This window comes from Morus notabilis, unplaced genomic scaffold, assembly GCF_000414095.1.
Source record: "Morus notabilis unplaced genomic scaffold, ASM41409v2 Scaffold1317, whole genome shotgun sequence".
In the NCBI taxonomy this organism is placed as follows: Eukaryota; Viridiplantae; Streptophyta; class Magnoliopsida; order Rosales; family Moraceae; genus Morus; species Morus notabilis.
In genome coordinates this window covers 387712-457983 of record NW_010363007.1, presented here as the reverse complement: position 1 = coordinate 457983, position 70272 = coordinate 387712, and the positions used below count along the sequence as shown (strand labels likewise).

The window sequence follows — 70272 nt, the reverse complement described above, 5'->3', positions numbered from 1 at the left end:
TGTCACCGAAAAACATAAAAATAGTATGCAAGAAGTTAGTTTAACTGCTTTTATTAAATGGATTTGGTCTTGGCTTGTATTCTTTGAATGAAATGAGGTCCACTTTGATTAATGTGTTGATCTTACAACACCACCCTCACGTATGTGTAAAAAATATCCTTTTGACAACCAATGAATTAAAAGTGCAAAATTAAGAGACAATGCAAGTGACAGGTTGGGCAGTGAAGGTTGTGTAGTTTATGAAATGATCGGCGTGAAACTATACCGTGCAGTCCAAATTTCAACCACTAATGATGGAACGAAACAATCTTGGTCGTTAAAAAAAGAAATGCACTTTTTAGTCGAATAAATTTTAACAGCTCAGATTGTTATTTGGAATTGTAGTAAAAAAAAGCATATTTTTGAAGCTAAATTAAGTAAATAGACATTTTAAAATTATTTGAAATAAATAACAATTTACGTATCCAACTTTATGATACATATGTACCTGATTCGAATAATTCAACCCCATGTGATCATAATCTCTTGCGGAGGAAATTTAGGCAAAATCTAGACTAGAACAACAATCTTTTCTAAACTACATTTCATGTAATTTTATAAGGTTGATTCACATCTCTAATTCATCCCTATTATTGGCTGGCCTATAGCCTATAACCTCTCTATGTAAATATTCTTCCCTCCAGCCAAAGATTGCCTTTGCTTGTGACTCAATTCATTCGTCACTCTGCAAAAAATTGGTGAATCTTGAAACCATAGCACAACTACAGTACATGCCTTCTTAAAAAAAAATTAATATGCATCCTAAACTTGAGTCATTGGAAGAGTGTAAAAATGGTCTCAATTGTAAAAATTTGCGGCATTTTGTCAACAAGTAACTAATAGCAAAAAGGCAATCTTATATTTAACTGTCCAGATCGTTTTAACCGAATGACAGACATTTAAGATGCAAGCGCAACCCAAAATCAATAAGGTTTTACCATAGTTGTCCTGAAAATAATGCATGCACATAGGCTAGTACTTGATAGGCTTATACACTGGCATGTGGTTTTCAAATGCCAGAATTAATTTCTCTTCACAACTTATAAAAGGAAAAGACACAAGTTCAATTTATGCATAGGAATGCACTAAATTTGTTCATTATCGTGCAAACTTGAACATCATTCTTGAAATGTTCTTTACAAGTTAAAAATAAACAAGGGGAAGAATTCACAGATAGCTTGCTCTTCGCACCGAACTCCATTGCGCCCCATGCCCAGCATTAAGGGAAAGAAGCTACAGAAGCCACAAAGGAAATTTCGGCAGATGTATCCCAAACTTCATTCCCGAGTTCGCCACCTAAGGCTCTCATGGAGTCAATAATATATTTTTGATATAACTGACAACTTCATCCACATTCACTGTGCATGCAACAGAGACGGGGGGATAGTCTGACCATGGGTTGCTGGAATTCCATCTATATAGCAAACAAAAGTATAATTATATAATGGGAAAATATGAACAAAAACAAAAACAATAAATTGAAGAAGATTAGTGTGATAATCTTACTTTTTGAGTCCTTGATCCATTAATGTATGCCCTATACATATGCCTTGAGTTTCGACCCTGACGACCCCCTTCTTGAATGTAAAGAGATCAGGTCGAACCAGTGCCACAAAGCTAACTGGGTCATGAAGAAAAATACCTGAAAACAATTTTGCCCAAGAGAGATTAAGATGAAGTACACTAAAAAGCTAATGAAAAAGGATAACTAAAAGTACAGTGGCTGAGAGGAATACCATAAACACCATCAGACTTCACATGCCAGTCTCTGTAGAATTTGCACATGTCGCATAAGATTTTTGTATGCTTTCCGTTGGATTGCCTCAAATCAAGGAGGTCAGCATCTGAAACCATAATAAAAGTGATTAAATTTCAAAGGAGCATTTCCTAATCCCATAAATCAGCTTCAGCGAAGCTGGTCTGCGAATGAAAACCAAACAAGAAGCTGGAAATCCCACCTGTAAACATAACTTGGGTTGTAATGTTTATTCCAACGACATCAATGTTAGCCCCTGATGTAAACACAATATCTGCTGCTTCTGGGTCCCCATATATCTGCAGTTTCAAAGTGATATGTCATTCACACTCGGCTGAGAGTAGTCCAGTGAACTGAACTCTAGGTTTCGTGCTTTACAACTGACAACTAGAGAGTTCAAAGAAATGCGATACTCAAGGGTACTATGTTGGAGCTGTTTTCAAAACCAGAATTACTACTAGGGAAGGAAAATCCATTTTTCCTCAGAAAGGAAGAAACAAATGTTTGCAAAAATCAACCTATACAAGTTTACCAACATAGAAAAAGTAATGAAAACAATGCCCACTCGATTTTCCAGGAAAATATTCCACTAAGACGCAAGAGATTTGTCCCGGTGTCTGCTGACTTGGACTTGTTCGTATGTCACCATGAAAAGAAAAGAAAAACACTTACATTTGCTTCAGCAGCGGGGTTTACATTTCCCAAAGCAAAGAAAGCACCACCAAGTATTACTAGTCTCTTCAACTTTTTGGCAAAGGAAGAATCCCTTTTGATTGCCTGATCAAGATTATTGTATCAATATAACTACAGTATAAGTAGATAGCAAGTCTCAATCAGAAGCCTAATGAGCGAAAGCAAATGACAGCAAGTTACCAAAGCTATGTTCGTGAGGGGGCCCAGTGCAAGAATTGATACTTCTCCAGGATATTCAGAGACTTTATCAACTAAGAATTCAGCAGCACTCTTTTCACTTTTCTTTGATTTTGGAGAAGGTAGGAACAAATTCCCCAAACCATCAGAACCATGTATAAAATCAGCAATACGTGGCTCTCCACCCTTTTCCAGAATAAAACAGTTGCAACAAAGTAAATACAGTTTAACAAAAGATAAACTGGGAGAGATTGAAGGTCTTTCATCAACCAAAGTCAAAGCACATTATCACAAAAATTAAAAAGATAAAAAAAAAAAAAAAAATTCCCCAGTATTACGACTAAAATGCACAGAAGAAGGTAAGCGAAAAAGGTCAAGTAGATAAGCATGCCAAGAATGTTATGAATTAGACTCCTTAAGTTTAATTACTGCATAATCCTCTATGTAAGTTAATAAATCGTTAGAGTAATTAATTAGACTCCACAACTTAACAAAGGAATACATTTGTTTATTATTCAATTATCGTTATCACTTCAAGTAAAGAATAAAGGTTAGAACAATGACCTTCAGAGGCTCAGGACTGCCCTTCGCCACGGGCACATCTGGACGCCGTGCTATCTCACACTATCCTTTTAAACATTAAGACATTATTTGATCAATGAATGCATTCAAAACTAGAATCCCGCTACGAGTACCAAAATTGTAATCAAAGCTTAAAAAATAAGATTTAAAACAAGCTGAAACAAATACAGACCAGAAGCAATGCATTCCGGGTGGCGTCTTCCGTGGTAACATTACCAAAAATTGTTGTCAAGCCCAAGACTTCCAACCCTGGATTTTGAAACGCCATGAAGATGGCCATGCTATCATCTGTCAATAAACAAAAACCCATGGAAATTATCTCACATGAAAAATGTGCATTGCTAAAGTACATAACCAAGGAGCATTTAGATTCAAGTATAAATTCAAGAATATCATATGCAGAAGAAACCATTTTTATTTTAAACGAAACATCTCAGGTGCCGATATAATTATATAATTAACCCAAAGACCAAGACCACACAGAGCTTAATTTTCCCAGATAAAAATACAAGAAAAATTTGTAGTTGAATTTATTCAAATTCATGTTTTACTTTTCCTAAGATAAACATTTACTTATCCTTTGTGGCAATAGAGAAGTTACTTTCTCAAAAATTAAGAACAAAAACCCACGAAAATAACAAAAATAATGAACATAATTTTTTTTTTAAAAAAAATAGCAAAAGAGAGCAGCAAGGACGGATGTTTCCTACCGAAATACAAAACTGAACTTTCAGTGTCGCCGTGAACCGAATCTTTAACACTACTACTACAACAACAACAACAAGTCTTAATCCCAACTTAATTGGAGTCAGCTATATAGATTTCACTTTTTCACATGGCTCTGTTCGAAATTATACTTTCCTAAAGGCCTAGATCTAGAATGTCTTTCCTAACGACTTCGGTCAACGTAATTCTTAATCTATCCCTCCCTCTCTTAGTATTAGATATAAAAATGTTCTCTCAAGCACAAACTAGTGCTTTTAGCGGTCTACATTAGACATGTCCGAACCACCTCAAACGCCTTCGCGCACCTTATCTTCTGGTGCTACACCTACTTTACTATTATTCGAAAAAACACTATTTGAAAAATTTTCAACTTCTCTGAAAGAAAAAGAAAAGGACCAGGGGACCAAGAAATGCGAACTGAACAAGGTCAACTATTAGGATCGAGAAAAAAAAAATTCGGGAAAAAAGAGGAGAGGAAAAAAAAAAGAGCTGCTTTTTTACAGTCTTTCTCATCACCAGCTCCAAAAGGTTACTTATATTTATTTTTTTGTTAGAGAGAGAAAGGACAAAAGAAATACGTTGTCACTAAATTACTACCACTAAGAGCAACACATTGAATTCCGTTTGGTTGCTAAGGGAAAAAAAAAAAAAAAAAAAAAAAAACCACGCCTGATTCACAACTCGGAAAAATTCAAGCCAAAATCATTCATTATTCGCCTTGTTTAAACAAATTTCTTACTATCCATAACGCAAAACATCAAAAACCATAAGAAAATTTAAAAATTAAAAAAAACAAAAAATTCCCTCTCTTTCCTTTTCTCACATTATCGCAACAACCAAAACCAGAGCCAAAATCAACAATTGCTGTAAACGATGATCGGAAAAAAAAAAAAAAAAAGAGACTCACCGATTCCAGGATCAGTATCGATAATGAGCTTCTCCGGCTGTGCATGCGACGCCAAAACGCCGCCGTTTTCGCCGTCGGCGGCCACACCGTTGCAATTCATCGCAAGACGCGCTTCGTAAATCGATCAGCGGAATCAAATCAATACACTCTGTGCTGTGTATACGCGTTTGGCGTTATGATATATAGAATATTATATATTCTGTATGTATATAGTATGTATATATAGTATAGTATATGCAGAAAAATATGCAGTGTGTGGATTAGGGATTTGTCGTGCTCGAAGAGACGATAAGTGGCTGACGATGAGCTGAGCTGACACCGAGACTCGAACGACGAAATATATACAAATGGTGGGTTGTTTTGGTTATTTATATATTTTTTTGGGTTTTGAGAAATAAATATATAGAAAATGGTAGGTCGTTTGGTTAGGTGGACGAAGACGACGAAGTTTCTTTTGCCATTTTTTATTTATTTTAGACCAATTGGAGATTGACAGGTGTTATTTAGAGAGGATCTGGATCTTGGTACGCATTTTGCCTTTGGATATATACCTGTCTCCACCCGGAGATCTCTATGAAAAGGAGGATAACTTTAATTAATTGGTGATGAAGTTAGTTTTTTAAAAATTTATTCGTGGTCGGAAGATTTAAATCATGTAATTTGAATTATTTTTTATTTACGTAAATTTTTTATAAGAAAAAATATTATAACGAATCACGAATTATTATTTACATCAGAAAATAAATCTCTCTACTAAATATTCTCTAGATGACAAACATGGCAACGATCATTATTTATTATGTTATACAATAACTGTGCAATAATGATTTATTTATTACGCCACATGTTAAAGTTGTCATTTTTTGTTTTACAATGATAAAGTGAGATAATATGATACCACTGCAATATCAAGTTTCGTACTTTTTTATCTTAATATTTACTTATCTAAAAGGGAGAGTTAGAGAGAGTGAGAAGGTTTTTGAAGAGTAGAAGTTTGCCGGAGTTCTGATACCGTTTTTGGGCGCGTCGTCAGACTCTCAATCATAAAATTTGGTCATCTAACTCGTCTCATCGCGGGCTTCTCGTTAATGGTGGTGATGTATAGTGTAGTGGCTTTATGTGGGCAGATTTGAACCAGTTAGGAGCTTTAAAGCCTAATGGACGACCTCTTTACTCAAAGGAGTTTTTCGCTTGGTGGCTGAGATCTCTTCACTGGCTGTCTTTCTTGATGGTCCTTTGGTCGGGTGTCTTTCACTAGAGGTTTTTACCAGTGGTGGTTGGAGGTTTTTGTATTTTTGTAACTTTTGTGTTTGTAATAAGGTTGGTGATTTCCCCACTCAACCCTCGTCTGGTTTGTTCGTTTTTATTTTTTTTATTTTTAGATTTAGGTGTTCGGCTTAATGCCGATAGGGTGGTCATGGTCTGGCTAGAATTTTTTTTGTACCATATAGATGTCTCCTTTTTGTGGGTTTTGATGATTTACCCCTCCAGCGCTCAATAGCTTATGTTAAGAGAGGAGTTTTCTCTAGTCGAGTTTTTAGTCCACTCGTTGTTATTGTGTCGAGGTGCTTTCCCGGTTTCGGGCCTCATGCGTGTGTTTGTCCCTCTGATGGGTTAGCATTGTACCAAGATGACTGTTTATTATCATTTTAAGAGAAAATTGTAAAAACTGACACTTAAGCACATCCTTTTAGAGTTCTACCCTTTTGCTGTGATAGGCTCTTTTGATAATAATCTGTCAAATTGTAGATAATAATTTGTTGAATTTTAGACAATAATCTGTTAAGTTACGCCCACCGCCGCTGGCATCTGTCAAATTATCGATAATAATCTGTCAAATTACTTACTCCAAATGGACAAAATTCAATAGGCCAATATTGAGACTTAAAAATCCTTAATGGTACTATTTTAAGAGATATTTGTCAAAATTACCCTTATTTTAATTAAATGCAATTTTTCTTTTAAAAACAATAGTATCGTACTTTTTTCAAGGAATGTAAAATATTCTGTTAAAATAAGGCCATGTTCATTTCACCAATTCGAGTTTTCAATTCCAGTTTTGCTACAGTTAAAAGCTCTCACAAAATATCACATCTAACTTTTTCTGCTACAATGAAAAGCTCTCACATAAAATCACACCTCAACTCGAATTAAAAACTTGAATCTGCGAACTGAACGAGGCCAATGCTTGGAAAAATAATGGGTAAGTTTCAAAGTTTGAACTTTCCTCCTCTAGAAAAATAGTTTTTTTAGTGTTTCTTCTTTTTTAGAAACACCGGTGTTCTCTACATTTTTAGTTTTTAGATCTAGTCAAAATCACACTAGATTGAAAAAGTATTCAGAACAGACAGATTTTGATATAGATGCTGAAAAATAGGAAACACTAGTGTTCTAAAAAAAATGGAACACCAAAAAAAGTCCCCTAGAAAAAATGAACTTTCCAATTTCAAACCTAATGTAGCTATTGTATTATATCCATAATCGATTTTTAGAACTGAAACTCTTTCATAATACCGAAAATTAGAAAATAAATTTGGTTTAATTGTTCTTGAGGTTTTTCTTTTTTCCCCTCATGTATTTATTTAAGAGTTTGTCCATATGGCTTTTAGACGCCAGCTAAGAATTGCGTTTGGGTTTCTATTTCATAAAAGTGGGGGAGTTGTAGCGAGTGCCGTGTGCTTGCTAGTATATGTATTCAAACATAGCATTTAACTAATGCTTAGCATTATCTATCAGGCAAAAATAATGATAATGATAATAATGCTTAGTATTGATGAGAGAGAGAGAGAGTAATGCTTGGTATCGGTATTGTTTTTCAATATGAAAGAAAGCTTAACCAAACTGTAAAATCACCATCCAAAATTGAGGCATTTGCTTAATTTAATTTTTTTTTTTTTTTTTCTGGCTTGCCGAATCATTTCCTTGAATTAGTTACTTCTTAGCGCAAGCATATTTTCAACGTGGTTGAATTTAGGACACTGAGGTTGAAAACTTCTTGATGTTAACTTACGTTGAATGGCGTAACGAATGGTAGAGGTGGCTTTCGTGTTTGACATTATATGTCTGATAAGAGAAGTGGAAAATAGGAAGGAGAAGATAAAAATCTAAGTGAAGAAAATTAAAACAAAAGGTACTACTTTTCCTTCCTATAATGTTTAAGAGATTGTTTTCCGTAACCTGTCTTATCAGTATAATTAATTTTTTGACTGTTAAATTTAATTAAAATTAAATGAGATTAAAAAAATATACATAATAGATAATTTTTAATACAGATTTAACGATTAAAAAAAATTAAATTATTAATAATTTTATTTTTCTAATCCTACAGAGAAACTTTCAATGTTTGATAAGAGATGAAAAAAAAAAAAAGAAACGAGAGAAGTTGTCCGTATAAATTTATTTTGCCATTATACCCTTGCCCAAAGTGCGTAAATGGGGTAATTAAAGACAAATAGTCATACCCTAATTTTTCGTGGAATATTTTCTCTTCTATTATCTTTCCAAAACTGTAAGGATTCAAAAATAGGATGCCCTATAAATTTCTAATTTCTTTCTTTCCCAAATTTATCTCTATCAAACAATCCAATATTTTCATTTATACTCTAAAATCCCTCCAATAATGTTTTTCCTTTGACTTTTCTACCCTATATTAGAATTGTATCATAACCAAAACAAATGTACAATATCAATCAAACTTGATGAAAATCTAATTTGTCTAAACTATGAGATAGTGGTACATTAGTTATTTTTACCTGGCAAAAAAATTCTTAAAATTCACCAAAGACCCGTTCGAGTAAACAAACGAACGAACAAGAAGGCTCACCTAGAGTTATCAAATGGGTCAGACCGTCCAGCCCGTAACAGTGCCGGATTTGGCACGGTCCGGTACGATACTGTTACGGGTCGTGCCAGCCCGGCACGTTTGATGGGCTAGGGCTGGGCCGCGGCTTCTCAGCCCGCGGCCCAAGCTTGGCCCTAGCCCGTGAAGGCCTACGGCCCGGCCCAAGCCCAGTTCAGCCTAAGCCCGAATTTGGCCATTGTTCGGCCCGGCCCAGGCCTGCCAAAAAGCTCTCCAGCCCGTTTAGATTGTGACTGTTGGGCCCACGAAGGGCCCAACGGTCACAATCTGAAAAAAGCCCCTAAAATCCCCTATAAATACCCCTTAATCTCACCCTAAATCTCACACAACAATTACTCTCATTCTATTTCTCATCTTGTCTTTTTGATTTTGATTCTAAACTTTTTTTCTCGCGATCACTCATTTTCTTGCTCTTTTATTTACAAAGTTTAAGTTCAATCAATTTTTAGAAAATGGTCGCATCAAACTTCCTTGATTTCACTGCTTTTCTTGAGCTTGGTGATGAGCCATTTTTCGAGGATGAAATGATGCCTCCCAACCTCACCCCTACTGAACCGGAAAATACTCCGGTTGATAATGCTTCAGTGCATAACGAGGAAGTTGGAGAACGCAGTAGGGGAAAAAGACCGCGAACTTCTCCTACATGGCATCATTTCACAGAGGAGCCCCGACCAAATCTAAAAACAGGTGAAATGAAAATTTGTGCGGTGTGTAAGTATTGTAAAAAGCACTTTTCTAATAAAAATGGTGGGAGTACTAGTAATCTTGATAGACATTGAAAAGCATATCTACCGTTGTACCAATGTGGGAGTGTGGACTCTCACCAACAAACACTATCACTCACATCACAAGGGTTACAAAATTTTACATATGATGCACAACGTGCTCGTGAGGCACTAGCTAAGTTTCTAACTAGTGCCGAATTACCTCTTTCTTTTGCAGATGATGCGTCGTTCGAAAAATTCATACAAACGGCCTTCTGCCTACAATTTAAACAGGTAAGTAGAAACACAACTCGTTCTGATTGCATGAAAGTATTTTATGCAATGAGACAATCTCTAGTTGATAATTTTAGGTCTTTTAATGCTACTGTATCTTGTACTTCTGATCTATGGGAGGAGTGCAATAAAACTGGATATTTATGCGTCACGACACATTATGTTGATGATGAATGGGTTTTACAAAAGAGAATAATAAGTTTTCGTTTATGTCCATATCCTCATAACACGTCAGCTATTTTTGAAACAATAATGGAAATTTTTAGGTTTTATGGGATAGAATATAAAGTTTTAACTATTACTTTTGATAATGCATCAACTAACACGACTGCAATTAACATGTTTAAACGTAGTTTAAAACCAGCGTTTGAGGGGAAATTTTCATTAACGGTGTGCATGTCACATAATCAATTTAGTAGTTCAGGCAGGAATTGAACATATTTCAACTAATCTAACAAATATTAGAGAATTGTTATCCTTCATATTTAGTTCTGGAGCTCAGCTCCAAAAATTCAAACAATATTGCAGGAACAGTCAGATGTGCCCAAGAAAGTTCCCAACTGACGTGAGACATAGGTGGAATTCCACCTATTTAATGTTGAAGGCTGCACTCTCGTATTCACAGCTCATCACAGTGTATGTAAACAGTAAGAACGATCAACTTTTAATTTTCAATACAGATTGGCAGATTGGTGAGTATTTTTTTAAATTTTTAGAAGTTTTCTACAATGCTACTGAATTATTTTCCGGAGTTTATTATCCTACTGCACATTTAGCTTTACATCAACTATTTAATATTTCAGAAACATTTTCTTATTATAGGGATACTGAACTTTTTGAAAACATAGTTAAGCTAATAGAAACTAAATTTAAAAATTATTAGTCATGTTGTCTTATATTATATACATTAGCAACCATTTTAGATCCTAGGTGTAGAGTACATGAGATTGAATCTTTGATGACTGCTACAACAGAAAATTTAGGTATTGATATGCAACTAACTATTACTGACGTTAGGAAAATGTTAGAAAAGTTATTTGGTTTGTATGAAGCAAAATACAGCAGAAGTAAAAAAGAACAGGGAACTTCGACTTCAACTAGCAGTTCGGGGTCTAAAGACTCGTCGTGGAGTTTCTTGAAGAAGAAAGAGAAAACGACAGGATCGTCATCAACATAAGCGTCTACCGAATTAGTAAAATATTTTGAAACAAATTTTGTAATCGATGATGACAAACTAGACATCTTACAATGGTAGAAGAACAAGACCGATCGTTTTCCAACACTGCCCGTAATAGCTCGTGACATTCTGACAACTCCAGTGTCAACGGTAGCATCGGTGCAAGCATTTAGTGCAACCAACCGAATTCTTGACGAGAAGAGAAGCATAATGCATCCAGATATCTTGGAGGGGCTAATGTGCGTTAAAGATTAGGAATATACCAGAAGACGAAAACAACAATATACAGATGATTCAATGCAAGACTATTTTTCTAACTTAAAAATAACATAATCTTTTCAAAGCACTTAGGTTTTGTAATTTACTTATCCTAGAATACTGCACTCTTTTTTCCTTCGCTAAGGTTTTGTCCCGATCTCCTCACGAGTTTTACTTGAAAAGATTTTTAACGAGACTGTCATTTATGTGTACTTATTTATATTATCTCAATTCAATAAAATCACATTTTTTATGGGCATATGATATATTTTCTTTTTTTTAATTAAATTTTGTAAAAAAAAAAATTACAAGGGCCATGGCCAACCCGTGAAGGGCCTGGGCCCAGGCCCGGCCCTGGCCCTTATGGACTAGGGTCGCGGGCCAATTCTGGGCCTGAGAGTTTCTCCTCAGGTCCGGCCTTGGCACGGCCCAAACCCGCCACAGGTCTGGGGTCAGATGTGCCGTGCCGGCCTGACACAGCATGTTTGACAACTCTAGGCTGCTCACCTAAGGAAGAATCTTAACTGAAAAGCCATATTTTTTATGAACTACAAGGACAACTAAATGCCTTATTAGTTTGGAAAATAAATGCCTTATCAAATTCATTGCCCATGTTTGTGACAAAATAATAATAATAATAATAATAATAATAAGCACAGAGAAAGTTCAAGTGGAGGTTCAGCACATGATGTTCCAACCATTAGAGAAAGTGCACATGCTCAAAGTCCCACTAGAAAATTATTCACTATACTTGCATACACAAGACACTTCCATGTGCACACATGGGAAAGCCATCATTATTTCCCCCAACAGGTAAAATAAACTATCATCCCAAATTAGACGAGATCAGATTATGTAGAAAGAAAAGAGAGGGAAAAAAGAAGGAAAAAAAAAACTTGAAATAATGCAACAATCACCATCATCACCCACTACTATCCACGATAAAGAATAAGTTAAAAGTTTAATTAGGGAAACCAAGATCTCGAGACCGAAGAGAAAATCTTGCTTTGTAATGAACGAAAAAATTGGCTAAGACTGTAATTCGTTAATTTGCAGCCGAAAGAAAGACAAAAACAGCAGAACATTTCGGGCTCTGCCATGCTGAAAAAAGTGATTTAACATTTATACCACGGTGACCTCTAAAAAGGGAATGCAATCAGAAAACTTTGTGCATGCACCAAGTGGTTACTGCTGTGGAACAAGTCGGTGAACCCGCAATATCGGGATGCATCATTGTGTGAAACAATGGTTGGAAAAATATTTGGTAACGACTTCAAAAAGAAAAACAATCCTGATTGCATCACATCAGGATTTCATTCTGCAAAACTTGACGCCTGCACCAAACAAGAGAACTTAGGGATGTTTGCGAAATTCCTTTGCATATGGATATGGATGATATCTGCATACTATTGTATAAAGATACAAAACATACCTTTGTTGGCATAAACATTCTTGGATTAAGCAGTGTCGATGAACGCCCTTGTCGAACTATATTTTGACATTTGGAGAGCCTTTGATATTGGCAGGTGTCTTTACCAGACTTCCCTTTGCATTTCCAGCAGCTTGTCCACTGGGATTTCTAGTATTTGCCGTCTCGGTTGTCAACATGGACTTCTTTATCTGCCCAAAAGGGAAAAAAAAGCTTATTAGACATACAAATTACACGCCAAAGACGTTAGATATGCCAACATCAACACCCGCATACACACAACTTACAGCTACAAGACGTTCCATGTGGATATCGTTCACAACCTGCAAAACCATCATAAAAAATACCCAAAAAGAAAAAGGGCAAGTGATTAGGACTTTGAGAAGTGTCGGCAGATTATCCTCAAGGAAAACATAATTACCCAATAACAACATTCTTATACCACAAAACCAATGCAAGAGAGCCAAGTAAATGACAATTCTTACCGGTTTTCTAAAGCTCTTAATCTCATCACCACCAAACCCGGGAAGGGTTATGTTCCAATTTCGTTCTGCATCAGAAATAAATTAACTTCTGCATGTAAGAAAGTAGAAACTAAACCAAGAATTTTCTCATAAACTAACCAAGATGTAGGAGTATGTCCTTTGCTTCCAAAGTTGTTGATTTTCGATGCTTAGCGAGTGAGCAACCAAATGTTGTAATCTGCCCAACAAGGAAGATACGAGATAATTGAGAAAAGACAAAGTAGAATAACCTAGTATTACAATCAAGGGTAAGAGAACATTGTACTCATAGCTGGAGATTATTTAAATGAAAAAAAAAAAAAAAAAAAAAAGACCAAAAGAAGAAGATACCAAGTACCAGCGTTACAACATTTTTTTTAGAGGAGAAGAAAAAAATTATCTTGATATGACTCGTCCATTGGGCATATAAAATTACTAACAAAATAATAAATTTCAGTTTGATTACTTACAGACTCAACAAAATCATCTGCAATATCCATAAGAATGTCTTCAACTTCAGGATCTAACTTCTCAGATGGATCAACCTGTCCGTGAAGCATTAATAGCAGGTAAAAATAATGAAAATCAGAACACAAACATAGAAGATTTTTTAAGACTGAAATCAAGATCGTGATGAAGCAATTCAATTTTTGTTATCTTGGAGCATATAGACTAGGCATTCAGAGGATTAAATGGAGTTCAGCAGGGAATAACCACGTTAGGTGTGGCAAGTAGATACCCGATGCAAAATAGATGACTACAAAGTCTTAAGCTTAGCTTTGCCAATAATTACCCAGAGTTTCCAACATCAATTCAAGTCTACTATCATTTATCTATAAATGATTTATTTCAGAATAAGAATTTGATAGATTGATACTGATAGAGAACCAACACGATCTCACCTGACTGACTAGCTCATGGATGCTTCTTTTGCTAAGAATCCTATTACAAGATTCATCAGTTTCTGCAGTAGATATTCTATTCTGAGGCACTGACTGAACTGTATTAGGTTGTACACTTGCAGGAGTAGACGACTTTTGGTTTCCCGAAGCCTGAACCCTTGTAATCTGTTGTTGATGGGATAAAGCTTGTGGAACTCTTGATGAGGGAACTTGTTTACCATAATGTTCATGCGCTTGTTGTGACGGTGAAGGTTGTTGCTGCTGCTGCTGCAAAGCTGACATATGTTGCTGTGCAGTCATGGGTAGTTGATGATTCTGTTGCTGTTGCTGTTGCTGTTGCGGTTGCGGCTGCAGCTGCGATTGCGGTTGCAGTTGCGGTTGCATTTGCTGTTGAGGTTGAGTTTGCATGTGTGATCTCTGCTGCAGGGACTGCGGATTCATCGGCTGCCTATATGAAGGGGATGGTAGAGGAGGCTTACCTTGTGATCCAGATGCCAACCACGGCTGATTAAGAGACTGCACACTTTGGGACATACTCGGTGATGGCGAACCAGGAGATCCTGCTGATGGCACTCTCAGAAGGCTATGAGCCTGGTAATTCTGCTGCAGAGAAACCAATTAACAAATTTACTAATCTATAGGAATGAGGACTTTTCAATCGCCAGGGATGTACCGAAAAACACAAGAAAATACCAAGTTGTATGGACCAGATAACACAAGTACGCAACCCAAAGATAAGAATTAATCGATCACGCTGAACTTAAGAGGAAGATACTTTCCCCATTCATCTGAGACCATCTACAGGTGCCATTTCAATATCTTGATCCTTCAACAAATAAATACTGCACTATTTCAATACTACACTTGGCACCTTTATAGTAAACAGCCATATATCAACTCCTTGTCCTTCATTTTTCAATATCCATTTCTAATGAAAATGAAAAGTTGAATTATAAACCTTAGCCGTTTGAAGATTTTCAACTGTCCACATGCTTTATGAAGTAAGGGGTACTGAACACAGACACCCCACTTGAAAAATAACATAACACGAATGCTCCCTTTAATAACGACAAAGCAAAGCATTAGGAATGGTATGCAAGTAATTACACAAAAACAAAAAATGAAATGAGTTAAAATTGAAAATGTCACTTACTTGCGAAGAAGGAAGCTGATTACTGGGGGAAGATACCGGCCTCAGAGAGGGTTGAACAGGCCTTTGTTGATGGTGAGGCGGTATCCCACCCGGCCGCATTTGCGCACCAGAACTGAGCGATCCCAGCATCCCGATTCCTTGCATGGACGGCCTCACCTAAATATTCAAGATATCTATTACTACAAGCATGTTATGACACCCTCAATATCTCCAACCCCAGCAATTTGGTACTCTAAAGAGCTACAAAGACAAAAGCTTTGCCTATAATCCTCAATTCAGCTTCTCAGAAATGCATATGAACAGTAAATTCTTCAAAAATAAATCATTTTGGCGGACTAATTTTCGCTACATGCATTTGCATGCCGCACAGAAACCTAAAATTTCAAAAACCTAGTCTGCAATTCTCACCTGAGAAGCATTGGAATTTGGGGACGATTCGGGAAGACCGACGCCGCTACGACCTAATCCACCGAAATGTCCGTACGACGCCGAGAAAGGCGCGGGCTGGGAAGGCGAGGGGCTCGGCCGGTGCGCCGGAACGCCGATGGCGACACCGCCTCTAGGCGGTGGCGCAGAGGTCGGAGGCAACGCCGAAGAAGAAAGAGAAGAAGAGGAAGGAGAAATTCCGGCGGAGGCTGAAGACGGTGCCAAATGAGACGGCTGCCAAGGGCGAGTCAGTGTTGCCGGAGGCCTGCTCGGCGGAGGAAGGGACTGAGAATGTTGCAGCGGCAATGGCGTCGGCGGCCTAGGGTTAGGGTTTTGGTTGGGGACGGGGTTGGGGTTTGAGGAGGGCGGCAGTGGAGTCAGAATTGACGACGGAGTCGCCGTTGCGGAGGAAGACGGCGATGGCTGTGGCTGCGGCTGTGGCTGCGGCTTTGGCGGCGGAGGTTGTGGTTGTGGTTGGAGCTGTGGTGCGGTGGGAGCGGCGGAGACGGCGGCGGAAGTTGCGATCGGAGGAGGAGGAGCGGGGTTTTGTTGATCCATAGGAGAAAGCGGTAAAACTGCTTGTCAGAGTTCGTGGTTCGTGTGTCGTTTGAGGATATATATTGTTTGGTTTTTTTATTTTGTTTTTGTTAATTAATAATTAATGGATGTTCATTTTCTTGGGGGAAATATAAAGGGGTCATATTTAAAAATAACTTTTATAATGGAGCCGCTTTAGCTCGTATATTTCTATGATCTTTTATATTAAAATTAATCAAGAAGTATAAATTTTTAAAAGGAATATTTTTAGTAAATTTGTAATTTTTTCAATATTTTAAAAGACATAAAAGAACCATCAATGTCGTTTAATCTCGTTCGTCACTGTTATCTTTCGTGTCGTTTTATATTCTATTGACTTTTGTCGCGTTTCGTTTATTGCCCCGTTTGTTGTTATTATTTTTTATTGTCGTTTATTCTAATCGTCTTTGTCTAGTGTCATAATTATCATTTTATCGTTTCTGTTGTTTGTCTGACCGATGTCTTCCCGTTTTCATATTATGGTCAAAATTGTGATTGTAGTTTTGTTCTATTTCGTTGTCGTTCCTGTTTTTGTTGAAAATTTGGTTGTTTTGATTGTCGTTTGAATTTTTTACGCTGATTGTCGTTTGATTTATATTATTGTAGTTCTCTTATTATCTTTTTCTTATTTATTGTAGCTTCAGTTTTTAATGTCGTTTTATTGTCCAATTGTGCCTTTTCTATCTGTTACTCTTTTTTTTTTCAGTGTAATTGCTTTTTTTTTTTTTCCCGTCTTGTTGTTTGTTTGTGGTACATTTTTATCCTGTCGTCATCCATGGTTTTTTTTTAAGTGTAATGGTATAAATAATATTTTTTTTATCATTTTAAGTGGTATTTCTTTTTTTTTCCATTTTTTTCCCTCTTTTACTCAACCACCAACAGAATTAAAAATTCTTGGGAGTAAACATATCCTAACTTAAAGAGCCCATATGATATGGACTCCACTGTTCAACAATGGTCATAAAAAGCGCACCGTATTGTTTGCTTTGCTCTCCTTTATTTTAGTATTTTTTTTTTTTTGCATTTTCCTTTTTTTGGTAGCTTTTTATTTTTTTATTAAAATCATAAATGGTCCTTAAGATTTATCCTCAATGACACTTTGATTTTTGACTTTTAAAGTGTCTCACAGTTAATCTCTAAGCTTTTACTCGATTTTAGTTTTGATCTTTTTGTCAACTAGATGTTAAATATTTAATGAAATCTGTGTAAAAGTACGAACTAAAATTGAAAATAGTTAAATTATCAGTAGAAATTAACTTTTGTTTTTGTGTTTTTTTATTCCTCAAACTTTATATGTTTCTAATTTTGGTCCCTTATTTACACAGATTTCATTAAATTTTTACACTTAGCTAACGAAAAGACTGAAATTAAAACAAAGTAAAACTTCATAAACAAATTATGAGACGTTTTAAAAGTAAAAAAATAAAGTAAGATTGAGGGTAAATTTTAAGAACCATTTATGAGATTAATCTTTTTTTTCTCATCCTCTATCCTATTACATATTTATACAATACAATTACGTAGCTGGTGAGTTCTTAAAAATATTAAATTGAACTCTTCTTAACTGTCTTTTGTTACGTTCTTTATACAGCAATATAGATATATCTTTTGTTAAAAATATTAAATTGAACTCTTCTTAACACTTGATTATCTAGACTGATCTTCCCTCTGTCAATGATCTTCTCAATATTCCCTAAACGTCATAACTTTCCCAAGTCATATTCTGTAAGAAACAGGATCTTAATAAGCATGTGAAACTTTAAAAACAAGAATGGAGATTCTCTCTCCGTCTCTCATGAAGCCAAAGAACCATTCTCGCCGACGAGTACTTGGTACGGCACGTTGGCGTCTCCATCCTCCAAGGTTGATACCGGATTAGGATCTTTTTCACTGCATAAATAAAAGCACAAGTGTTGGGAGAAATAATCACATAATTAAACAGTTAAAATCTTTATACTCTAGTACTCAAGTAGAATTCAATCAATAAGGAAAATTTTCAAGTTGGGTAATACAAAGTTATCTTATGTATGCTAAAATGCACTCATAGAACCTCAGTGATTGAAAACTCTTTTTTAAGGTTAGTGGAAATAATTACATAATTAAACAAAAAGAACCATCTTTCTATGGTTCTTCTGAACATGAAAATAGAAAGAACTTACACATACATGAGCATATTTGTTAACCATGAACTACCACAACTATTCGATTAAAATGTGACCAATAAAAAGGAAGATACAGAACATACGTTGCTGAGTAAATGACGAGCCCAATAACAACAACCGCGAAAGAGATGTAGTATAACCAGTCAACCTGCAGATTTTGTGGTCGAATTTCGGTCAGTTTTCGCACCAGCAATGGCAGTTATAGCTAGAGAGACGGATAATGTGGTGGGAATTATGTCATTGTGTTGTCAACCAATGTTAAATGGTACCTTTTGATGGTAGAAAAAGATGCGAAAAACGACTGCCCACATGTCAGCTGTGAGAATAGAGAGGTTGAACATTGTAGCCCCACTCAGCTGCGACAAAAAAACTCCCAACCAAAAAAGGTAGAGGTGGTATTTCTCAGTAACTGATTCATGCCAACTAAGACACATTTGATCTATTGGAATATTTATACTAACACCCTCGAACCTACGTCGAAATTGCCTAACAGTCCTTGACCCGTTGACGGGACTTAAGTTAGATCACTGTAATTCAGTTTGGTCGGGAGGGTGTCACTGTAATATTGCTATTAATCAAGGGGTGTCGGTCTAATTTTTCCTATAAGGAATAGCAGTGACAATAACAGTAAGAAACAGGTTTTTTTTGTATCATTGGAGTTCCTAAGCAAGTAGTGATTACATCTTGATTCACATCGACTATTCGAATAACATTCTGGTAGAGTATTCTCAGGTGAAAACTAACTGGATATTATTGAAAGCAAATTTACCACATTAGAGTGAATGTAAATTAACCTTCAGAACATATGGAACCAGTGTGTAGAACATAAAGCCTGACATAACATAACCAGCAAATGACAATACCTGAAGAAAATATCCAATCAGAAATTTAAAATCTATAAACAAAACAAAACAAAGAAGAAAAATATTGTAGAAAGGAAATAGTAGAAAGGATTTCCTTCATGTCGAAACTTGTGTACAGATCCCCAGTAAAAAAAATGGTATAAGAATGTTTTGTTTTTTTCCTGAATATTGCAAAGCAAACTTTCAAAAGATCATTAATAATATGAGACAAAAAAAAAAAAGGTTATGCCGGCTTCAATAACTTACAATATCCGTGGTCCATCTGACTGATTCCAAGCTCTTCAGCTCTATAGGAGGTCTAAGACAATGTCAAGGAAATAAGGAATGGAGGCAATGTTGGCAAACAATACAAAATTAAGAATTCTAATGTCTCATTTTTGGTCCCCGAACTTTGAGGTAAATCCGTTTTTGGTCCCTACATTCAAAACGTCTCACAATTAGCCTCTGATCCATAAAATTTTCATTTAAGTCCTTCCATTAAGAATCCATTAAAAAGTAAATGAAAATTGAAATGTCACCATCATGTGATACTACATTAAAAGCTCATACTAATGTGTCATATGACTGTCACATGCCATTTTTCATTCACTTTCTTAAAAAATCTTGACGGAATGACTTTAATGGATAAAATTTATAGATCAGAGACTAGTTATGGGACGTTTAGAGTGTCAGAGACAGAAATAAAAATTGTTCCTAAGTTTAGGGGACTAAAAATTAGAATAACCCTATAAATAATATACAGAAGCTACTATTCTTGCATATTGAGTAATAAGAGAAGGATACATCTCACACAAAGTCACCAGAAATCCAAAGACACCAATCATGGAAACTACTTCAATTTGATCTTTCTTCTTAACACAAAACTCCTGCAATTTAGGAAGGACTAGGAACTTAGCAGCTCCAAGGAGGCAATCATTCTATTTCAGAATTGAAAAGGTAAACAAGAGATGGTAGGGAGAAAAGAGGACTAACCAACCTCACCAACATTGCTCAGTGCAAAGAAAATAGTCCCTAGAATGACAAGTGTGTCTCCAAGAAGAGGTTTTGAACGACCTACACAGAAAACCATATGCAACAGAATATCACAAAATTAAACATAATTCTACACACACAGTTGTGCCCTGAAAATGGAGAGAGTAGATCAAGAAAAGTGGAAAAGAAAGTGACCTCCACCACCCACCCCTGCATCGGACAGGAGCACCAGGCCAAGACCCGCCACACATATGGCTGCACCAAATAGCTGCCATAACGAATATCGAGTGCCTAGGACAATCCATGTCAAAACTATCACCCACGCTACTGTGCAACAGTCCAATAATGTCACACTAGTAATTGATGAGAACTGGAATGCCTTGTTAACTGCGTCAAAAACAAAAATCAAGAAATTAATAACTCTTTGATGTAGGAACGTCGCAACCATTCTTCTCAAAAGATGCAACTGATAGGAAATGCGCAATCAAATCCTTTAAAAACCACTCAGGACTAGACTTTGGAATCCATCCAAAGACTACTTGTTTGGGACCTTATTTTGAGGAGTTTTTTACGAATCCATGGACGCACTCAACAGAGGGCTTAGGCTCTTATTTGAGGCTCAAGCTACATAGGCTGTCTCCCAAATTCAAGTACGCTCTTGCATCACTCTTACATGTATTGCTCATTTGTCTAATGATCGACCTTAGCAAGAAGTAATACCCAATTTCAAAATGTTCATAAAGTAGATCTACCAATCATCTCCATGCCACATTGCAAGATCATGTTCAAAAATGAAGTCAATGATAAATTTTATTTTAAGGGGGCAACCATTATCATAAAGGCATGAAAAAGAAAGCTTAACCACCACCACGCACCAAAATAATTCCCGTGGACATCAACAAACCCCAACAGGATATACCAATACCAAGAAACCTGCAAGAACCCCACAAATTCATTATTTATCACAGTTTTCAGAACTTCCCAATTAAGCAATCTAACTAAAATCAACAAAACCAATTAGTAGTTCTTCTTAATCCTAGCTTTCTAACAACAAACTTAGGAGACGTTTAGTTCATGGATTAGAATCATGTGATTAGAACCATTTTCGATTTACGTGTATTTTTTGTGAGAGAAAACACTGTAGCGAACCATGAACTATGATTCAAATCATGATTTGAATCCTCCAACCAAACATCAGATTAGATCATCGGTAAAAAATTCAACTGTCGCAATTCCCGTCCAATCAATGTATTCGTGTTGAAGCGGCACGGCATGATTTGGACAATGGATTTGAATTCACCAACATTATGGAAAATGATAAATGAAAAAAAAAAAAAAAAAACACATATATACATACACGCAGTCCCTGGCGCCTATATAGCAAGATACTCCCATAAACCAAAACCAAACTCAAGTAAATGAAAAGGCTCTGAGTAAGAGGCGCATCCACACCTACATCCAAATCCCATAATACAAACAAGACACTAAATCCAACAATCTAAAGAAAAACCAAAAAGGAAAAAGGAAATAGACAATGAAATCTGAAATGGGTTTTAGCCAAAAGTTACCCAGACTTGCTATGAGAGAGGAAGTGAAGCTCATAAGCGCAAGAACCAAGGAAAGGAGCTGACCCAGGACCAGCAAGTACAAGTTTCTCAAGGTTCCATGGCTTCTCCACCAGCTCTTTATTGCGCACCAGTTCATAGCTTATGAGCTCTGATATAGAAAAAGAAAAAGAAGAAGAAGAGTCAAGTTTGAGCTTCTTGTTTGTGTCACTGTTCTTGAAAAAGTAACGGATGTGATAATTATGTTGTGCATACACACACACACACACACACACACATATATATATATATATATATATAGTTTCACGTGGATTTTCATTGATTGGAACGTCCCATCTACCTTTCTTTATTACTTGAACTTCTGTGGCAGATCACGACCACGTTTTTCCCTATGTTAAGGAAAAACATAAACTATCTTACGTGACGGTTAGCACGTTATCCCTGATAACGAGAATTCTTGAGTGGAAAAAGGATTACATGATCTCGTTCTTTTGCACCTAAATTGAAAAAATTTATTGCGCACGGTTAGCACGTTAAGTTCATATTTTTTTTTTTTTTTGTAAAATTTGAATTTAAACTTGAATTTGAACTAAAATTTGAGTTCAAGTTCTCCCTTCAATTTAAGTTTTTAAACTCATACTTAAGTTAATAAACAGTATTTTTTCTATTCTTTAAAATGACATAACTTTTTTAATTTAATTCCGATTGAGATGATTTTTTTTTCTATGCATTCACAACGAAGAGACGAATAAAACCACACGCATATACCATATTAAAATTTTTCATTACCATTGAGTTTTTATTAAAATACTATTTACATATAAATTCAAATTTTGACCCACTCAAACACAAACTCAAAAAGATTATTATCTCAAACCAAGTTATAACTCAAATTCAACTCAAATTACCATAACTCAAAAATCTTTTTCAAGATTTTACGTCTTTATTTCTTTTTTTTCTTAATAGGTCTTTTTTTTTCAACTACTGATAGTTAATTGTTGAATTAAGATTTTTACAGTTTAATTTGAGAGTACTCATATTAAAAATTTACACCGTACGACACAGAACTGCTGCAATCACATGTGAGATTGTTAAAAACACAATTTAACAGTTAACCAACAGTAACTATCAGTAGTTAAAAATGACTGAGTGTATCGAAAAAAATTCCCCTTTTTTATTTTAGTATATAATTTAGATGAAATTAAATGGCCACCATAAAAAGCTCCTCAATAATGATGTAAATTGAAGTTGCAATTTTATTGAATCTTTCGACTTTCTTGGGCTGTTACTCTCGTATGGATATTGACATATTTGTACACATTTAAAAATATAATTTACACAAAAGACATCAACGTAGCTGCTAATTAACTTCAATTTATGCAAATACATTTGAGGGGAAAAAAAAATAGAATCAATATGAGAAGTAAAATTACTAGAAAACGTAGAGGTCGAACCGAATGAAAGAAACAGAAAATTCAAAAGAAAGAACAAGAATTCAAGAGAAAAGAAATTTGAAATCTGGATGATATTTTAAGACGGTTTTAGAAATACAAACCTTTGTTATACGCCCATGAGTCCATGACTATGATTTTATGAGTTGGGCATGTGCATCCCAAAAGAAGAAAGATCTTTTGGTACAGCTGTGCAACTGCAACATTATGGCCAAAAGGGAGATTTTCTTTTCTTTTTTTTTTCTTTCGCTCGAGGGTCAAAAGAGAGTTGATGATGGGTGCGTTTTTTTTTTTTTTTTTGTTTGAATTGTTTTTTTCTCTCACAAAAATTAAAATTTATTTTTAAATTTTTTAATTTAAACATATAAATCAAATAACACCGCTTTATTTATCAAAAAGAAAAAAATAAATAAATGAGGAGTTAATGAGGCAAGTCCCACGTTAGCGAGAAATGAGGTGCAATTATGGTATTTTGGTGTCCACAATCTTATTCTAGTCAACCATTTTCCAAATAGAATTATCGATGAGGTCCGTTTATAGAACACGATATTACCTTCTCCGTACGTGAATTATATGTTCTTTGTTTATGGGTTTAAAAAAGAAAATGGAGCTGAGGCCATAAGGTGAATTATTAATGTTTTATCCCCTAAAGTAGTAGTGATCAATGCTTTTTTTTTTTTCTTTCTTTTTCGTGGGTGTTGGCTTTTTTATCTTTTAATTTTAGACTTTTGGCTCTTTGACTATGAAATAATTTTTAAAGCAAAAATTGATCGTTGCAGTGTCCTATATCACATTCACAATAGACATCACCGAGGAAGCCTGCGAAGTGTGAATGTAATCCAACCACCTCTCAGGGTGGGACATGAATGTTGTGACGTTGATCATCTTGGACCGCCCTATACATGACGCAAATTGCAGAAGTAACGAAGCGAGAGGAAAAATTGTAATCTAAGCAATCTATTTATCAATTACACTGGTGAATTTATGAGAATAACAAGTTTTTTGGTTTCAATAGTTTAGTTGGACATTCAAATTTGTTGAGATCAAATTCCGTACCTCATTTCTCACTATATACGTGTCAACACATTTCTCAAAAAATGGGGTTGAATCACGAAATCGGCTGCCAGAAATGACCTGCTAGTCATCAGCAGGATCAGCTGTCCGAATAATCAATCTAGTGGTCTGCTACCCGAATGACCAGTCCAGCTGCGGAGCTGCCAGCTCAGCATCTGAATTTCAGCATTAATTCCACCATCACAATAGTCATATTCTGCAGGATATTGCCTCAAAATAGCAAAAGAGAAAGTCAATCTCTACCTAAACTTGCTCCTTAAGCAATTTCTCTACAAGGAAAGAATCTTCAATTAAAAGTCAAATGGGGAACTTACCTTAAATCAAATATTCAGCAATCAAGGCCTCTAAATCAGCCCTTGCACGTCCAAGGAAGAGGGAAAGACACATGGTCACGCACATCATCTCATGCCTACACCATTTTCAAGCACTCTTAGGAGCTTTTCCACCGCCCTTTACATATTTTTTAGTATTCTCTATAGTATTCTTCTAATATTTACGGAGAATGCCGTTGTAATCTTCGTCAATACTTATAGTGGAAGATCCAAATACCCTACAATGGACGTACCATGGGTTATCAAGGGAACCGTTATAAATTTTTGTGTCCCGCTCTCACTTTTGTTGTTTATTTATTTTCTCCGCGATCACGATATCTAACGCTCTAATCATCAGAATTCAGTCATTGGCCTCTAAAAATTTAATTGTAGATTTCACCATCTACAAAATTCACCTCAATATGAGCTATAGAGATCGAATTCCTCACTCACAAGTTCAAAAAGATGAAATCTAGAAATTAATAAAAAAAATAAGTGTAAAAAAGTTAAGAGCATCTCCAACACAATACTAAATTAATATGCCAATAATAATAATAATAAATTTTAGTATTTGATAGGAAAAACACTATCCAATATAATATTATTCCTTGCACTAAATTCATGACAAATTTGTCAGAAATTTGTCAATAAGTATAGCATATGACAAATTTAACATTTAATTGTTATTAGTTGCTATGTTCATTTTTTCATTTAATTACTGTAACACTTACATTTTTAAATTATTTTAAAATTAAAAGTTTACTTTTACAACATTTGAAACTCATAGTGCTTATAAAATGTCGCAAATCTTATAATTGTTTATTTACTTTAAATAGGTGAATTATAGGAAAACCACTTTTAGAGAATTGGTATTGGAATTTCTAGGAGTGTCAATTTGATTCATGACACGAAACACAACTCAAAATTCACATGAAGTTAGCAGGTTTGGGTTTACTATAAATGAGTTTTGGACATAATCGGGTTGACACAATTAATAAGCGAGTTAGGTTAGGGTTGAACTCCTAATACGAAGTGACACGAATTGACACAATTAACTATATATGTTATCTGCAATCTAATGATATGTGATATAACATGAAAATTTATATGACATATTAAATACAAATAACATGAATTATAATATTTGTAGGTAAAATTCATTTTTTTTAAAGAAAAATATAAATTGATCAATAAACATGTTAAACCTCTCATAATCGGGTTAAATAAGTCATTATTGTATTAGTTATTTATTCAATATATTATTGTTGACACAATGAACACAATTAATAAATGAGTCGTGTTTGGGTTGACATTTTTGACATGTTTAATAAACATGTCATATTTAGGTTGATATTTTCTAACACGATTAATAAACAACTTGACACAAACACGACTCACTAACACGAATTATTACCCCTACAAAAAAGAGACATCAGTGAATAACTAAACTTCATAAATGGTACGAACCCTAATTTTACCATCTTCCAAAGGCCATATCAGATAAAAACGGATCAAATTTCCCTTTCTCCTTCATTTTCTTATTGGCCACCATACCAATGTCACCTCTTGCATGCATGTTGCCGAAAAAATGTTGGAGTCACTCTCAACCTTCGAGGCCAGACTTCCATCAACTTTGCATGTGTATCACGTTAAACATATAGGGCCTCTTTGGTACATATATTTAAGTCTATGATTCTGATTCTGTTACAATATTTTTCTCTCATAAAAAATTTAAATAAAAAAAATTCCCGTCAATGATTCTCTCACAAAAAATTTAAAAATATAAATCAAAATCACTAACTTAAACACATGAACCAAATAAGCCTATAGAGATTATTTATACTCCTCCTCAAATTCCTATTGGATAAGAGAAAATTACATAATTTATCTTTAGGTGTGCATGAGCCTGAATTTTTACTCATTATTCTTAATTAATACCATTTTACTAATATAATTATTTGACTAAAAAGGTCATTAATCAAGAGAAAATTACATAATTTATCCTTATGTGTGTATGAGTCTAGATTTTTACATCTTATTCTTAATTAATACTCTTTTATTAGTATAGTTATTTTACTAAAAAAGTTATTAATTAAGAGTAAGAAATACAAATTTTGACCCATCAACTTGCTATGTTTGGTAGGAAGGAAAGAAAATAGGATAGAAAAGAAATATGGAAGTGATGGAAAATAGCAATGATGGAAAGAAAATTGATTTTCTTTTATGTTGTTTGATATGAGAAGATGGAAAGAAAATGAGCTTACCTGCACTTGTTTGGTATTGGAAGTTAAATTAGGAGGAAAGAAAAAATCTTACTCGTAAATTACTTTTATACCCTTAAATTTTTTGCTTGGATGTTGATAGAGAAAATGGTAGTTTAGTAACTTTGCTCACTTTAATGAGTTGTCCCCATTTTCCATCCCATTTTCTGCCCACTTGTGAAAAGAAAAAAAATAGTGGGGCCCACATATATTATTTTCCACTCCATTTTCTCTTCCTTTCTCTTTTCTCTCCTACCAAACAACCTACATTTTCATTTTTCCTTCCAAAATCCTTCCACTTTCGTCCTTCCTTCTACTTTTCTTTCCTACCAAACATACTCTTAAGGGATATTTGTATCATTCCCAAAAAATGGTTTCGGCCTTTGGGTGTGTTATCACAAGCTTTTGAGCAATATGGGCCGGGCCGCCCAAAGGGTGTGAAATCTCCCAGCTGGACCTTAACATTCGGACCACAGTAGTGACAGGCCCATGTATACATATGAGATGCCAATTATACGGAAATAGTAAGAAATAGGCTAATATAAAAATATTAAGAAAATATATAAGCTAATTTTTAGTTATAAAAATTAATAGGTCATAACTTGTTAAGTTACAGTTCATAACCAGATAAATTACGGACAAACTTGTTAAGTTATAGTTCATAACCATATAAATTATGGACAATAACTTGTCAAGTTATGGTTCATAACCAGACAAATTATAAATAAAAATAGTAATTTAGTCTATTTATTAACTTATATAAATTATTGACCTATTAATTTTAATTCATCTCAAATCTTTACCTATTTTCTTCTTTATCCTCTAATTATATTAGAGAATCGGGATCACATGTGCTCTCGAACTTACTTTTATTCTTGACAAGTAGTGCTTAAAGCTTCTTTTTTTTTTTTTTTTTTTTTTTTTTTTTTTTTTTTTTTTTTGGGTTGCCGGTAAAGTATTGCTTAATGCTTATGCGAGCATACTGGTCTTTGTCAAATAATCAAAGCGCAAGAGACAATACCAGCTTGTGTATGAACACTGATAGATTTGCAGAAATATCTCGTGCACGTATTTTGTATTTTCTAACCCGTCGACATCATGTTTCCATAATTTGTTTTTTTTTTTTTTAAAGTGACATTTGATTCATAAATTTAGAATTATGATTAATTATCTAATTTTTAAAATATAAATTCTTTATGAGAGAAAAATATTGTAACGAATTAAGAACTATAATTTTAAATCAAGTCAAAACCCTCGACACAAATAGAGCATAAGTGTTCAAATGTAAAATGAAAAATTTCTCGAAAAAGAAAAAGGACAAAGATGATGATAATTGTCCAAAATTTAGAATTAGAATATGATATTTTTAAGAGAAACGCTAGTATCGATCACTCTTTATATTTATTATTTGATACATGAGTTTTATTATTTCATTTTTTATTTAAATAATAATATATGATATTGATAGAATTTATGTGTTAAACAGTGAATTTAGAGAATAAATTTCTCTGTTTTTAAATTGTATTTTAGCCACTAAAAGTTTCGTAAAACACCCTTACTTTGAACCATTTTGGCCATTTAAATAGGAGCCAGATTCAATGTACTTCTCTCAACTGGGAAAAAAAAAAGAAAAAAAGAGAGGAAAAAAAAGGAAAGAAAGCAATGTATAGGGCAAATTATATATTTATATGGGTTGTCAACTTTCTCAACAAAAACAGTGTATGTATAGGGCAATAACAACTGAATGAGACGTTATTTTACCTTTTAACATATTCTTTATTTAAAAATAATAATTATTAGTGTCATTATGTCTCTCATTTTACTTATCACTCTAAATATTTTGAGATAACCACTAATATACAGAAAAAATCTAACTCAATTCTATTTAAATAATACACCTAATTTTCACTTATATCGTAACGACGCACATACATTAACCGAATTGGTGTTCTAAAATGGAGTTATGGTATATTAAATCATAAACGAATGTGAGAAAAAAAAAATGCATCTTTTATCGCTACACTAGAAAATAACGTACATGTATGTACCCATCCCATTAACAATTAAACATTAAAAAATTTGTAACCATTTTATTTTCTTTTTAAAAGAAGTCTATGCCCTTTAAACTATTGTTGAACATAATTCTAAATAAAATATAGATAAAATAAATAAATAAATAAATAAATAGTAAAAATAGTGTGAACATTTATTAGTTCACCGAAAAGAGTCCTGAGAATCTGCCGACTTAATACTCTGCTGTTTGTGGATAGAAGACCCCAAAAGCCCTTTCCACTTTAATACTTTCAATAATTAAAATGATTGGGAATAAGTTAAGGACCCAATTACACAAGAAAGAAAAATCCCATTGCGTAGTGGAACAACTTTCAGTTTTTCTAATATAAAAATAAAATCTAACGATATTCTTTTAAATTAAAATGGAGTAATATTTTATTTTATTTTTCTAAAATAAAAATTGATGAAGGCCATAAAAGGGATAATGCCAATTTAATCCGAAAGTACAAAACAGCTAAGCAGATAAGCAAAGGCGTAACGACACAAAGCAATCATAAACCCCACAAATAACACGCCTAACCTCGTAAAACAGGACCACTTCCATTTCGTCAATGTCGAGAACCATCCAAGACTTGCCACGTGTCACTCTAACCAATTAGCCACCACTAACTTATCATTAGGGATTATTTAGTTCACTTATTTGAATTTTTAATTTGAATTTGGATGTGATTTTATATAAGAACGTTTTACTGTAACAAAAATATTAGATGTGATTATTTCTGAGAATTTTTTACTGTAACAAAACTCGAATTCTAAATTTAAATCAGTAAAATAAATAGGACATTATTCTTTTATTTTTCATTCTTATTTTTTTAATGTTCTTATTTTATGCCATTTTTAATGTTCTTATCTTATGAGGATAAATTTTAAAAGTCCTTTATCTTTCACTAATTATAGTTTTATTATAGTAAATAAATTTTAAAAACAGTTATATTTAATTTTTTTTAATACAATCATATAAAGTTACATTTTAATTCGAATTAACGAACTAAACAAATTTAAAATTCTTCCTCTTTTACGTGCGTATTTGTTTTTTGAAATTTGAATACATTCCTTCTATTTTCAAAAATTAGTAAAATTAAGAATCTAACTTTGAAATTTCGTATTCAGTTTTATGAAATTGGGAAAATATGAATCATGTAAATTGCATGCCTACTTATAGAGCCAAATTTTGTTAAATGTGGATACTGAAATTTTAATGTAGCTGCCTAAAAACAAAAATGTAGTTATTTTTTGGATTTTAAAATCCTTGAATAATTTATTTAGAAAAAAATTAAAAACAATTATTACGTAATAAAATCCTTGAATAATTTGTTTGGAAAAAAGTTAAGAACAATTATTACGTAATTTTGCAGCATAAATTTGAATATAAGTACAATATTATTATTAAAATCCTAAAGTACTTTTAAAATTGTTGTATTTTAACCTAACTCTCAAAAAATTACCATATAGTGTAACTCTTACATTTTTGAGAACTCGCATTTACAAAAAAGTTTTACAAATTTTACCAACTTAATAAAAAAGAAAATTTGCATAATAAAGCAAAGAAAATTATAAAATTGTCAAATAATAATAAAATCATAAGAGGACATTTGCAGTTGGAGGATGGATAGGGATGGATAGCTAACAAGCAATATAAAGGCTGGACCCTTTCTCAATTAGAGCTCTCCAGGCTGTCGGCTCAGATATTTGCCAATTTTTTTTATTCTCTTTTTAAATTCAAGCATAAATGTCATTTCTAATTATTGATTGAAAAAAAAAAAAAAAAAAAAAAAAACTTTTATTCCCATTTTTGTCCCTTTCGCCGTTCCTTCGTCCGCAACCCCCCCTCGCTTTAATATTCCTTTCGAGCCCAAATTTTTCTTCCTTCTCTCTTAAGATTCCTCTCTTCGTATCTGAGTTTCTTCGTTTCACAGGTCTCTGAATCGTCGTCTTTCTCAGGTAAAATTGCTTTTTCTGTTTGGTTGGTGAGAAAGTTGAGGGAAAATTAACGGATTCTGTTGCGATTTGTTGCTTAGATCTCTTATAATCGGTCAATTTGTGCAGATCGGAGATTAGTAATTATCGGAATTTTGATTTTTCGGAAGAAAGCTAGACCTAGATATAGATCGAGTTCAGAAATTGGAGATCGGATATGGCCGAAGAGCACAGATGCCAAGCACCGGAGGGACACCGCCTCTGCGCCAACAACTGCGGCTTCTTCGGAAGTTCGGCCACCATGAATCTCTGCTCCAAATGCTACAGAGATTTCTGCCTCAAGGAGCAACAACAGGCCTCGATCAAATCCACCGTCGAAAACTCTCTCTCCGCCTCTTCTTCTTCCGCTTCCTCTTCCTCTCATTCTCTCTCCTCTTCCTTGAAAATCGCGATCGAGCCTCTTTCTGTCTCTTCTCCTCCGCCGCCGCCGGAGGCGGTTTTGCCGCGGAGCGCGCAGGACGGCGTCGTATCGCAGCCGAATCGGTGCTTGGTATGCCGGAAGCGGGTCGGGTTAACGGGTTTCAAGTGCAGGTGTGGGACCACGTTCTGCGGGGCCCACAGGTACCCGGAGAAGCACGGGTGCACGTTCGACTTCAAGACGATGGGGAGAGAAGAGATCTGCAGGGCGAATCCAGTGGTCAAAGCCGAGAAGCTCGATAAGATTTGACTTAATCTGGATCGTTGAAGAGGTTTCGGTTTGTGGAGATTTCGATGTGGATGGACGGCGATGATCGCGGGCGGTTCGCAAGCGGTTCATCGTGGGGCTGTGGTGGGCGGACAGGTGGCGGAAGATGATATATAGGATTGTGTCTCTCTTATTTTTATTTTTATTATTAATTTTTTTTTCTTTTTTGGGAATAAGGTTGTTTCTGTGAGCTTTTGATTTTGTATAAAATTGGAAAAAAATTATGTTTGGGATTGAAATTTCCAGTCAAATTCCGTGTAGATTCCTCATCTTTAGTTTTACGCATGAGTTTGAATCTTTCGTGATCAACCGGGCCTTTAATTTGCTCTTTTTTTCTCTCTCCCATTTTTACTTATTTAATTTAGAATACGACATATCGTAAAACGAAATTTTATAAGCGACTTATTCAAATACTGGTTGGACGTCTTTGCGTGAGAAAACGGTAAACTGGTTAAAAATTTGTTGTCGTTTAAGTGAAATAACATTTCCATTTTTGTGATTTTTAAATATAATAATATGATTAGGACCCAGTAGTTTGGCACAGATAGTTTGTTTATATTTAAATTAATTATGCCCCTAAAGTATAAAATTGTCCCTAGATTTTTTATAATAGTTCAAAATGCCTTCGATTTAAAAAAAAAAAAAAGAGAGTGTCGTGATGGATTTATTGACGTAACGCTCATTTTAAATATGTATTAAGTTCTAATTAAATCAGCGTAAAAGATTATTTTATTAAAAAACTCAAAAGAGCAAAAAAAAAAAAAAAAAGGAAAAAAAATAGGGCCTGTCTTTTTTGTTTCACCCCTCTCAAAGTACAGACCTAAAATCTATAATCAAACGCCTTGAAACAATAAGAACAATAGATCCAATCTTCAAATAAAAACACCCAAACAAAATTTAATCTCATTCAAACATCTCAAAATTGAGAGTTTGTTCGATACGATAATTTAAATTAATGCGATTTTAATTATGATTTTGAAATCTTAATTATAATTCATGATTTTAAGTTCAAATTATAATTCTAAAATTATGATTCAGAATAAAAAATTTAAATAATCTTGAATTAAAAGGGAGATTGTTTTAGAATTATAATTTGAGCTAGTTTAAAATGTCACATCAGATTCTGAATCATAATTGGTCTCGTTCGTTTCGTTGATTCGAGTTTAGAATTCGAGTTTTGCTACAGTAAAAAGCTCTCACAAACAGTCACATCTAACTTTTTTACTACAGTATCATTCAAACTAAATATTGATTCAGAATCACTGTAAACAAATACTAATTCTGAATTAAGATATAAAATCATAATCCTGCACTCTTAGAGAAAAAAAAAACCCCAGATCCCAAGTCGAGCAACCTAGACCCAGCGGTTCCTCTAAGGCCGTCTGCCCCACCTTTGTGCGACCTAGCCCCCTCCTCATACGCACAACGCCAAAGAATCCCAACGGAAGATTGCATCAACGCCTACAAAATTGCTCTCCCTCACTCTTTCACTCTCTCCACTCCGCACAATCCTCTAAGCTCTGTTCGTCATCAATGGCCGCCCCAAATCCGGACTCAACAAGGACGATGTCGTGAAGAATATTACGTACAAAGAACCCCTCTCAGCCGTCGATTTCACCATAACTGGCGTCGGCATTGAGTATCTCGTTAGTGCAGTGGACTGTGGAGGCAAGCGACTTGATTGTCGTTGGAGAAGGGACTATCGCCATCGAGAGGATGTGGAGGCTGGTTTGGCGCTCTGAGGTTGAGTGGGTTTTGAAAAGAAATTTCATATGTTTTATTTTTTTTCTTTTTTTTTAAATTAATTTGTTAATAACTAATCCGTTAATAACTAATCCTTTTTCAGTTTAATTTTAGATGTTTTACGTATTAAAATGAGTGCCATGTCAGCATATTGTTAAGACTATAGACCTAAGGTATATGAAGGGGTATTTTGCTTTATCTTTTTTTATAAATCGTCAGTTTTTATAATTTAAGGAATAATTTAAAATAATGTACATATTTCACGAGATATTTATGAAATTAATCTTTTATATTTTTGTTGATATACTCATTGGAATGATTTTTCATTTCCACCCCAAAAATCATCCTCTTTCCCTCCCCATTTCTGCTTAAAAAGAGACAGGATCGAAGTTAAAGATTTTCTATTGTGCCCGTTCTATTTCTCATCTAATATAATTATGTATTTTAAAACTATAATTAATTAATTCAAATAAAAGTATAAATTCACAATAAATTTAAATCAAAATTAAAAGTTCCATAAAATAAGTCAAATTCAAAACATATGCAAATCAAATCTTTGTAATAAAGTCACAAAAAGTTAAATATGTTTGAAAAAATAATATTATATATAACTATTTATATAAATATCTCGTTCATTTCACCAATTTGCGTTTTCAGTTTTAAATTTTTACAGTTAAAAGCTATCAGAAAATATTACATCTAATTTTTTCTGTTACAGTTAAAAACTCTTAAAAAATATTATATCTCAACTTAAATTGAAAATTCGAATCCACAAAACGAATCAGGCTAAAATATATTATACATGTATATCGAAGCGAAGGCGAGGTGAGCGAGTGCTTCCCCCCGTCTTGCTACGATTTGGGGAAAAGCATTTGTTTCCTTCCCCACCCCCATCCTCAGTTACAATCCTCTATCCCTGCCCGGCTGCCTCTTTTGGGGCGGATCCCCATGAGGAATACGGTCATCTCTAACCGTGTTGGACTGGAGTGGCAACCCCTTCAGAGCAAGTGCAGAAGACTAACATTTCGTTAGCCGTCTAATGTTTCTTGTTGTTTGGCTTACAAAGGCACATGCAGTTTATGCAGTTTGAAGTTTTTAACTAAAATTTGCTGCTGTTTAGAACTGTTTAGAAAAGAGAAAATTATAAATTCTATTTTTTAACTACTTAATTTATTAAAAATCTATTTTTTGAAACACTGTCTCTTAATTAGTTCTAATTTATTAAGGAGTAAAAATAAAATGACTATTTTTAAAAATTACCCTTTAGACAAATAAGAGCATATCCTTCTTATATTCAGAATTTTAGGTCTCGTTCACTTCGCGGATTCAAGTTTTCAATTCGAGCTGAGACGTGACATTTTCTGAGAGCTTTTTACTATAGCAGAAAAAGTTAGATGTGATATTTTCTGAGAACTTTTTGCTATAGAAACCTAAAATTGAAAACTCAAATCGATAAAATGAACGGTGCCTTATTCTCGTTAATCATCCATAGTTAGTTTTGTTTTGTTTTCTGTCGTCATATTTAGTTTTGCTCTAAAAGTTGTCTTCAAATCAACAAACTGCATGTGCCTTGTCCTTTCACCCTAAAAACAATGTCATTCATATCAGCAAAAAATGACAATTCAAATTTAATATTCTCATTGTCGTTTATGTAGAAACGTCATGTCGTTTCTTTTCTTTAAGAGTCCCCACTTGGAAGCTCTACTCTAAAAGTAAGCATGTTTAGGGTCAAAATGAACTTTCTTCAGACAGCATTGTAAAACTTAATACACTCGAAGGAACAAAGAGATAATGACATTACAGAACATTAATCAGCAAACCGACTTACATCAAACCAAAACCATTTTAATTTAAGACCCATAGAAGTTCAAAAAACGACAACAATAGAAAGGAAAACTGCAACAGAAGTTCAACAGGAATCATACTGATCATCACTAATTTGCCACTCATTAAGATCATTATTGTTTGTTGGTTCGAGATTATGATCAGCGACGTACTACTTTAATTTTTGTGCTTATATAAATATAGCTCATCATGATCATTGATGTCGGATGGTGATGTTTCTAAACTTTCCCAACACTTTTTATTGGCACTTAAATTTTGGTGGAAACTAACTTTTGTTTTTATATTGCTTTAATCTCTAGATTTCAGATGTTTTTAATTGAAATCCATAATTTTTAAAACACTGAAATTGAAATAAAATAATAGATTAAGAATCAACTGTAGGACTTATTTTAAACCAAAATAGAATTGAAGATAAACCTCATAAATTATTTGTAGGATTGACCCAAAATGTTTCATTATATACACGGCTACAGCTCTGTGTATAAAATAAAGGGACATTAAAAGCATTACAATAGCTATAATACAGGGAAAAAATGAAAATTTATAAATCTCACAAATCATGACTCTTTAATTTCTTGAAAATGAAAATCCCATATATGGAGAACTCCAATCTTGACTCCAACTCTAAAATGCTTATAGGAATTGAATAGTTGTGATTCCTGAAGAGTTTGAAGTTTTAATTAATGCCTGAAGAGTGACGTTTTAAATCGTTTATTCCGATAAACGACGTAGCTTAAACGATAAATGACATAGATTTTATCCAAAATTGGCTGCAGTTACTTTAGACAGACGAGCATATCCTATTCATATCCAGAATTTCCTTGTCGTTTATCATCTATGGTTCGTTTTGTTCTGTTTTCTGTGGTCACATTTTATTTTTGTTCTAAAAATTCTTTGATTCGAAAAACCGCATGTGGCTTATCCTTTTCAGCCTAAAGACAATGTTCGTTTATCCATGCACTCTCAATAATCTTATTGTCGGTTATGTCAAAATAGACGTGTCGTTTATGCAGAAAACGATATGTCGTTTTTTATTTCACATTTTTCTCTTATAGTCCTGTTCTTGCATTTGGATGTCGTCTACATCTTCCACCCGGCACACAAAATTTGAAGCTCTTAAAGCAAGACATATATTGTCAAATGAACTTTTTCCAAACAGGAATTTAAAACTTGCGAGGTTCATCTTAAACACTATTTGAAGGAACAAAAACACAATGGCATTGACATTAGAATATTAATCAGCGAACAAATTAACTCACATCAAATCAAATTATCAAAAAAAAAAAAAAAAAAAATCCATCAAAGAAAAAACCATTTTAGACATATACGGAAGTGCAAAAACTACAACGATATGCATCATCAATCTGAAATCACTAATATCGTCACTCGTGCATTAAAAAGATCATTATGATTGGTTGTGGAAGGTTACGATCAGCTACTACTTTAATTTGTGTAAGCTAGCTATAGATCATCATTGACATCGGATGATGATGGTTTGGAACTTATAATTTCCCAACATTTTCTATTGGCACTAATTAAACTTTCTAACCACAGTTGATCTGCCTCCACTGCGTCCGAGTCATTGTTGCGGTGCCATGACCAATGTGCATGTGTCTCGTTCACCACTCTCAGCCGTCCATGTCCGAAGCTTGGCTCTCTGAACAATGATAATGGAGAAGGTGGATCTTGGAACCTATATATACACACACACACACATATGTACAAACAACATCAGATTAACCAAACAATATGGTCGTATCACGTATAAACTTATATAGATTTGCTTTTATATAGTTGCTCATTAAAATTTAAATAATATTAATAATAATATATAATGGAATAAACTTAACGAGAGAACACATTATTGCAACAAGTCCAAAGTAGTAGAAAAATCAACTTATTATAAACACAACAAAATTCAAATATGTAATGATTATGATTACCCTAATTATTAGTAAAGATGTTTATAAATAGTGATTGAAGCCTGAACTAACAATAGTCCTTATAATATAGGAAAAAAAACGTTGAAAATAAAAAAAATTAAACACTCAATATATGTCATTATCTTAAGGGGGAAAATAGCAACTGTATATCAAGTAGAGAAAATTAAAATACCAGTTATTTTCCTTAAAAAAAAACAGTTGTTCCTATGATATTTACCAAAAATTAGAATATATACTTACGCTAATGCAAGTCCCTCTCTGTTCCCTCCGTCACCAATAGTCACGTAAACCGGACCACAAGGGTCAGCCTTTTTGTTGTAGATCCTAGTCTGAAGAAAGACAATAAATAATAACAAAATTATAAATACTCCAAAACCTAATAACATTTGGATTATTATTCCTCAAATTAACACATAAAACATAGGGAAAAAGCGTTCAAATTAGGCTTACAAAACGCTCATATGCATGAACATGCCCTGCGAAAACCGCATCAACCTTGGCCTCATACACCAACTCCTCCATGGCCTGCCTCATGCTCTCCCCTTCCCCTTGGTGCGCCTCGTTCGTGTTGTACCACGGCGCGTGGACCAACACGAACACCCACGGCGTCCTCCTCCGGTCGACGCCCATCAAGTCGGCCTTGAGCCACTTGTGCTGATCGGATTGGAAGTGGAAATCTGTGTATGAACCGAGCATTACCACATGAGCACCCGCGACCTCAAACGAGTAGTACAAGTTTGAGGTCGAGTTGCTTTGCTCGTAGGGCATCCGCCACCGGGCGTTGTAGGCCCTGAAGCCGTCGGAGGCGATGACGGGGATGGGCTCCACCTCGTGGTTTCCCTCGGTGACCATCCACGGCCGCCGGCTAGCGTAGGGCTCCACGAGGCGGCCGAAGGAGTCCCACAATGGCTGGTGGGTGTCGGCGTATGATAGGTCGCCGGGGAGTAGGAAAATGTCGTAGTCCTTGCTCTCGACGTGTTTTAGGGTTGATTTGGTCCATTCGGTTTGCCCAAGGTCTCCTGCAAAAAAACGTAAGATAATAGTGTTCAGTTTATGGAAAATAACGATTAATGAGAAAGTTATGATTTATACTGGCAATGGTGTATAAATCGCGAGCTATATATGATAATTTGGAAAAATAAGATAATATTATTTTTAATTATTTATTACTCAAGCTTAATAAGTTGAAAGCTAGCTAGCTATGTGTACATATATTCAGAACCAAAAATAGATTCACATCACGATCATTAAATTTTTATATTTAATAATAACCACCGATGTAACGTAATTATCGATATAAACGTTACATAATTATTAAAAACTCGTCTCTATATAGATATAATATCAAGCCTTGTCCCAGATCATCATGCCCTTGTCTTCTTTTCTTTTCTTTTCTTTATTTTTTATTTTTTGTTATTATTCTGTCCATCACACTTTCCTATGCTACGATAAAAGAACTTGGGATGTTTTGAGTACGTGCATGATATAGTGCTATGTGAGGAAATTTATTTACTGATCAAGTGCTATAAATAGGGACTTTCAAGCAAAAAAAAAAAAAAAAAAAAGTACTGTAAATAGGGACGAAAGTACAACTTGATATATATTGTATATAGCATTAACGATCAAGCATACCAATTACCAAGTAATCCAATTCCAGCAACTCAACTATTAGTGAATAAGCCCAAACGTGTTTTTTTTTTTCCTTCTCTCTCTCTCTCTCTAATTATCTTCTTTATACATACATATTCATGCACCTAATATATCTTAGAAAGCTTATCCGTGCAAGTTATTCCATTAGAGTCCTTTATTTGGCATATTTAACTAGGCGCCAGCATAATTAATCTCTAATTATGAACAATATGATCAAAATATTACCTTCAAATTAAGAACATATATGCATGTTTTTCGTTTGTTTTTGCTTTTCTTAACAAAAAATCTCTCTACACCCATAAACACGACTTATTCTCCTGTCTTAATCGCATCACGAAACCACCCAAGACATTCGACATCCAATCTAATCACCTAATTAGAATTTTTGGAATATCAATTTCTGCATCTTCATGCAACTAATTTTGGAATTTTTTTATTTTTTTTTGCTAGTATAATTTTGGAAGTTAATATTTGCCGTACTACTTCATAACTAATTAATTTAATAATACTTTCCCCCTCACAAGCACGTAGTTTGCACTCTTCAACTTTGTTGTGCCCATTTTGCGTAGCCTTAAAGCAATAAAATCCGCGCCTAACTCGTGTTATCACTAGTTCAAAAAAGTTAACCAAAAGCCCATATATGCCACAAAATAAAGACTATTACTAAATTAGAAAGGCGTGTAGTTTCATGTTATAACAACATTGAAGTCAATTAGGGAGTACTCTCTTAAGATGCCATTTTAAGAAAGAGACGTCATAGAACTCTCACCAACCACCACAAATTCGACGGGAAACGACGAGGGAGGCGTTCGGAAGCTGAACTCGGGACCCGAACCTCCACACCGGTAATAGTAGGTGGTGCCGGGCTCCAACGGCCCTATAGTAACGTGGTGGATCGTGCCGGATTTATAGAAGAAGTATTGGTACGACGCATGTTCTCCGGTGGCGGCGGCATTGTATTTCCCCGGCGTTGTCCCGTATTCCACGGTTGATTTTGTGTGTTTGTGTTCCGTAACCCATGAAACTCTCATGCCGTCTTTTCCCACGAGTGAAATGTGTACCTGAAATTTGACACTTATACAATTAGTAAGAGATTTTGAACATATTAATATAATGATATGTGCCTGACATTAATCTCTAGGTAGGTATTATTGGGACGATAATTACCTGTTGAGGCTCGGATTCGGATCGGGTGTGGGGAGGAAACACAAGTTTTCCCGGTGGAAGACGGGCAAAATTTTCATGTTTTGCTTGTATGATTAGAGGAAATAAGAGGAAGAAAATGGTAAGGAGGGTTGAGAAAGCAACACTACTTTGGCACATTTTTGTTTTGTTTTTTTTTTGTTTTTTTCTCTCCTAATGTTGGTGATTTGAGAGCTGCATAGGGTACAAATATTCCTAGTGATGAAAAACAGTATAGGGAGGTTTGTAATTTATACGAAAAAAAAGTTTGAGATTTTGGAGAAAGTATTGTGATAAATGGCTTGCAATGGCGTCAAGTAAGCTTAAGCAACTCATTGACCACAAAGAATTATGATCAAGTGTTGGTCAGGTATTGAGATATATATATATATATATATTTACATTCAAAACAAGTCACCGACTTTAATATATATATATATATTAATTATCTTTGCAGCTCATAAAATATGGACAAGCTATCTATAATTTGATATATGGATATATGGTGCACAATGTTATACATGGCGGTAGCTAGTGGAATCCATGGCACTTGTCTTTAATTATGGAGCAAGCATAAAGGACAGATATTATGTTTTCTCTAATACATGGACATCAGAAAATTAAGTTGGAAATATGCATTTTTAAGTCAATTATCTAGCTTTAAGCATCAGAAATATAAGGGACTGTTTTTAGTAGGCTTTCTTATTAGTAGTACCAGTTTCTGACCGTTAAATCTGATTAAAATCACATTAAATTAAAAAAGTATATAGAATAGATAGTTTTTGATACAAATATAACAGTTAAAAAGTAAAATGCTATTGCTAATTCATTTTTTTTTTCTAATTTTACCAGAGAAACTCTCCAAAAATAATTCGTCAAAAATTGTGACAATTAAAACAAGCTTGGTTCCAATGATTCCTATCCATGCATGATTCCAGAGAAGGTCCAATTACTAAAAAAATTTTCGGTTTGTGTGAAAGGGAAATTAGTCATTCAAAATGACAGTACTAACAGACAACTCAAAATGCACAACACTTAGGTCCCGTTCACTTCACCAATTCGAGTTTAGAATTCGAGTTTTGCTACAGTAAAAAGTTTTCACAAACAATCACATCTAACTTTTTTACTACAGTAAAAAGTTCTCACATAAAATCACATCTCAACTCGAATTACAAACTCGAATCAACGAAGTGAACGGACCCTTAGGAAACACAAACTTATAATACACGTTTTTCTTTTTTCAAAAAAAAAAAAGATAAAAGGTAAAAAAAAAAAACAAATTAAAATTGGTCCAGCACTATAAACAGATCGAATATCCTGTAGTTCTGGATCTACTGGTAGAGTATATGCTGCGTGAGTGAGAAGTCATTAATTTCAATTTAAATGCAAACCCGGCTCTTTCTTGTACGGCCAATACATGTTATACTTGGGACATACGTATGACGTTTCGATTATTTAATTTTCTTTTTCATACGCGTAGGCTTCAGTGTGCACATTTAACATCTACTCAAATTGTATAATAATCATAAACTAGCTCCCAATATTTTTCTAAGAATTTAGTCAGAACACGAAATTATGTTTTTTCTTTCATTTTTTTAAAAATATATTGATATAAATGAAGGGAAGTAATCTAGCTTCATTATATATGATTTTCATGGATTAATGTTAAGACATAATTAGTGATGATTAATGGCTAGCATGTTCGTCACGAGCAATATAATATAGATAAATCCAATTAATTATATACTTTCGTATATATTTGCATTTTTACCATTTTGGTAATATATATATATATATATATATATATATATATATATGCGCGCGCTTCTTCTCCTTGGCGCCACTTGGTCGTGATCAAAATAAGTTAAACTTAGCTCAAAACTGAAATAGAAAAAAAAAAATTGTAACTAAATTTACACGTCATAATATTAGATAGCATCGTTTTGTTAATTCATTGGAAGTAATTATTCGTAAGTGACATGAGACTATTCTTTCTTTGCTTGTTTCTTTCTCTTCGAACGAACAAAGCGACATGAACAGATCAAGTTCCGTAAGAAAGTTAGTAAGATATAAAGATCAATAACAAAACGACATACAACATGTGAGTGACGTGGTAAAGGTAGAGAATCTAGAGATTGTAACTTGAGGGAAAAGCTCACACTAGTTTACATTATATTTTGTGGCAAGCTCCACGAGACAAATTAAATTAAGCAAATTAGTGTTACATAATTCGAATGTAATGAACTATTATAATCCTTCTTTGAATCTTACATATAGAAAACATTCTAAACTCGAATTATTTATATCTGGGGTCTTCCAACTTCCAAGGGAAATTATATATATAATTATATATATAAATGAGTTTTTAATGGTTACAAATTTATTGTGATTATCTATTAAATATAAAAATTTAATGATGCAGTGTAATAAGAATCTAATCTAATTAATTGTTATAATTTTTTTCAACTATCTAATTAATTACAACCGTCAGATCTAAATTTTACGACTAATAAAATAATGATATTTATTAATGGGAAAATATAGCAATCAAATTAAGTTTTTAACTGATTAATCTTTCCTTTTTTTTTTCCCGTAGTGTGTTCTTTGCTTTATTCATGAATTTGACATCATTCATTTTTCCCTAAAACGTCTTCTTATCAATATTTACTTCTTCTAAGGAGTGAAGATTTGCGGTACAAATATTAGCCTTGTACCAGAACACTTTTGGTCCCCAACTTAATAAATTCTGATCGTGTCAATCGACCGACAACTCTTATAATCTTTTTTTTTCCCCCAAAAATTAAAAATCTTAGTTGCGTACAAGCACAAATAACGATCCGAATATTCCAATTATCAAAAAAAAAAAAAAAGACGATCTGAATATCCTAAGCATCTACTTTCAGAGCACGAGTATTATATATTATCATATAGAACAAGTTGGTTGAAACAAGGAATTGGATTTTTTTTTTTTTTCCTTTTCAAATACTAGATTCTCCTTTCATTGTTTCGAATTAATATCATCAGTTGACTTTGTGACCAGCAATAAATTGTACTTCTGCCTAATAAATATTACTATAATAAGTCTTTGTTTATATTTTTGAAAGTGGGGAGGTCGTTTTCTAATAACGAAACCATAGCCTCTGGTATTATTAAATTACTATTTTGGATAGGGAAATTTCATTCCAAAATTAATAAATTATATACTTAATAATAGTCACAAATGACCACTAATTATTAAGAAATTCGATCATGAACATTGACTGGATCCACCAATGAAGACGGATGAAGCACAATGGCAAACACAAGTGTCGAGACCCAACAGAAAAAGACCCGCTCGGCACAAATAAAATCGAGCGCGATCAATAGATGGATAAAAATAATCGATCAAGACCAAACCCCAAATATTGGAGATACAAGCGATGAGGCCTAGAAACAAATCTAGCTGTAAATGAACACACACACCGCCGATAATGAACTCAAGCGGGTGGGACACGCAAAGAAAATTAGAATGTGAGGAAACCACCTCCAATATTATAATACATAAACACGACGAAAATAACGTCTTATTAAAATTAACAAAATACTAAGAAAACTATAAATGACCTTAGCCAAACGGGAAGAAAAACCGGCAACAAGCCAGCCACCACAATACGGAGGCCAAACAACTTGGATTTGAGCAGAGTCATTGTAAAAGAATTGCGACCATCGGCGACAAAAACGAAAGTGAAAGCATCCCAAATGAAGCCTCCACCACCCCCTAGACACTCATCGCCCCTTCCTCAAACCATATCGACAAGGAGGCCGAGACCCTTTTGAAACGGCACCACCATACTCCAACTCACCAAATCTACACCTCCATCGCCAATGGACAACGCCTATCAACTACCAATTGGATGCGTATGACCTTAGCCACTATCTTAAAGCCTGAGAGGTTGGCAACCGGTAATTGGTGGCGCCAAACTCTGGCCTTAAGAAGGAATTCCAAATTCAAAACTCTAGCCGTACCTCTTGAAAGAGAGAAAGAACAAAAAGGTTTTTTTATTAAATATTTTTTTGAAGGAAAAGCCTGTGATATTAAATCAACCTTTCCAAAAGCCGAAAAACAAAATAGGCATATTACAAACTTTAAACTTATATTCCTTTATTAAGATAAAACTTAGAATAATATAAAATAAAAGCAGGAAATATAACAATTATTCCCTTAAGGATTCAACTTTACAGAGACGGTAGGGAAAATGAAAAAGGAATACATAGCTTAAAAAAAGAAATACAAAAAAAAGGCTCTTAGTGATTTTGTGAACGTGATGTACTTAGTTCTGTTTAGTTCGCTAATTTAAATTTTATTGATTTAAACTTTTTTATTTGAACAAAAAAATTTAAACTGTGTGGTTTAAATTGTAGTTTGAATTGACGTTTAAATGTGCAGTGAAAATCTTAATCTGAACAGGAAATAAAATTTAAATTTGTGTTTAGTAGATAAAAAAAGATGAGAAAGTCGGTATATTTTTACTGTTTAAAAATAATTTAAACTGATGAATTTAAAGAAGAACTAAACTTTAAATTAAACATTTTAACTCAATTTAAATAAAAATATAATTCATACTGTGTACTTATTAAATATAAATTTTAACTGTATTTATTATTCTAACCGAAATAAATCAATAAAATAAAAGACGTACAAGTTAACTGCGGAAATGATATTCGGCTCCGTTACTTATCAACTCCGCATGGCTCTCGACGACGTGGCGAAGTCCACGTGTGCTATTGAAACTGTTGCTATAGATTTATATTCCGCTTTCCGTTTTCCTTTTTTTTTTTCCACTCCTTTCTGTTATTTTCTTTTAACGTGGAAAACACAAGTTTTTTAGCAAGGGAAAAAAATACAATAATTATAACAGAGGAGGGAAGGCAACTAACGCCAAAAAGAAAAAAAAAATCTCAACCAATTAAAAACTCATATTTCTGGAAGGAAAAAAAAAAAAAAAAAAAAAGATTGGTCGTTTTTCTTTCCAACAAATAAACATCCAAAGCCTCATCTTTTACTTATTTATTTATTTCTTTTTCTTTTTCTTTTGGCTATTGTGCTTTGTTGTGGGCTCCGTGTTTCTTTTCTTTTGTTTCAATGAAGCCTTCCCTACAGAAAATCAACAATTTTGTTTTGTTTTTTTTTCATATAAAAAACCGATTTTTGCCAACCTAAAGAAATCAACATTAATGAATCTAAAAATAAAGTTTGCTAGAGTTGGAATGTATTATTCCAAAGAGTTGGAATGTATTATTTCAAATATAAACAAGGGATTTAGAAACATGAGATAATTTTCTCTTTTTTTTTTTAATGATCTTTTTCCGGGTAAGGGTGGGTTAATAGAGTAAAAGGTTTTGAGTAAATAAAAAGAGAAAGTATTCCGTACTTATCAATCTTAGATTTATATTAAATTTAATTAAAAAATAATATAAATTTAATAATTAATAAATAAAAAATATCGGTATTCTCTAAAAAAAAAAAATAATAATAACAAAAAAATTTCCAAATAAAACAATGATAATATTTTTCAAGAAGTGGGTCCCGCTGCTTATAACTTTTCTTTTCTCAAAGAATATGAACCTGCCACGTACCCAGTAGAGCCAAGTGGAGTTGATAAAAATGGGAGTCAAATAGTTTTATTCTGTTGTTCAGTTCGTTAATTTGAGTTTTTAATTTAAATTGAGATGTGATATTATGTGAGAATTTTTTACTGTAATAAAAAAATTAAATGTGACTATTTTTAAGAGTTTTTTACTGTAACAAAACTCAAATCAGTGAGAAGAACGCTTTTAAATTAAAAAGCTAGATGATGTTCCTCCAAAAAAACAAAAAGAAAACAGAAAGCTAGATTATGTAAATATAGGAATTAAGATTTAAGTGTACACGTGTATTTGATTAAAGGGGAAAAGAAAACTTTGGTCACGGTTCATATGTGACGATATATCTATCTATCTATATCCATATATATAATGCGCACAAGCTAGTTCAAGAAAAGAACAACACTAAAGCAAATATTCTTTACATTTGATGGCATCATATTGGTCACGTCTTACCTTTTTTTTTTTGGCTAAAGTTTCTGTTACGAGAAAGTAGCTTCTGAGGAACAAACTAGGATTGCTTTTTGATATATTCATAGAAACTTTGTGAAAAGTTCAGGAGTGTTACATACTGAATTGGACATCGGTTAGATTAAACCAAGACTTTGAAAAGCACGGTTTTTACTTCCTTACGCCAAAAAGAATTATCTTGAAAGTTTCTAAACGACATGAAAAGAACGTATCATAAGCCTTCTAAAGCTTATGGGTCACTTTTTTAGAGGGTAACAATACGGGTCATGATACGAATACCACGAAAATCATAAGTTATTATTAGAATAAAGGTTATGGTCAGATTTGAATTAACTTAAAATTGAAACGAAAAATATGAATCAATTTCAGGTTGAATTTGTCTAATCCGAACATGACACAAGACTCATAAAAACATTTTTTAAGAAGTATATTTCACATAACATATTTTTAATTTCTTTATGAACTTGTGACCTAACTATAGTTGTTCTCCAAATTTTACTTTGTTATTTGTGTTTAATTTTGATGGATGTTATCATGTTTTAAAACATTATGAATTTTAAGTTCTTTTATATTAAATATAGCATTAGCACACTTGATCATTCATTGATGGTCTTTATTTTTTGTTTGAAATTCATTCATGGTCATCTTAATTGCAAGGATTCTATGAAAAGATGGATTGGTTTTATTTTGAGAATAGGAAGTTCAATGAATGATCAAAATTTAGCAAAATAGAGATGGATTGGTCATATTTGAAGGGCCTGCCAGGCAAATTAGCTCAAAATGGAGATAAATGCCACTCGTTACACAGCCAGAGACAGCCCAGAACCTTAATCCACTCCACAAATTGATTGAAATTAGAATTAAACATTTTGAAATTCAGAAACAGGATCCAAAATCACCTAACCAGGCCAAGTTAATTCTATTATTATGAGTTTGATATCTTAATTATTAATTTGATGCCCAATTAGGAAAAATCATTATAACGTTACAATCAGCCGATCAGTACAAGCACAAGTTCTGGTGATTCTGATCTGGAACCAATTATTATATAATTAAGGTAGAAAATCCAACTTTCCAAAAAGCCCAAACAAAAAGGACTCAAATTTCATGTCTAATTTTAGTACCTCAATTAATATTTAATTAATCATATCATATCGTATAAAAAATTAAATTATTTTTTAATTATTTTTTATACTTATTATAAAATGATGTGATGTAATTTAATTAATTACACATTAATTAAAACACTAAAAATTAAACAGAGTAGGTCAATCTAAACAAAAAATGTGAACTTTTGAAGATTAGAATAAGCAAAACAGACCTGGCCGAAACATTGAAAGCACACATCCACCAACGACCTCCCACGCATCTTGTATACACGTAGGGCTGGTAATATGGGTCACGACTCAAAAACGACACGAATTTCGCGGGTTAAGGTTGAGAAAAAAGAGGTTTGGATTAGAATTAGGTCGACCTGAAATTGACACGAAAAACACGGGTCAATTTCGGGTTGGGCCCGCCTAACCCGAACACGACACGAAACTCGTAAAAAACTAAAAAAATACATATATTTTTCATTACATATTTTGATTTTATTATGAACTTATGATATCATGATAGTTATACTCAAAATCTTATAGTATTATTTGCTTAATTTCAATGGATGTTATTGTATTTTAATGTGTTATGAATTTTAAGTTATTTTTAATTTGTAAAAAACTAAATAGAAGTATACAATTTTCGTATCAATTTCGGGTTCACGGGTCAATTTCGTGTTACGAGTCATTTTCGTGTCGTGTCGTGTCAACCCATAAAGTGATCGTGTCGTGATCGTGTTGCGGCTTTTAAAAAATTTCGTGTTACGGGTCGTGTTCAGGTTGACTGTAAATTTAAAAAGAAACGATTAAAACACGACACGGGACACGAATTGCCACCCTTATATACACATGTCCAAATGGGTGATAAGCCACGTATCCTAGTATGGATTTTTGTCTATGATAACGTTAGAGCCCATATTAGTCTGACAGCTATCACAATCCTTATGTGAATACGAGGGGACGAAATGCCAAATGTACAACCGTCCAGACTTACGCCTCTACGCCTACGCCTGATATGGTTAAATTTTAGTGAGAATTTTCACATTTCTGGTGGTGGATTTTTATTTTTCCTTTTCATTCTCTTTCTAGAGTGAGTGTTCGTCTTCTTGTTCTTGTTCCTGTTCTGATTCTTTTTCTTTTTCAAAAAAAAAAAAAAATGGTTTTTGGAATTAGGCTGCGGCTGTTTCTGGTATTGGCTTGTGTTGTTTTGTTGTTTGGAGATCATGTGCACTCATATAACCGCCCACCGGCCAGAAAAAACATCCAAGTAGATCTCTCCGATGATCATCATTCTGATTCTCCAGAACAGGTACTTTAGATATATATAAAGATTGTTTCTTATCTTTTGTTTCAATCTGTACGAGATATACATACATATATATATATATATATATATGATGGTTTGGGTGCAATTTGTTTGCAAAAATGTCAAACCCCATTTTTGCAGAATGGTTGCGGTTGTTCAATTAGGGTTCAAATTAGGTTACCAAATTGTGTTTTCTTTTCTATTAGCATAAAGTTTTGTGTGTGTCTGTGTTTTTTCTTTTGAACCAGAAAGTTCTATGAGTGTATTTTTTTTTTTTAATGGTGTAAATGTTGTGAATTCTTAGGAGTGTTCCATGGGACTTGGTCAAATGGGGCCACCTTCCGTACGGAGAATTCAATTAACGGGAAATCTTAATTTAGATAGATCACATTCACATGCATATCCTCGTGTCAGTTATCCCATATTTCTTTTTCCTCTCTCATGTTATTAATTAATTAGGTAAATTGTACATGTAGTCCATAAATTAAATTTTTTTTAACAAAATGATCTCAATCTCTTTAAATTTTTAACTGAACATTTTACGTCATTTTTTTAAATAAAATGACTTAATTATCCCTATTAAAAAGGATTTCTTATTATTCAGACTCCGTTTATTTTATTAATTTGAGTTTAAAATTCAAATTTTATTATAGTAAAAAATTTTCAGAAACAGTCACATTTAATTTTTTTATTATAATAAAAAATTCTCACATAAATTATATCTCAACTCGAATTAAAAACTCCAATTAGCATGAGCCCTCAAGCCCCGTTTATTTTACCGATTTGAGTTTAAAATTTAAGTTTTGCTATAGTAAAAAGCTCTAAGAAACAGTCACATCTAACTTTTTTATTACAGTAAAAAATTCTCACATAAAATTACATCTCAACTCAAATTAAAAACTCGAATCAACCAACTAAACGACCTCAGTGTCTCTTCATCACGCACACCCAACTTCTCCCCTTTCTCCGACAAAAAGCCCTCTCTTCCAACGGAGCCTGCAAGACGGCGCGATCTCGCCTATCCTCCGACTGCAGTCCTCCCCCACGACGGCGCCGGAATAATGGACTCCGTCACGGACTTCCTCAAGAGACCCACTGATTAATGGAGGAAGAGCATGTGATTTATGTCGGTTGGTTTGATTTTCCGTTGATTGTGGCTCCCGGTTTCCACTTCTTCATCATCTTGTTGCTCGTTCATCAAAGAGACTAAATTCAGAAACTGGAGCAAACAAAACCATAATCTCATTCACTTTTTTCTCTCTTGATTCCAAAATCACCCAGTTTAGGGACTTGGATTTGCTTATTTCGAAATCAACCAGTTTAGGAATTTTGATAATTTGAAGGTTGGTTTCTGGGTTGTCTGAATTCTTTGGAATTGTTGATTGCAAGAAAATTTTGATAATTTGAAGGGTTTTGAGTCATTTTACCCGGATACCCCACCATCACGACCCAGCCCTGACCCAGGCCTGTCGCAGCTCTGTCCCGGTGTCCCCAGCGAAGCGGCGACCAGCTCCGGTGACCCCAGCATCGGCCTCAGCGAACCCCTTCCCCGTCGCGCCCAACCCCGGCCACCTTCGTCGCGACCAGCTCCAACCCCCACCCAGGTCTGCCAGCCCCGACGTCGAGAGAGAGAGAGAGATACCGAAGAAGAATAATGCTTTTCTAACGGGGCATTTAAGTCATTTTATTGAAAAAGAGTCAAGTGGGATACGTTACTTTTAAAAATTTTAACAGCATTTGACGAAATAATGTCATTTTTTAAAGAGATTGAGAGTTGTTTTATTAAAAAAAAATTAGGGATTAAATTATCATTTATTAAAGAATTTAAGGATCATTTTTACAATTTATCCTAATTATTTATATGGGAGTTTCTCTGATGAGATTGAAAAAATAAATTATCGATATAAAAAATTATATGTTTTATATATATTTTTAATCTGTTGTGATTTTGATAAAATTCGATAAAAAATTGATCCGACTAGTTCACCGTGTTACTGAATAAGGTCCCTATTTATATTTATTATTTTTCTATTAAGTTTAGATTTTTAGAGAGTGTTTAGTATAAGAATTTATGTTATGATTTAAATTATAATTCGTGATTTATTATAATATTTTTTTTATAAAAAATTTACGTAAATTAAAAATAATTTTAAATTATAATTCTGAATACGTGAATTACACGTCCACTTAAAAGATTCTTTTAGCGCCGTTTGGTTGGAGTGATGCCTAACATTTGCCTAAATTTTTGTTTTGTTAGCAAAAGTCAAGACTTTTTATGTTCAAGTACTGAACTTTTACTGTTTTACTAGATAATTGTTATTACACGGCAAATTTTTCTCAAACCAGTGTTTTTGTTGCGACATTTGTATATTCCTCTTGTCCTCACTCTCTAGTTTTACTTGGCTATATCATAATCACATGTTATTACTACTTTATCAAAAGTATTTATACAATAGTTGTCTCTACAATAACGAAACTCAAGGTTGACAAATTGTGAATAAGTAATTAGTTAAGGTATTCAGTTCGTTGATTCGAGTTTTTAATTCGAGTTGAGATGTTAATTTATGTAAGAATTTTGTTTTAGTAAAAAAATTAAATGTGACTGTTATTGAGAGTTTTTTACTGTAAAAAAAATTAAATTTTAAACTCAAATCGGCGAAATGAACGTGGCCTAAACCTTTGCAACTCAAAGAATTTGTTGAAACGACTAGCTATAGTGAAAGTAGCAAAATGATCTTTTTAGTTTTACATTAAACAACCATTTCGTCCGTAAGTGGTCTCAAATGATCCATCTAAAGTCATTTTATAAATTGAACTTTTTAAAAAGTTATTTTACTGATAATTTTTTTTATTAATTCATTTTTGCAAAGAGTTGAAAAGATATAAACATGTGTTTCTTTCTCAAAACTCTAAAGACTTTTCCTCTTATTTTCTCTTGTTATATTTCATTTTTTAAGTCATTTTTACATATGTTTACCACGGTCCGATCAAATAGACAAATAGGATCAAGTAGACAAATAGGCGTAGGATGCAACTTTGACCTCATGTTTGTTTCAAAACTCAAGTTAAGAATTTGAATTGTTTGAAAGTAAACATTATAATAAAAAAATTAAATTTAAATTTTTATGAGAAAATACTATAATAATAAAGTATGAGTTGTGATTTAAATCGTTAAAAAAACAGTCTCGAGTCTTCCTGAAGGAACATATCATTGCAATCTTGGTAGCACTTCAGTTTTTTTGTTTTTTTGTTTTTTTGTTTTTTTTCAGAACAACAATATTGTGACATGACAAACTTACCTAATGTGTGTGTGTGTGTTCACAATCCTATTTCAGGTGCATATATCTTTGGTCGGAGATGACAAAATGAGAGTATCATGGATCACAGAGAGTTCATCATCTCTGGCAAAAGTAGACTATGGTCTATCTCCCGGGTCTTATGGCTACACAGCAAGTGGAACCACTTCTTCATACAAATATCTCTTGTACGAGTCCGGTGCCATACGTGATGTTGTCATTGGTCCATTGAAGCCAAGCACAGTCTACTACTATCGCTGTGGCCCTAACTTGTCCCCGGAATTCAGTTTCAAAACCCCACCCGCTCAGTTCCCCATCAAATTTGCAGTCGTTGGTAATTTAAGCCCGGTTCATTATACCGATTCAAGTTTAGAATTTGAATTTTGTTACAGTAAAAAACTCTAAGAAACAGTCATATCTAACTTTTTTACTACAGTAAAAAGCTCTCACATAAAGTCACATCTCAACTCAAATTAAAAACTCAAATAAACAAATTAAACGAGCCCTTAAAGTAATTCACAGTCTAAAATTATTTCTCATTTTAAGTTTTTACAGAAGGAACTATTCTTTTATACTACCTTTAAGAACTTTGTATAAGCTGTTAGATTAATTTTTTAAGGGCATTAAAAATTCATAAAATTCATAACGCGTGATACAAAATTATTTTGAGTTAGAGAATAGTCTTTTAAAAATTGATATGTTTTGTGTTTGATATGAAACACGATCGAAAGTTATGTAGGACCTACCTATATTGGCTTGTAGCGATATCACAATAATTTTAAGAGTTAAATTGATGAGATGTCTTTGAATTTTATTTTTGCTCTTTTTGAAATTAGTTTCTGCAGTGAAAGTTCTTAATTAGAATCATGTGATTATAACTATTTTTTATTTACGTGTATTTTTTGTGAGAGAAAATATTGTAATAAACTATAAACTATGATTCAAATCATGGTTTGAATCATCCAACCAAATGTCCCCTGATGTCTCAAATTTAATCCTTTAATTAAAATTATGTCTCAAATTCTGTTAAACCGAGCATCACTCTCTGTTTAAAACTTTTGGCAAGTTATTTTTACTGAAAAAGCTTTCTTATTAGCTCGTTTCTTCCATGTCCAAGATTAGCAACACCACAACTTTGCTGAACAACACTACGTTGAATATAATGCAAAATTAATGTAGGTGATCTGGGACAGACCGAGTGGACTGCCTCAACCCTCCAGCACTTAGCCAAGTCAAATTACGACATCCTACTACTCCCCGGCGACCTATCCTACGCCGATCTCGACCAGCCAATGTGGGACAATTTCGGGCGGCTGGTGGAGCCGCTGGCCCGGCAGCGGCCGTGGATGGTGACGCAGGGCAACCACGAGGTGGAGAAGATCCCCCTTGTCCACAGCCAGCCCTTCACCGCCTACAACGCGCGGTGGCGGATGCCCTTTGAGGAGAGCGGCTCCGACTCCAACCTCTACTACTCCTTCGACGCCGCGGGGGGTGGCGTCCACGTCGTCATGCTCGGTTCCTACGCCGATTTTGGCCGTGATTCTGTGCAGTATAAGTGGCTTAAGGATGACCTGGGGAAGGTGGACCGAGGGAGGACTCCTTGGGTGGTGGTGGTCATCCACGCGCCGTGGTACAACTCCAATTCTGCTCATCAGGGCGAGTCGGAGTCCGACGACATGAAGGCGGCCATGGAAGAACTCATTTATGGTGCTCGTGTTGATGTCGTTTTGGCTGGTCACGTCCATGCCTATGAGCGCTTTGTGAGTTCCTTCTCTAATTTTTTTTTTTTTTTTATAATTTATATGGATCTCTTTTTGATAATGTGCACTTTATTATGTTAGTGTTTTTGAAAGTTAATATGATAATTGAAAAGAAAATAAGACGAAAGAATTGGGTTGGAACCTTCATCAAGTAGTTTAGCACTACCCAACTTTTATGTTATGAAATACACACCATCAAATGTTAAAATATGATCGTCTAATACACATGAATTTATGTCACATTTTAGCATCTTAGGATATATATATTATCAAATCAAACAATATATATACATATATGTATATCATTAAATCATGAAACCTAATTTTAAAGGTTATTTTTTTCACTTATTTGAGTTGGATAATAAGTAGGATTCATTTTGTCCCCAAGTGTACTGTTAAATTAGAATATTTATTGAGCAAAAAGGCTTAGTGTTGGCTCTAATATACACAATGTTGGTTTTTTTTTTTTTTTTTTTTTTTGATAATTTGTCTTAGACTCGCGTTTACAATGACAAAGCTGACAAATGCGGTCCTGTTCATATCACCATTGGAGATGGCGGCAACCGTGAAGGCCTTGCTAGCAAGTAAGTTTTTTTTTTTTTTGGGTAATTACAAGTGTTTTCTTGCTATAATTTTCTATTCTTTTACAATTAGATAAATCTTAGGTGCAATGTTTTTGTGGTTATAAATTACAGGTATATTGATCCAAAACCGGAAATATCATTATTTAGAGAGGCTAGCTTTGGGCATGGGCAACTAGAGGTGGTGAACGCAAGCCATGCACAGTGGACATGGCACAGGAATCAAGATGATGAGGCCGTAGCAAGTGACTCCTTTTGGCTCACGAGTCTATCCTCTGATCCTGCTTGTAAATTGTAATTGATAAACTCAAGCAATCAAGAGGGAAAAAAAAAGTTTTTTTTCCCTTTTTTAAATAATTCTCCGTTAGCGTTTTTCTATCTAGTTATTATAAAAAGAGAAGATCAAGTTTCGGTAATTTTAAACTGAAAAATTCTAGGAAATACTGGTTAATTAAATGACAAATTTCAATTCTCAAGTCCATATATATCCAATTTGTGTGATGTTCATCACCTTATTACTTTCTTGTCTTTTTTTTTTTTTTCCTCTTTTTCTTCATTGGCAATGATTTTTTTTTCTCCTTAATAAGGTATCAAAAGACAATTCCACTTCGTAGCATCAAAGTTTGAAATATACTAGCATCATCGAGAAGCTTTCTATAAATCATGAATTGATGGTAAAAAGACGTACATAAACATATTGTTAGTTAAAGAAATGTAAAATAGTAGAGGAATGCCTTTTTATTAGAGGGTGTAAAAATAAATTTTTTTTTGCCCTTAATTCCATTCCTGCACTCTTATTAAAGAAACACAAATTTAAGTGGTACACTACAACTTTTTGTGTTTTTAGATTTAAGGTACAACTTCTTTGTGATTCAGATTTATTTATGTGAACAAATCAAAAACTCTAATTTGGTGCTTTTTTTTTTTTGGCATTCCTCCAAATTTCTTTTAAAAAAAAACCATAATTATCCTAAATGGTCATTTTTGAACTCTATGTTTAGAATATGTATTTAATAAAAAAATCTCCATAATTATCCAAAATGGTCATTTTTGAACTTTATGTTTAGAATATGTATTTAATTTAATTTTATTGTCTATTTGTCTATTTATGGTTATTGGAACTATATTATTCCAATTGTACCCTTTATGTGGATGGGTTATAAATATGGGTGTTCAAAAAATCCACCAAACCGCGAAAACTGTCAAATCTAAATTAAACTAAACAAAATCATTAATTATATTTAGATTATTAAGCAGTGTGATCGGTTTTTTAATCTAATTTTTTTGGGCAGTTTTGTTTGTGGTTTGGACTCCTCAAACCACCCAATAGTCCGCTCAAAAATTTACATATATAATTTTTTATTTTCAAAATATTTTTTATATTTATTTTAGTTTTTATTGATCATTATAAAAGTTCTACACTTATAAAATACACCTATCATATTTTTGTTGGTTTTTATTAAAACTTTATATGGTGAACTTTTAGATATTTACTATTTTTGAGTCATATTATAAACTTGAATCTTATTTTTATTTTTATTGATTAACGATTTTATAATTTTTATGAATTATTGAAAAATTTTTTAGTCTTAAGCTCAAACCACCCACACCGCTTATGAGTGATTTGGTTTAATTTGGATTTTGTCAAAAATATCAAACCGCCCAAAAGAAAAAATTAGGATTATTATCACTGGTTCCCCCTGAACTTTAAGGTCATTTTTAGTTTGCCCCCTGAACTTTAAAAACTCTCACTTTGCCTCCTGAACTTTAAATTGTTTCCACTTAACCCCTTCTTTTGTAATTTATGTTAAAAACATATAGAAAAAAGAAAGTAATGCAGTCACGTGGTCTTTCTGTTTAAATTTTTGTTAAAAACAAACAGATAAAAACCACGTAACTATACTTAAACTCCCATTTTTTATGTCTAATTTTAACATAAATTACAAAATAAAAGGTTAAGTGGGAGAAATTCAAAGTTCAGAGAGTAAAGTGAGAGTTTTAAAATTCAAGAGGCAAACTGAAAATGACCTCAAAATTCAGGATACCAATAATAATAATCTAAAATTATTTTTAATTTGGTTGGTGGCACCACTGGTTATAAATTTGCATGACTATTTTAAGAGTAGTTAACAAAAGGATAAAAATGTTATTGTGGATTAATTTACACACTTATTGTAAATATCATAACTTGTGCACTTTTTTTCATCTCTTGCAAAATTGACATACATGTAATTAACTCAAAAAAGAGTGAAGGACATGTGGGGAGAGTTAAAAGGCCCAATAACCTCACTCGCTATAAACTGTTTGTTAGAATAATTTTGATAAATACTCATTAAAAATAAATGAATTAAAATTTTTTTCTTTTATTCTTAATTCATAATTTTTTTATTTAAATAATTATATTAATAAAAAAATATTTATTAAAAATAAAAGATAAAATTTTAAACTAATGCACTTAAATTCTCTATTTTTTCCAGTCCGGGGTCGTCGGGGTTTATCAATAGAACAAGGCCCGAATCCTCGCTCTTTTTGATGGTCCAGAGTCAAAACGCACCGTCGTAAGTATGTAAACGTGACAACTTGACAACACGATTCTCTCTGTACAGTGGCAGAGAGACATCAGAGGCGAGTGAGAATGCAGGCCGACGCCATTGAAGCTGGAATTGGAGCTCTAATGTCATTGTCATCATCGTGTTCTTCGCCGGAATCGGACATGGCGGGGATACAATCGGAGAGAGGAGGACCAGTACGGGGCTTGATTTTGGGAGTTAGGGTTTTCTTCCCTCCATAACCAAAAAGCTATTCCTCGCCAAGGTCTCTTTCTATTTCGCTTTGAAGATTAAAGTTTCTGATTCTGAGTTATGGAAGAAATGTAGAATTAGAAATGTATCTTTGATGCTTAATATGATCATGGAACTACATTTTTTATTGTGGGATATTATTGTTTCCGAAGCAGAAAACTTGAAATTCCTTGGAAATGAAGCATGAAATTTCATATTTTTAGGAATTGTTTATACTTCGAATGAAGTTCCAACTAATTGCTAATAGCAACATAGAAGAAAGGGGAAAAAAGAGGGCAAAAAGTCTTTGCCTTTTCAAAGGAAGTAAAAAAGATAAAATAAAAATAAAAATACAGTACCATGCAAATAAATCATTTTTTACTTGAGTTTCATCCTATACTTTGTTTACTATAGAGATGGGAATTGTGGTTATAATTTCGTCAAATTAAATGCTTCCTCTGAGGCTTTATTTTATTTTATTTTTATTAAGAGGGCTCAAATTTTTGTGCTTGAGATTCTTTTTAAAGACATTCTATTTTCTGATAAATATTGTTTTCAATTTTTTTGTAAGCATCTATGTTGAGAAAATGATGTATTGTCATTCTGTTTGTATTAGAATGCTTATTTAGTTCATTTTTATGTGCTATTTAGATTAGATATGATGTGCCAAAAATGTTAGGCCTTTTCTTAGATCAACAAAGCTAATAAGCTTGGTGTTTATGAAAGTAACAAGAATTTACTTTGTTTTTAACATAAGGAGAAACACGAGTTTTATTTAATTTTCAATTAGTATTTTACAGAATTAAGTGATAAAAAATGACCCAACAACTTTCCAAAGATTTTAAAAGATTTTAAGAGGGCAAAGTCTTCTCCATGGGTATATCTAATTATTTCACTTACTATATTTTGTTGGGCAAACTTGATTAAGGTGCCAGTCTGGAATCAGATTTCAAATATATGGCAGGGAAATACGCCTGTTTTCTTTTCCAAATATTCTTAACCCTATTGGAAAGTACTCATATTTGTAGAACAGAAGGTACTATAAAAGACAATAGTATTTGGTAAACAATTATAGTCACTGATGAAAACTAGTACATCAGTTTCTTTCTTTTCTTTTTTTTTTTTTTTTTCTTTTTTTCTTTTTTTGTCTTGTTTTGATGTGATGATTTCTAACTAGATTCCCTGTTGGGTTTTTTTCTTGATTCGTATCTTATGCATCAATTGATTTCCTCCTATGGAACTCGTTGTAAACAGAGACTCTAAAGTTGTATTTTGTTATAGGTGAGCCCAACACAGCAAGTTTGCAGCTGGATATGTTTGAACAATGTGGAAGCAATGATCACTGAAGAAGAAGAATTTGCTATTGAGATCCCAGATTGATTATATTGCAGCTCATCTTATTGATTGATTATATTGCAGCTCAACCACAAGCAAACTATAAGATTCCCATTGTTGCCAGGTGAAAAATCTTGTTGACAAACTTGTTAATCTGTCCTTACATTTCAATTCAATGTGCCGACCATCAATAGCTTATAATAGTTTGTAAAATAATACCAATGTGGTTAACCAAACGACACCACCACATTTTTGTGCCTCCTAAATTTTGAGCATTATCCTTTTGGGTTCATAACTATGTTTTTTTTGTTCTAAAGTCAAACGTGGTCATTATTTCCTTATTTATGAATGTTGCTGTGATGTGGACTTTTCATTTCTTCAATGAGTGAATATATCTTGTGGTACTTCCACCAAATTAACGAGAATAAATAGTTGTCGCCTTTTTGGTGGCCCCTCTTGGATTGTGGATAAAAGAGGCATATTGGTTAATTAGTCTAAAGTTAAAGAAGATCTTCTCTTTCTCTTTAAATCATACCTCTTTATAAAGACTCTTTGATGGAATGTACAATATGATGCTATATTCTGATAAATGTTCTTACCTAGAATACAAGAAAGAAAATGAATTCGTTTAGTCACCACATATTTAACTCTTCAATCCATGGATAAGTTGAGCATCCCTGAATCATGGAAAGGTGAGTTCCGCAACATGGGACCCACCTTCTATTAGCAGTGTTGTTTATCATCGATGGTGTTTTTAAATACTTTTCAGCTGCAAATGGACAACACTGTACCATTTTACAATAGCATTGATGGTTGTAACTCTTTTTGTGGCGACACTGCTCAATGCATAGGCCGCCCTAGTTCTAACACTAAGGCTGCAAATTGCCAAACGAACTTGATTATTCCTTTGAAGGAGAATGATTGTGTGTGGGAGAGTAACATTAGAAAATTAACTTCTTTTCATGTTTAAGTCCAACTATTCTCCTTCTTTATTCTACCATCAGCCGCATTAAGTTTTGTGGATCAGTCGAGAAATTTCGGCTCAAGTACATGGGTAGGCTATGAATGATTATAGTTGTGGTAAACTCCATTTTGAATACTTATACCTAAATTGGATAACAAATACTTAACACATTATGTTCATATTTGTGTCAAGTATAAGTACTCAACTTATATTCATCATTTCCTGTTTCCACCAATATCTTAAAGCCAAGGAATCATACATTTTTATATTGGTTGGAACGCTAAATCATGCTTAATTTTCTTCGAGGAGAAGGAAACCAAGTGAGAGTCTTTTTTGAAGAAACTTAAAAAGAATATATATATATATATATATATGTAAATATAGAGAACAGTGTCAACCCAAATGGGTGGGAGTCTTTACACATGTGGTCCCCTAAATTGACGACCCTAAAGTTAAAATTATCAAGCCCTATGCTCACGTGTAGGGTTCAAGGCACTTAAATAACCATGATAATGTAGAAATTCATCATTAGCCATGAAGGGATTGGTATTATGTGAAATCATTAAAAACGACATCATAAAAAATATATATAAATATATATATATATATATAACACTATTTAAAGCTTTTGTGGATGTTGATGAGGTCATGAGCTTGGGTTGGTTAAAATAAATCACCCCAACTCATTACCTGTGGGTCACGTAAAGGATGTTTGTTTTAATGGTTCGTTTTTAGTTTTAAATCATATTTTTTAGTTTTTTATAGTATTTTTCTCTCATAAAAAATTTAAATTTTAAAAATTAGAATTACAAATTATGATTCTAAATCTATGAAGAAAACGTCACATAAAGCCCCTATCTGATAATATCACAAACTTACTTATGATGAAAATGGGGTCTAAAATTATGAAAATCTTAAACCTTCACGTGTCTTCCATCAAACGATGTCAAATCAAATTCCATGGGTGATGCAATCATGCAATATATATCTTTTATATGTGTATGTGTGTGTGTGTGTGTGTATATATATATATATATATATATATATATATAAATGTATATCACTTTCTTTGAGTAAATGAAGGGCCATTACCTACATGGGGGTGGCTCTGCATAATTGTAATTATAGGCAATGTACATGATGATGGGTGTTCATGAATGCCTGTTATCTGTGGCCATGCAAAAATCTCTTGACCACTGCCATAACACATTTATGAAAACAAACAACCCCCTAACCCCTTTAAATCATTAAACCCCATTTTACTTTTTTTTTTTTTTTTGCTTTTTTGTCAATTTTTCTTTTCTTTTTTTAATAAAGGGGTGAGAGTCAATTTGCTGCAAAAAGCAAAATTGCTATTTAAGAGAGGGGGGTATGAAGGATTATTACTAGGGGAAGAGAACCATTATTGTTTGGGTTTTGCCATCATTTGTTGTTTCAGACCAGATTTATAAGCCTTAAATTTGTCACACTTTAGACACAATCTCTCTCTCTCTCTCTCTCTCTCTCTCTCTCTCTCTCTCTCTCTCTCTCTCTCTCTCTTACACGTCTGGGCAAACCCACCTTTTGCCCCCCTATATGTTCTTCTTCTGGTTGACTGCTTCATTGTTTGAATGACGAATGGATTGCCCAAGCACATGTAGCCAACAGTTACTTTAGTTAGATGTAAATTAATTAATGTTACGTACTAAATTGTATAAGCAATTACCTCATCCCATTATTCTAATATAATCCCACTTGTAAGTATACGATATGTTGTATAATATATTTTGCTGCACTTTATATGTATACATGAGAGAAAAATATGTGCATCTTGATGTGATTTGAGGAGGAAATTGCCACAAGAATGAGATAGATTTCAAAAATTAATAAACAAAAAAAAATGGCAATATAAGGAAAAATAAATAAATAAAAGTTATGTTCCTATGCAGTGTTTTACCGCTAGATTTTCATCAATTTTCATTGCATTTTCATTTTACTTTTTATGTGATCCAGTTGTAATCTAACGGTTTATAGTTGTGTTTTATTCGTAGGGTTTTTTTCTTTATATCTTATTATAGAATTCTAAAAAAAAAAAAGAAATGGTAAAATATGATGTGATTTTGAAAATGTCAACCTATAATGAAATTTTATAAAAATCTAGCGATTCTAAACCATACTCCATTGGTAAAATCATGTTCTGATCTAACGCTTCATTATTGTGTTTTACACTTTGAGTTTGTTCTTTATAGCCTATTATAGAATTCAAAAAAAAAAATTATGAAATGTTTTAGACTATAAAAAAGAACAAGAAAACTTAGGACGTTTATTTCCTATATTCGTCCCTAATTTTGAATCATGATTCATGATTTTCTACAGTGTTTTTCTCTCACAAAAAATACACATAAAACGAGAATAATTTTGAATCATAATTCTGAATACATAAGTCAAACGTCATCTTAATATTGATACCATTTCAAACTGTTAGATCATATGTGTAAAAATTTGATAAAAATTTAACGATTTTTTTTTTTCTGTTGAATTTAGGGCTAAGAGTTTTGAAGTTTACACATTATAAAAGTGAGGCATGAAATTACCACCAAACGAAATCTAATAATTAACCATACATTAGTGGTAAAGTATTTGTTTAATATATTCTACCACAAAATTGAAACAATAAGAAATACAATAAGTTACCAAAGTTAACAGTATTTAATTTCTCAAAGCAAACAAATACTGCCTAGCCCTGCAAAATTTTACTTTTACTTTTACAAGTCTGTCAAACGGTGAAATTCAAGCAAACACGAGACAATGTTTAAGAAGATGACTTAGCCCTCGTTAGGTGGTTTAAATTTTATTGGTTTAAATTTTTTAATTTGAAAAGAAAAATTTAAAACTTTATAGTTTAAATTATAGTTTGAATTGACGTTTAGATGTGTAGTTATAATTTTTTTTTTTGAATAGGGAATAAAATTTAAATTTGTGTTTGGTAGGTATGAAAAACAGAGTGGACACTTTTTACTGTTCAAAAATAATTTGAACGGGTGAACTTTATGGGGAGATAAACTCTAAGTTGGGTCGTTTAACTCAGTTTAAACAGAAAATGTAATTCAAACTGCATAATTACCAAACGTTAGTTCAAACTAAGTTGAACTGAACTAAACTAGTGAAACAATCAGGGGGTTAACCTTCTTTTAATTTTCTTTTTAGCTGTATTGGGCTAGGCAGTATTTGGGATTCTCAAATGACTATCCTTCCTCAAATATATAATTTCTGATCCTTTGAAATTCCAATGATTTTATCATATAGGTATCTTTTTTTTTTTTTTAAGGAATTCGCCATAAATATATATAATATATATTTTATTTGCTGCCATGCTTATAAGTACTGTTCCATATACGCAAAAGACAAATTGGACGCCAACGACTATGAGAGAACAACTCTACTTGTGACCTGTATTATAACGAGAAAAATACCACCCCATTAGATGTCATGACCTTCTTTTTGTTCTTTTTTGAGCCTCAAGATTGTGATGCTCTTTGTGATTATTATTTTTCCTCTTTTTAAATTTGTAAAAGTTGGGAAATTGTAGGCCCTAACTAGGAATTCTCTTGAAAAGGATTTTTTTTCCTTTAAAAAAAAAAAAAAAAAAAAAAAAAAAAAAAAAAACAGCTACTTAAGTATGCAGGTTGGGCACATGGCAAACTAGGGTTACTTCAAACTACAGCAAGTAAGCTTCTGGTATGGTCGTAGATTTGAACAAGAGATAAGAACAAAATTTAAAAAAAAAAAAAGGAAAAAAAAAAAAAAAAGAGAAGATCCAAAGAGAAGTTGAAAAGGGCAAAATAAAAGAAAAAAGAACCGTTAAGGGTAATAAGGTAATTTGAAACGTTGCCAGCCCACGGATTGAAACCCCATAATTACATTGATGTAAGCATAGCCCCCAAATGAGGAGGGAAATGAACGAGCTCCACGAGGGGTCAACATGACGAGTTTGACCATTTTGCCCCTCTAGGATACACCCATCCGAAACACCCACCTGTCAACCATGATGTTTCACGTTAAGCCACTCATAACCCATGAGGGCTTTGAGGCTGGCTTTGGCCCCCCAATTACAAGTCTTGCTCTTCCTCCAATTATTCCAAACTCACCCCTAAATTTGGCAATAAAATACTGCTTTACTTATGGTACTTATCTTGGCTTATAATTATGATTGTACTAATAACACAACCACAAAAAAAAAAAAAAAAAAAAAAAAAAAACCACTATTGATTGTGCAAACGGTGCAAGGTATTGAAAGCAAAAAAGAAAGGGCCAAAAATGAAAATGGTTACATTAATTGGATATTTGAAATAGCCCACAAGCATGAAAATGCCAACAAGCTTTTGACAAGTAATAATGACTAGCTAATACGGTTAACTATAGTAAACATTACAACACATAACTCTTTTTTCTGCTTTTTTGTTTAGGGAATTTCCCTTTTAGTATTAGTACTTTTTATTGTCTTTGTTTTTTTATATACATGAATATATATATATATATATATTTATATAAACACTAATCTAGGTAGATCATGATTTGAATAACATCTCCATTCTCTACCCTTTTTTTAAAATTTTTAAGATGGGGTTCCAAGTTTGCCCCTATGCTATAACATGCAATCTTTGATGTGACCCAATAGATATATTACAGAGATATACTCGTTGCAAAAATGACAAAACAAGAGTATGCCAATTGCCATACGATAGATTATGCCAAAATACATGATGCACCAAATCAAACCAAACCGCCATTTTGAACAAAAAAGAAGGAAAACATTATGGTAAAAGAGAAAAGTGAAAAGCTTTGATTATTATTATTGCCAAAAAGTTCCCAAACACAAGAAGAAGAAGGATGAGATGATAGAGGTACAAAAATAGATACATAGAAGAAAAGGTGTAAATAAAAACAAAATAGTAATTGATGATCATGGAGAGGGAAGGTAAAAGGAAGAAGATAGATATCAAAGAAGAAGAAGAAGAGGGAGGGTGAGGTTATGATGGTTCGAACCCAATCCAAACCATCATTGCGAATCTTGGGACGGCCTAGCCCACCATCATTTTACAAGCCCTAGCCATGAGTCCCATAATTGTCCCTCTCATACCCATAATGCCACTTTTTTGTCCCCAAAATGCCCTTAAAAACCATCATCATTCACATGACGCCATATTCACCATCACAAGCATAGAAAACCCAACAAAGGAAAAAAATTTAAAAAAAATAAAAAAATAAAAATTTTGTTATTATTAATGTTATTATTATCATTATTATTTTTTTTCTTTTAGGCTTCCCTAACCGGCCGCCTTCCATGCTTACACTTGCATGATTGTTGTGTCAGAGAGAGAGGGGCATGTCTCCTCCTCATGAGCTTCTCTGTTTTCTCCTTTTTCTCTTCTCTTTTTTCTCTCTACCATTTGCTCTTCTATAAATTAACAGCGTCCTTGTTCACTTTCTTCCTCACTTCTTACAAACTCTTCCTTTTGTTTGTTTTTACCGCTCTACTACTAGAAAAAAAAAAAAAAAAAAAAGAGAGAGATAGAATAGCTTAGCACTTCCTTGGCCAAAGCTTCTCCAAAACCAACCTTGAAAAGGTGATCTTTTTTGAAAAGATAAAGAGGCCCCCACCTCTAAATTTCTCTCTCTCTCTCTCATGTTTTTCAGTTTTCTCATTGCTCTTCACTTTCATTGAGCGAGACAAACATGGTGTTAATAGAGGCAGGACTTTGTTTTGTTTCATTTGGAGTTTTTGTATGTGTTTGTTATTTTTCTTTGTTGTTATCTTTTTTGCCACTTCATTTAGGATTGTTTTGTATTGTTGCTTAAGAAGAGTTTTCCCATTGTTTGGTTTCCTTTGGCTTTATTTCCCCGCACCTCATTTTGAGGAGGGAATGTTTTTTGCCTTTAGAATGTTTCTCTTCTAGGATTCTCCAACACCCCACTTTTTTTATTTTTAATAATATTGTTTCCTCCTTTATTTATTTATTTATTTTTAATAAGACCATCTCTTAAGTTGAAATAAAAAAAGCCAAGGATTTTTTTTTCCCCTGAATACACGTATAATCTAGTGAACACACTTGAGAGTTCAAATCTGCAGTTATGATTTTGTCATACCTTTATCCTTTTCTTTCATGTTGGAAAACCGAAAGAAATCTTTTTTTTTTCTTTTTTTTTTTTGGTTCTTTCAATGAAGTGCAGTTTCAGACAACTCTTATTCCCCATCTCCCATTTCCCCCCTTTTTTTTTTTTTTTTTTTTTTTTTTTTTTTTTTTTTTTTCCTTTTACTTCCCAAACATACCCACTTGCTCTATTTATTTGCCAAAGTGGTCCAAAAAGTATTTCATTCTTGTCCTGCACATGCTCTGTATTCCCCTGTCTCCTATTGCCAATTATATCCACCAAAGCAATAACTAGAAGTGAGATATTTACATTCTTCTTATTTCATTGATTTGGTAGTTGGTAAAAATTTTCTCTCATTGACCATATATGTACAACATATTTTTTTCATATGAATTGTCACTTTAATTCAAAAAAAAAAAAAAAAACATAGTATTTTCAGAATCTTCTATGTTGTCCTAACATTGGTTGAGTTTTGTTTTTCAGGTGCAATATTACATCTGAGAAAAGAGATTTTCATATACTTTGTTTTTTTTGGGGGGTGGATAGCAATGGAAAGGCTGAACTCAAAGCTGTACTTGCAAAACTGTTACATAATGAAAGAGAATGAGAGGTTGAGGAAGAAAGCACAACTTCTGAACCAAGAGAATCAAGCACTTCTCTCTGAGCTTAAGCAGAAACTCTCCAAGGGCAACTCTAAGAACAATAACAATAATAATGGCAAAAATGCGATTCCTGATCTTAACATGTCCTCCTCAGGTTCTGCCCAGCAAAATCCTTCCAGTTCTAGCAACTGATCAAATATCAATATCATATCTTTTGTAGTAGTTGGGTTTTGCAACCAAAAAAAAAAAAAAAAAGTGTCATGACCCCACTAAGGCTTACTTCTTTTGTGAATTACCTTAGTCAATAGTAGTATTAGTGTCTCCAGTTTTAGTTATATATATATATATATATATATATAGGGGGTTTACTTGTGTTTATGTTTCTACCATTTTATCATCTTTTTTTTTTTTTTTTTGGAAGGGGGGTTAGGATATGAAATATCATAAATACAGTTGGTGTATCAAGCTAGCTATCTGCTAGAAAGCAATATAATGTTATTAGTGTAGTTTAAGTTCTCTTCTCTTGTCTTCAAATTCCATAGTTTTTGAATTTTGACATATTTAATATGATATCCAATGTCAAAATGGCTCAGTGAAATCATTCTTGGCAGAATTTTATATTCTTCAAATTGGCAATCACAGTTAAATCGTTTTATTAGAATTTTTAATAGTTACACAAGGAAAAATATATTAAACATGGCTTTGCCAATACCAATACCAAATGCTTCCTAATTCATTAGCCATCATATATTCTCTTAGCATCATCATATTTTCTTCAAAATGTCAATTTTACAATTTATCCTTAATTTTCATAAAAATATCTAACAGTTAATAGAAGGAACAAGATGCTAAAAATGACTTGCCAATTCCAACACCAAATGCTCTTATTAAAAACATGAAAAGAAAAATAAGTCTTTATTAGAGATAAGATTGTTCTTTCTTTCTTTTTTTTGTTTTTGTTTTTGTTTTTGTTTTTTGAAAGAGAGATAAAGATTGTTCTTGTCAAAGGAAAGAACATATTATACATTATAATTTATTACCACAATAAGGCTTTATTAATGAAAATGAGTACGAATAAGATTGTTCTTGTCAAGGCAGAATATATTATATACATTAGTAAATAGAATAGAAATAGAAAAGAAAAAGAAAAGAGAAATGAAAAATGTTTGTTTATAGATATGAAAGGGGACTTTCCTTCAGATTCTGTCTTAGGAGAGAGTGATGGGAGAGGATCTAATCAGAGGTGCAACGTCATCAAAGATTCAGCATATATATACATATATATATATATATATGTGAGGAAGATGAAAAGAAAGAAAAGAAAAGAAAAGAAAAGAAAACAAAGTCAATCAGATCTCATTAAGTTTGAAAAAAGTGGCACCACAACAAACAATATATCAAAAACTAACTCCATAGTCCATGGACATGACAAAGGACTCAGATGGGCATAAATATTAGCCCCCCGTTGACCCATCAAAAAGAAAGAAAAAGAACTCTCCAGATAGATAACATAAAGAATGTCAAATCACACATCTGATGTTTGATAGAAATCTCCAACTAACCTTTCAAACAAACCCCCTCCTGCTGCCTACACCTGTATGCCTCTTCCATATCCTCTCTGATGCCACCATACATGTTACACACATGTTTATATATATATATATATATGAGTTTTTGTTGTCAAATTATTATAACACGACATTTAACATAAAATGTTAAAAAAATGTATTATTGACTTGGGATAAATAATTTTTTAGTTTGTTTATACATTTACAGTTATTATAAAATGTTACAATCGTCCTCATGAAGAAAATTTTGTTTTTGCCTAAACAACTAGGAGCTTTTAACAGTCCGATTCCTTTATAAATGTCTACGTGAGAAATAATGCATCCTATACTATGAAAATACTCTAGCACATAAATAACGCGATTGAAATTTAATCAAATAACTAAAAAGAAAACTTGTCTTATTGTCAAGGCCAAATAATATTGGCGAGATCTCAAGTACATATATATGTATTTATATATGTAATATATTATATCAATGTACATGATACATACATACAAACATAATCCATGGATATGATATATCGAACCGGGCAAGTCAATTTGGAGGTTCAAAAGTTGCACCTGCTGAAAGACCAGGAAAGACTACTACTGACCATTTCACTTGAAAACAAAAAGGTCTTGTCAATATTGAATTAAAAGCCCTAAATTTTAGAGCATCATGTGCGGTTACTCAGACTTTTAACCAATCTTCTTCTATCCATAATGTGGGTTTACTCTTGGCTTTTAACTTGTTTTAGTTATAATTTTTTTTGCAGAGTATCTTCATAAGATTGGGTCATCATAACCATATCTAATACGATTCAAATCTGTAAGGAGCTTTAAATAAATAATAATAATACAGCCTAAGTCTATGAAGTATAATATGTTGGATCCTTAATTTAATATTAGATTTATATGTGAATAATTATGTGTTGTAAATTGTTATATAAGATTAAGGAGACGTTTGGTTCATGGATTAGAATCATGAAATTAGAATCATTTTTAATTTAAGTGTATTTTGTGTGAGAGAAAACACTGTAGCGAATCACGAACTATGATTCGAATCGGGATAAGATAAGTAATTTAGACTTTAATGTATTTAATAGGGCGTTGGCCTTTAATGTGTAGAGACTTAAGGATAATTTTTATTTTTATGATAGATTAAAATAAAAATAAAAATACTAAAAGATAACAGATAAGTTATTTTTATATAGTAGTTATGATTCCCATATTACATGTATTGCTATTATATTCTTTTCTGATATCCTATCATCAGAGAGTAAAAATAAAGTTAAAAGATTTTCTAAAAAAATGTATTGATCTAGAAGATAAATTGCACTGCTCTAAAAGGTAATTAACTGTTATGGATTCAGGTACGTTTTCACTTATTATTCTATTAATTCTTTGTGATTTAAGGTGAATATTTCCTGAATTTTGATAGATGCTTTACATCAAAGATATTTTCTAACATAATATCCTACTGTTTTTGCTTAAAATATCCTAGTTTTGTTCCAAATGATCAGAGGCCTATATTTTTGATTGATCAATTTGTTCAAGATATATATATATATATATATATATATATATTGTATCCGAACAAAATTTCTTTGGCAGGAAAAGTGTACTGGCTACGAATACAATTTGATTATAACGTTGAACGCAAAAACAAAACGTTGAATCAAAGAGATAATATAAAAGAAGAAATGAATAGTTGACTCCATTCTACCTCCAATAATGGACTGCCATAATTCATAAAATACGAATAATAATAATAATAATAATAATAATGACAATGGACTGACATGTGAAATATTATCATTTATTGAATCACTGGATAAAAAAAAAAAAAGTGTTTGTATACCATATCGACTTCTAAAGTTCTAATGCAAGATGACTTACGTTATTGATCTTTTTTAAAAAAATAAAAAATAAAAAAATAAAAACTTTTGAAAAGTGTTTACTTTAGTTGATTGGCCCACCTTATTACTTGATACTAGTAATAGTAATAATCATATAGTAGTAAGAATAATAGTGATGATAATAACATGCATAAATTCTATTGTTAAAAATATTAGTGAAAGTCGAACTTTGAGAACCAACATAAGACTAAAAATTTTGAGTTGATATGTCCTACTATTGTTAAAAATTTGGATTATTTTTTAAATGACACTAAAAACAATTATTGCACATATAGCACCATTTCTCACAACTTACTTCGGAAGTGTATTTTTAATGCAGTGCTAAATTAAAATGTAAATGTTAAATTTTAAGATTATTATCACTTGTGCTTCTTAAACTTTAAGGTCATTTTCAATTTACCTCATGAACTTTAAAAATTAGTACTTTACCCTCTAAATTTTAAATTGTTCTCACTTAACCCATTCTATTGTAATTTTTGTTAAAAACATATATAAAAAAAGAGTAATACAATCACGTGATCTTTCTATTTAAATCTGTTAAAAATAAACAGATAAAAACTACATGATCACAAACCTCTTCTTTTTCCGTTTAATTTTAACAAAAATTCTTACAGGACTTAAATGTGAGAAATTTAAAATTCAAGAGGTAAAGTGAGAGTTTTTAAAATTTAAGGGACAAAATTAAAATGGCCCTAATGTTTAGAGGGCACGAGTGGAATTAATACTAAATTTTAACATCTGGGAATCCAACACCTTCAGTTTTGTGCTAAAATAATATGATTTTTTTTTTAATGGTTTAAGGGTATTGATTTTCTTTTTACATTACATTTGGTAAAGTTTATTATTTACAAAATAAAGGATTGTTTCGTTATTGGAAAAGTTTCTTAACTGAAAATAAAGTTCCAAACTAAGGCTATAATTGTCTTTTTAAATTGCTATTTT

At 33.0% G+C, this 70272-nt stretch overlaps 7 protein-coding genes and 1 long non-coding RNA gene across 10 annotated transcripts; 4 read left to right on the top strand and 4 right to left on the bottom strand.

Moving 5' to 3' along the window:
- Window positions 1–1018: 1018 nt before the first annotated feature.
- LOC21398521 (probable uridine nucleosidase 1) lies at window positions 1019–5235 on the bottom strand. Its single transcript, XM_010103294.2, has 9 exons — window positions 4881–5235; window positions 3420–3535; window positions 3230–3289; window positions 2669–2851; window positions 2468–2572; window positions 1998–2094; window positions 1776–1883; window positions 1546–1681; window positions 1019–1453 (listed from the first exon to the last, which is right to left on the bottom strand). The coding sequence occupies exons 1-9, from the start codon at window positions 4978–4980 to the stop codon at window positions 1345–1347; spliced, it is 1014 nt and encodes a 337-aa protein (XP_010101596.1). The 5' UTR covers window positions 4981–5235; the 3' UTR covers window positions 1019–1344.
- A 6794-nt stretch (window positions 5236–12029) lies between these two features.
- On the bottom strand, window positions 12030–16159 carry LOC21398520 (transcription initiation factor TFIID subunit 12). Of its 2 annotated transcripts, none has more exons than XM_024169018.1 (9): window positions 15568–16159; window positions 15160–15315; window positions 14007–14609; window positions 13575–13649; window positions 13225–13303; window positions 13087–13151; window positions 12889–12924; window positions 12605–12792; window positions 12030–12506 (listed from the first exon to the last, which is right to left on the bottom strand). In XM_024169018.1, exons 1-8 carry the CDS (start codon window positions 16141–16143, stop codon window positions 12661–12663), a joined length of 1722 nt encoding a protein of 573 aa, XP_024024786.1. In that variant the 5' UTR covers window positions 16144–16159; the 3' UTR covers window positions 12030–12506; window positions 12605–12660. The 2 variants fall into 2 exon arrangements, with proteins under 2 accessions (XP_024024786.1, XP_024024787.1); XM_024169019.1 differs by having other exon boundaries at window positions 14007–14606.
- A 1664-nt stretch (window positions 16160–17823) lies between these two features.
- On the bottom strand, window positions 17824–21946 carry LOC21398519 (solute carrier family 35 member F2). The gene is made up of 11 exons (XM_010103292.2): window positions 21727–21946; window positions 21516–21610; window positions 21034–21091; window positions 20354–20545; window positions 20163–20239; window positions 19970–20052; window positions 19433–19484; window positions 19118–19186; window positions 18593–18679; window positions 18407–18471; window positions 17824–18051 (listed from the first exon to the last, which is right to left on the bottom strand). The coding sequence occupies exons 1-11, from the start codon at window positions 21860–21862 to the stop codon at window positions 17955–17957; spliced, it is 1011 nt and encodes a 336-aa protein (XP_010101594.1). The 5' UTR covers window positions 21863–21946; the 3' UTR covers window positions 17824–17954.
- Window positions 21947–30654: 8708 nt separating this feature from the next.
- On the top strand, window positions 30655–31608 carry LOC21398517 (zinc finger A20 and AN1 domain-containing stress-associated protein 4). The gene is made up of 2 exons (XM_010103290.2): window positions 30655–30834; window positions 30940–31608. The coding sequence occupies exon 2, from the start codon at window positions 31028–31030 to the stop codon at window positions 31535–31537; it is 510 nt and encodes a 169-aa protein (XP_010101592.1). The 5' UTR covers window positions 30655–30834; window positions 30940–31027; the 3' UTR covers window positions 31538–31608.
- A 4996-nt stretch (window positions 31609–36604) lies between these two features.
- LOC21398515 (purple acid phosphatase 22) lies at window positions 36605–40123 on the bottom strand. The gene is made up of 5 exons (XM_010103288.2): window positions 39904–40123; window positions 39506–39797; window positions 37537–38105; window positions 37327–37415; window positions 36605–36836 (listed from the first exon to the last, which is right to left on the bottom strand). The coding sequence occupies exons 1-5, from the start codon at window positions 40057–40059 to the stop codon at window positions 36605–36607; spliced, it is 1338 nt and encodes a 445-aa protein (XP_010101590.1). The 5' UTR covers window positions 40060–40123.
- Window positions 40124–48216: 8093 nt separating this feature from the next.
- LOC21398513 (probable purple acid phosphatase 20) lies at window positions 48217–54520 on the top strand. Its single transcript, XM_010103286.2, has 5 exons — window positions 48217–48417; window positions 51750–52044; window positions 52890–53470; window positions 53966–54054; window positions 54166–54520. The coding sequence occupies exons 1-5, from the start codon at window positions 48265–48267 to the stop codon at window positions 54347–54349; spliced, it is 1302 nt and encodes a 433-aa protein (XP_010101588.2). The 5' UTR covers window positions 48217–48264; the 3' UTR covers window positions 54350–54520.
- Window positions 54521–56583: 2063 nt separating this feature from the next.
- On the top strand, window positions 56584–58482 carry LOC21398512. Its single transcript, XR_002902638.1, has 2 exons — window positions 56584–56865; window positions 58113–58482. It is a non-coding gene; the product is annotated as an uncharacterized LOC21398512 (long non-coding RNA).
- Window positions 58483–64522: 6040 nt separating this feature from the next.
- On the top strand, window positions 64523–66125 carry LOC21398511 (protein LITTLE ZIPPER 3). Of its 2 annotated transcripts, none has more exons than XM_010103284.2 (2): window positions 64523–64736; window positions 65746–66125. In XM_010103284.2, exon 2 carries the CDS (start codon window positions 65811–65813, stop codon window positions 66054–66056), a length of 246 nt encoding a protein of 81 aa, XP_010101586.1. In that variant the 5' UTR covers window positions 64523–64736; window positions 65746–65810; the 3' UTR covers window positions 66057–66125. The 2 variants fall into 2 exon arrangements, with proteins under 2 accessions (XP_010101586.1, XP_024024806.1); XM_024169038.1 differs by lacking the exon at window positions 64523–64736 and adding an exon at window positions 65508–65558.
- The last annotated feature ends 4147 nt before the right edge of the window (window positions 66126–70272 follow it).

What these genes read in the sequence shown, in the direction of transcription:
- LOC21398517 (XM_010103290.2), top strand. Translation starts at nt 31,028, where the DNA reads ATGGCCGAAGAGCACAGATGCCAAGCACCGGAGGGACACCGCCTCTGC.
- LOC21398521 (XM_010103294.2), bottom strand. Translation starts at nt 4,980, where the DNA reads ATGAATTGCAACGGTGTGGCCGCCGACGGCGAAAACGGCGGCGTTTTG. An exon ending in GCAGTCCTGAGCCTCTGAAG is followed by an intron (nt 2,852 to 3,229) that starts GTCATTGTTCTA and finishes ATTCTGGAAAAG; the next exon opens with GGTGGAGAGCCACGTATTGC. An exon ending in CCCTCACGAACATAGCTTTG is followed by an intron (nt 2,573 to 2,668) that starts GTAACTTGCTGT and finishes AATCTTGATCAG; the next exon opens with GCAATCAAAAGGGATTCTTC.
- LOC21398515 (XM_010103288.2), bottom strand. Translation starts at nt 40,059, where the DNA reads ATGTGCCAAAGTAGTGTTGCTTTCTCAACCCTCCTTACCATTTTCTTC. An exon ending in CCGAATCCGAGCCTCAACAG is followed by an intron (nt 39,798 to 39,903) that starts GTAATTATCGTC and finishes GTCAAATTTCAG; the next exon opens with GTACACATTTCACTCGTGGG. An exon ending in TTCATGCATATGAGCGTTTT is followed by an intron (nt 37,416 to 37,536) that starts GTAAGCCTAATT and finishes GTCTTTCTTCAG; the next exon opens with ACTAGGATCTACAACAAAAA.
- LOC21398520 (XM_024169018.1), bottom strand. Translation starts at nt 16,143, where the DNA reads ATGGATCAACAAAACCCCGCTCCTCCTCCTCCGATCGCAACTTCCGCC. An exon ending in GGACATACTCCTACATCTTG is followed by an intron (nt 13,152 to 13,224) that starts GTTAGTTTATGA and finishes TTTCTGATGCAG; the next exon opens with AACGAAATTGGAACATAACC. An exon ending in TTAAGAGCTTTAGAAAACCG is followed by an intron (nt 12,925 to 13,086) that starts GTAAGAATTGTC and finishes ATGGTTTTGCAG; the next exon opens with GTTGTGAACGATATCCACAT.
- LOC21398513 (XM_010103286.2), top strand. Translation starts at nt 48,265, where the DNA reads ATGGTTTTTGGAATTAGGCTGCGGCTGTTTCTGGTATTGGCTTGTGTT. An exon ending in ATTCTGATTCTCCAGAACAG is followed by an intron (nt 48,418 to 51,749) that starts GTACTTTAGATA and finishes ATCCTATTTCAG; the next exon opens with GTGCATATATCTTTGGTCGG. An exon ending in CATCAAATTTGCAGTCGTTG is followed by an intron (nt 52,045 to 52,889) that starts GTAATTTAAGCC and finishes AAATTAATGTAG; the next exon opens with GTGATCTGGGACAGACCGAG.
- LOC21398511 (XM_010103284.2), top strand. Translation starts at nt 65,811, where the DNA reads ATGGAAAGGCTGAACTCAAAGCTGTACTTGCAAAACTGTTACATAATG.
- LOC21398519 (XM_010103292.2), bottom strand. Translation starts at nt 21,862, where the DNA reads ATGAACTGGTGCGCAATAAAGAGCTGGTGGAGAAGCCATGGAACCTTG. An exon ending in TGTCCACGGGAATTATTTTG is followed by an intron (nt 20,546 to 21,033) that starts GTGCGTGGTGGT and finishes TTTTTGACGCAG; the next exon opens with TTAACAAGGCATTCCAGTTC. An exon ending in TGGTTCCATATGTTCTGAAG is followed by an intron (nt 18,680 to 19,117) that starts GTTAATTTACAT and finishes TTTTTGTCGCAG; the next exon opens with CTGAGTGGGGCTACAATGTT.